The sequence below is a fragment of the Mytilus trossulus genome, chromosome 10 (assembly GCF_036588685.1).
Source record: "Mytilus trossulus isolate FHL-02 chromosome 10, PNRI_Mtr1.1.1.hap1, whole genome shotgun sequence".
In the NCBI taxonomy this organism is placed as follows: domain Eukaryota; kingdom Metazoa; phylum Mollusca; class Bivalvia; order Mytilida; family Mytilidae; genus Mytilus; species Mytilus trossulus.
In genome coordinates this window covers 48,489,663-48,548,222 of record NC_086382.1, presented here as the reverse complement: position 1 = coordinate 48,548,222, position 58,560 = coordinate 48,489,663, and the positions used below count along the sequence as shown (strand labels likewise).

The following is a 58,560-nucleotide window of genomic DNA, read 5'->3' as shown; positions in this document are numbered from 1 at the left end:
TGCTCATAGTTCCGCTCCTAGTTTCCAAGAACACCTTTACATGCGTGTTTCAAAATGGATAAAGTGATGAAAGGATATTTTTAATGCAAACATGAAGAAAGAAATTTTGTTATTAGTAATAGTGTTGTTTCAAATTTTGGAATAAAATCAAATGTGTATACAGATTCTATTCAGATACAGAGGGACCAAAGATAAAAGAGGGACAACCAAACTCAAAATCAAAAATAAAATGACAACGCCATGTCTAAAAATGAAAAGGACAAACAGACAAACAATAGTACACATGACACAACATAGAAAAATAAAGAATAAACAACACGAACACCACCAAAAACTAGATTTTTTTTAGACTCTTGATTTAATAGCTTTCTTGTACGCAACAATCCTCTATGAAGAAAATCATGATAACAAGTGCGAATTGAACTCAGTCACGATTGGTTTGATAAAATGGGGTTATGTCTTCCTTTCTTCTGCTACCCATATCCATCGTCGTCCATAATCGAAATTTTTCACTATATTCATATTTAATTATGTTAGCAATATTATCAGACTAAGAAAAGAACAACTTGTAAATCAACCCCGTAACCTGAAAATTATAAAAAAATATTTGAGTCTCCTAGTTCATGAAGGAAGTTCTAGATTCGCACTTTGTACACATGATAAGGTTCAGGTTGTTCATGGTCATTGTATTACACCATGATCTATCACATTATAAAAGAATTACTTTATTTCTTTTTTCATTTTAATTTTAGTTGTAAATGATGTTAGGAAAAATAAGAGCAGCACCAGAAGTCAATTTTGATAGGCTAAAGACGGACGAGGATAAATCTTTTGAAAAAGGAAATTCATAAAAGCAACAAACCAAGACTTACAACGGGCATAATCAACTTATTGAATTTGTGCTAAAGGAGACAACACAAAAACATGAGAAAATTGCTTTAATATAAATATTGGAAGTGTTAAAAATCAATTTCAAAGTGATTTTTTTCCTAACGAAACCGTTTTGTTGAGTGACAAAATTATAGTATTGAAAGGTGACTTTTATTTATTGCTTTTTTTAATTGTCATCGGTTTTTGGTTGTATTTTTGTTAACATGATGAAATCAATGGGGGTAAATAATATTTTCTTTATTTATTTTAGTGAAAAACTGTCTTTTACCTGTAATAAAGCAGTTTGACAAACACCACTTTTTATCACTAAGAAGCTTAAAATGCCCTTTTCAACACAACGAAATTAAAACGTTCAGCTGACAGAGTAATCTCCCTGTAGTGTTAGGTAACACCTTAAATATGAAGATGCTGATATTTGTTATTAAAGTAATATTTAATTAAAGCGTATCTCATAAGATTAAGACAAACCCTACAGTTATTACACTGTTCCGTTCAATTAGAACATGTATCTGAAAGTTTTTATGAATAGGGGATGATATCTGGTCAGCAACCTACACGGACACATAGAATTTTGTAGTTAACATAGCTTGTATCTTGTATGATAAGCATTGTTGAAGATAAACACTAACGCCCAATTTATAATTCAACTGGTACATTAAAGTTTCACAAAAATGCACATTAATATGTATTGACAGCTTTCTGTTATATGCATTGTATACATCTCTGATGGCATGTATCTACATAAATATAGGATTTATTATTTTGTTTCTTATGTTATTGTTTCGACCATTGTTGATATCATTAGCTCTGGGTGCGGAGCAAGCGCTTTACAATTGCATCTAATAGCAGTCTGTTTTTAAGATAATCTTTTCATTTCAAATTTCTTAATCTTGCGTAATTTCCCCTCGCTTTTGATATTTTCTTAGTTTTATATTGCAGTCAAAATTGCTCAAAATTACAATCTTGTCATCAATAATGTTAACATTAATGAAACATTTTGTTATCTGTTATAAAATACAATTGTATATGAGACTACTGTTTAAGAGATACTAAGTTTGTTATTCAAAAAAGTACCACACTTTCTTTTTACCTATAAATTTAAATATTAACATACTCAAAATAAAATATAACTTGTAATTATGATAACATAATTTTCAGTATACCTTACCCCTCATTTCACAACAATTATATTTTATAGTTAATACAACGATTTATTTATCAAGATTTAATATGATTCAATAAAATAACATTTTGCAAAGGTATTTCGTCAAACATTTTCTTCTAACCAGTACTTAGCGAACATTATCTTAAAAACAAGAAACCATTATGGCCAGTTCGGTCATAGGTTTTGTTTAGTCCAACTTACTTAACTCTAACCATTATAATCTCGAAGGTAATTAATGTATGGTCAATGGGCTTATCAGATAGATATCGACCTCGTCGGTTGTTTCCTTTTAGTTATATCTTCATGCTACATATTGGCTTTTATGTAATTTGTTATCATTGTCAATGTCATAGCAATGATGTTCTGTGTTAAATTACATTTTTTCTAAGCTTGGATTGACTTTAAATTTAAATGGATTTTGTTTGGAATTTGGATCTATATGAAATCGATACTTTAAACGTTACTAGTACAATAACATATGCTATGAAGTTATGAATAACAATGCTCATTCATATCCATACTTTCGATATTCACTGAAAAATGAGAAAAGGTTCAAACTTAAAAACTTTTGTCAGCATTTTAGGCTCCTGTTTGGACATGCATATACAGAAGTTAGCTTGTGTTTAACATGTATATTTATTTATGACTTTTTAACAACAGTTTGAACAGTTGTTTTGTAGCACCTTAATATTTTAATATGCAAAAAAAAATTAATTTAATGTGTGTCAAGGAAATAAACTCATCATAGATACCAGGACTAAATTAAGATATCCGCCAGACGCGCGTTCCGTCTACAAAAGACTCATCAGTGACGCTCGAATTCAAAAAAGTTAAAAAGGCCAAATAAAGTACCAAATGGAAGAGCATTGAGGACTAAAATTCCTTAAAGTTTGGCCAAATACAGCTAAGATAATTTATGCCTGAGATAGAAAAGCCTCAGTATTTTAAAAAATTCAACAATTTGTAAACAGTAAATTTATAAATATAACCGTATCAATGACAATTCATGTCAGCACAAAAAGTGCTGACTACTGGGCTTGTGATACCCGAGGGGAAATAAATATCCACCAGCAGTGGTATCGACCCAGTCCAAAAATAAACCCATCATAGATACCAGGACTAAATTTAGTATAAACGCCAGACGCGCGTTCCGTCTACAAAAGACTCATTAGTGACGCTCGAATCCAAAAAAGTTAAAAAGGCCAAAAAAAGTAAAAAGTTGAAGGGCATTGAGGACCAAAATTCCTAAAAGTGTTGCCAAATACAGCTGAGGTAATCTATGCCTGAGGTAGAAAAGTCTTAGTATTTCAAAAAAATAAAATATTTGTTAACATTTCTGCACTGTACAACCCTACCTACTGAGTTTCAGATTTTAATGATAGTATCTATATCCTGCCTTTATATCTCAGATTGATTTCAAATTCTCCAGAAAAAAGGACAAAATGTGTACATGTGAAAGATCTTATAACGATTATAATCTATAATGTCTTAATTATCATACACTTTCATGGTTAAGTAGCATTGAATATTAATGCTGTTAATTAATATACAGATGGGTGCACTCCTAACCTGTACAGCAAGTTAACTTGATAACCAGTCATTTGGACTGGTCAAAGTTAACCTGTGACCGAATATAGGACTGCTCTGACCAGTCCTAAGACCAAAATCTAGTTAACTTGAAAAGCGGACTTGGTCCTCGGACTGTTCTTATGTCTGCCAAAAAGTTAACTTGGAAACAGGTCCGCTATTGATATAAGTTAACTTCGAACCAGTCCTGTCATAAGTTAACATAAGTTAACTTCGGAACCAGTCCTGTCATAAAGTTAACATAAGTTAACTTGGAAACCGGTCCTGCCACAAAGTTAACTTCTGCTTGGACAAATCCGATCAAAACCAGACCTGTTTCCAAGTTAACTTTTGACTGGTCTGCTCAACACTAAGTTAACTTGTAACCAGGACCGCTCTTCTTTGATTTAAAAAAAAATAATTTTTAATATCTTTGTTTCGTAGTATAAACATCGAAAATAAAGTAATTTGAAAATTAATACTTCCGTTTTCTGAACAGGATTAAATACAAATATTTGAAAATAAGTACGCACAGAACGTAACACAAATTTATCTGTGATCTGACAATCTATCTATTATAAAAACGATCTCGGTTACAATGATAACAGGCACTGAATATATATATATTCCGAGATCAAATTCAATCATATTATGTATATTTTTGAAAAGAAGTATATTTGATGTTAGGTGTATACGTCCTTGTTAGTTATACATCCTTGAACTATGCAGCCACAATCAGCAATAGTTTAATTCATTTAAATAATGACTACAAATTTTTGTTCGCCTAAATTAAGGGTGCCAGCATGTCCTCTTTTTACTCTAAACTGATACGTAACAAAATTTCAGTAGTTTTGATGCCTCCAGTTGACTTGTACAACAAAATTATTTGACCGCATCCACCAAAACTGACCATGTATGCACTTTAATTTGTAAATCTATATACCCGCATAGTAAATCAGCCATATTTTTTATGTCAGGATTCAATGTATAATACAATCATGACAATGGACAGCAATATTGCAATATAATAACAACAAATTTTTGTTCGCATAAATTTAGGATACCAGCATGTTCTCATTTTATTCAAAATATTGATATGTAACAAAATTTCAGTAGTTTTGATAGCTCCAGCTGACTTGTACAACAAAATTGTTTGACCACATCCACCAAAACTGACCATATGTGCACTTTAATTTGTAAATCTATATACCCGCATAGTAAATCAGCCATATTTTTTATGTCAGGATTCAATGTATAATACAATCATGACAATGGACAGCAAAATTGCAATATAATAACAAAAAATTTTGGTTCACATAAATTAAGGGTGCCAGCATGTCCTCGTTTTACTTAAAATACTGATACCTAACAAAATTTCAGTAGATTTGATGCCTCCAGTTGACTTGTACAACAAAATTATTTGACCGCATTACCAAAACTGACCATATGTGAACTTTAAATTGTAAATCTATATATCCGCATAGTTAATCAGCCATATTTTTTTATGTCAGGATTCAATGTATAATACAATCATGACAATGGACAGCAATATTGCAATATAATAACAACAAATTTTTGTTCGCCTAAATTAAGGGTGCCAGCATGTCCTCTTTTTACTTAAAATACTGATACGTAACAAAATTTCAGTAGTTTTGATGCCTCCAGTTGACTTGTACAATAAAATTATTTGATCGCATCCACCAAAACTGACCATATATGCACTTTAATTTGTAAATCTATATACCCGCATAGTAAATCAGCCATATTTTTCATGTCAGGATTCAATGTATAATACAATCATGACAATGGACAGCAAAATTGCAATATAATAACAAAAAATGTTGGTTCGCATAAATTTAGGATACCAGCATGTCCTCATTTTATTCAAAATATTGATACGTAACAAAATTTCAGTAGTTTTGATACCTCCAGCTGACTTGTACAACAAAATTATTTGACCGCATTACCAAAACTGACCATATGTGAACTTTAAATTGTAAATCTATATATCCGCATAGTTAATCAGCCATATTTTTTATGTCAGGATTCAATGTATAATACAATCATGACAATGGACAGCAATATTGCAATATAATAACAACAAATTTTTGTTCGCCTAAATTAAGGGTGCCAGCATGTCCTCTTTTTACTTAAAATACTGATACGTAACAAAATTTCAGTAGTTTTGATGCCTCCAGTTGACTTGTACAACAAAATTATTTGACCGCATCCACCAAAACTGACCATATATGCACTTTAATTTGTAAATCTATATACCCGCATAGTAAATCAGCCATATTTTTTATGTCAGGATTCAATGTATAATACAATCATGACAATGGACAGCAATATTGCAATATAATAACAACGAATTTTTGTTCACATAAATTTAGGATACCAGCATGTCCTCATTTTATTCAAAATATTGATACGTAACAAAATTTCAGTAGTTTTGATACCTCCCATTGCCTTTAACAACGAAATTATTTGACCGCATCCACCAATACTGACCATATGTGCACTTTAATTTGTAAATCTATATACCCGCATAGTTAATCAGCCATATTTTTTATGTCAGGATTCATTGTGTAATACAATCATGACAATGGACAGCAAAATTGCAATATAATAACAAAAAATTTTGGTTCGTATAAATTTAGGATACCAGCATGTCCTCATTTTATTCAAAATATTGATATGTAACAAAATTTCAGTAGTTTTGATACCTCCAGCTGACTTGTACAACAAAATTGTTTGACCGCATCCACCAAAACTGACCATATGTGCACTTTAATTTGTAAATCTATATACCCGCATAGTAAATCAGCCATATTTTTTATGTCAGGATTCAATGTATAATACAATCATGACAATGGACAGCAAAATTGCAATATAATAACAAAAAATTTTGGTTCACATAAATTAAGGGTGCCAGCATGTCCTCTTTTTACTTAAAATACTGATACCTAACAAAATTTCAGTAGATTTGATGCCTCCAGTTGACTTGTACAACAAAATTATTTGACCGCATCCACCAAAACTGACCATATATGCACTTTAATTTGTAAATCTATATACCCGCATAGTAAATCAGCCATATTTTTCATGTCAGGATTCAATGTATAATACAATCATGACAATGGACAGCAAAATTGCAATATAATAACAAAAAATGTTGGTTCGCATAAATTTAGGATACCAGCATGTCCTCATTTTATTCAAAATATTGATACGTAACAAAATTTCAGTAGTTTTGATACCTCCAGCTGACTTGTACAACAAAATTATTTGACCGCATTACCAAAACTGACCATATGTGAACTTTAAATTGTAAATCTATATACCCGCATAGTTAATCAGCCATATTTTTTATGTCAGGATTCAATGTATAATACAATCATGACAATGGACAGCAATATTGCAATATAAAAACAACAAATTTTTGTTCGCCTAAATTAAGGGTGCCAGCATGTCTTCTTTTTACTTAAAATACTGATATGTAACAAAATTTCAGTAGTTTTGATGCCTCCAGTTGATTTGTACAACAAAATTATTTGACCGCATCGACCAAAACTGACCATATGTGAACTTTAAATTGTAAATCTATATATCAGCATAGTTAATCAGCCATATTTTTTATGTCAGGATTCAATGTATAATACAATCATGACAATGGACAGCAATATTGCAATATAATAACAACAAATTTTTGTTCGCCTAAATTAAGGGTGCCAGCATGTCCTCTTTTTACTTAAAATACTGATACATAACAAAATTTCAGTAGTTTTGATGCCTCCAGTTGACTTGTACAACAAAATTATTTGACCGCATCCACCAAAACTGACCATATATGCACTTTAATTTGTAAATCTATATACCCGCATAGTAAATCAGCCATATTTTTTATGTCAGGATTCAATGTATAATACAATCATGACAATGGACAGCAATATTGCAATATAATAACAACGAATTTTTGTTCACATAAATTTAGGATACCAGCATGTCCTCATTTTATTCAAAATATTGATACGTAACAAAATTTCAGTAGTTTTGATACCTCCCATTGACTTTAACAACGAAATTATTTGACCGCATCCACCAATACTGACCATATGTGCACTTTAATTTGTAAATCTATATACCCGCATAGTTAATCAGCCATATTTTTTATGTCAGGATTCATTGTATAATACAATCATGACAATGGACAGCAAAATTGCAATATAATAACAAAAAATTTTGGTTCGTATAAATTTAGGATACCAGCATGTCCTCATTTTATTCAAAATATTGATATGTAACAAAATTTCAGTAGTTTTGATACCTCCAGCTGACTTGTACAACAAAGTTGTTTGACCGCATCCACCAAAACTGACCATATGTGCACTTTAATTTGTAAATCTATATACCCGCATAGTAAATCAGCCATATTTTTTATGTCAGGATTCAATGTATAATACAATCATGACAATGGACAGCAAAATTGCAATATAATAACAAAAAATTTTGGTTTGCATAAATTTAGGATACCAGCATGTCCTCATTTTATTCAAAATATTGATACGTAACAAAATTTCAGTAGTTTTGATACCTCCAGCTGACTTGTACAACAAAATTATTTGACCGCATTACCAAAACTGACCATATGTGAACTTTAAATTGTAAATCTATATACCCGCATAGTTAATCAGCCATATTTTTTATGTCAGGATTCAATGTATAATACAATCATGACAATGGACAGCAATATTGCAATATAAAAACAACAAATTTTTGTTCGCCTAAATTAAGGGTGCCAGCATGTCTTCTTTTTACTTAAAATACTGATATGTAACAAAATTTCAGTAGTTTTGATGCCTCCAGTTGATTTGTACAACAAAATTATTTGACCGCATCGACCAAAACTGACCATATGTGAACTTTAAATTGTAAATCTATATATCAGCATAGTTAATCAGCCATATTTTTTATGTCAGGATTCAATGTATAATACAATCATGACAATGGACAGCAATATTGCAATATAATAACAACAAATTTTTGTTCGCCTAAATTAAGGGTGCCAGCATGTCCTCTTTTTACTTAAAATACTGATACGTAACAAAATTTCAGTAGTTTTGATGCAGGGGTACTTTCGTTTACATTTAAAAACATTTTCTACATGCTATCTTACCATCTTACTTTTAAACTCCTATGTAAAGTGGAAATCAAATGCTGATTAGATAATTGAAATTGAATATCAAGTGAGGTTATCTATACAGACAGTGGTATTTTATTTTAAAAACCTTTTATTATTAACAACAACTTAAAAAAATAATTTAACAAGCAATACGCTTCTAAAATATCTGTGAAAAAGAGTATCACGTAGTGTCAATCGATTACAATATTTGATTTAGAACCCTTTGAATATATCATTATAGATCAGTAAAGAATGTTATGTAAAAGAAATATAATCACAAGCATTTGACCATCAATATTATATTTTTGCAATGACATGCATTTAAGCACAAACACCATTTCAAAATTACACATATTAAATAACAATAATACACTGTAGCACGCAAACATAGGAAATGACATTCACTTTTAGTAAATGGTAAATCTGCAGCAAAGAAATTTACAAGTTGAATATCGTTTAAATTTTTTTTCAATCCTGAATAAAAGCTAAATAAATAAGTACAATGTGAATTTCATATATTGTTCACTACATCCACCGAGTGACAATTGATCAATACATACGTACATCATTTATATATAAATTTCAAGTGAGTAGAGACACTTATCCAATTATAGCAGAAAAAATATATAAGCCCAGTTACTGCTTGATATCTGATTTGAGATTTTCTGTTTTTCGACTTGGTCAAACATTATATCGAAATGGCACAAGGTGTTATACAATTGTATGAAAGATGCAAAGAAAATCAAAATACTTCAGTAGTATAACCATTATATCCTTAAAGAGACATAAAGTTTGCCAGCAGTCGTTTTGCTTTTTTACTGTATCCAATGAACTGGTTTTAAATAAATATACATTGGTTTGTTGGTTATTGCAGATTTGATATAAAGCCTTCTAATGAATCCCTTGTGTAAACTTATGGTTTTGTAACAAAATTCTTGTGATTCTATAACGATTATGTGTTCATTAAAACTGATTTAAGGTCTGCAGTGAGAGGCCATTATCTTTTATACCAGGATACTAACTATCTATCCGGGTTCAAATGCCATGCATGCAGTAAAGAAATAGAATAAATTTAGATGTTTTCGAAATATATAACTTAAAAAGAGTCTTTTTGTAGAAGCGCCTTTCTGAAATAACCAAACATCGGAAAGCCAGAGCCAGGAATGTAGGAATATGCAGAATCGTTGGTAGTTAATGACCAAACGGAACCATGAAATAAAATATCAAAAATCAAATAAGGTTCACACTGATTGAGTGAGGTCAAACTCAGTTATTTAGTTATTATATTTTTTTTTTCACGGGTGAGTGTAGGGAAAATGTTTTACATTATGTCAGAACCAAACAATGACTACTAAGCTCCTCATAGTCCTGAGGTGAGCAGTTCACCAGCAGTGTGAAATACCAGTCTTCCGAAATGTTTTCAAGGCAAAAATGGATAACAACGACATTTAGTTTATATATTCTGTATTGTTTGTATTTGACTTATATGGATTACCAAAAATCTCCGTCGGATTTGAGATATATTGCGCTATTCTGACACGTAATCTTCTACTAATCACAACATATCTGTTAAATATTATCTTTGAACTACTTGTGTATCAGAATACGGTATTCATTTATATTCAAGGACATTATTAGATAAACATGACATTTTTAATAAGATAAAGTCATCAAGGTGGCCATGAACCCGCTGTGCACCGTCAGCGTTTTGAAAGATACTTTAAAATTTATTTGATACTATATAAAACTATTTTGTTTGGGTCTGTATTCTCCGTTTAATTTTTTCGCATTTGTGTTATGATGGTAATTGTTGCATTGTGTTGAAACTTTTGGGTGCTTTAAAGCATACGATCAGGTTTGATCAATTGATGTGCAGGAACATACATACACCTTAAATAAACTGCAGTTTTATTACACAAAATATAACGGTTGATTTATATTCTCAGAATTTATTTTGAATGTTTCTGGAAAAAACAGCACCAAAAGTTCAACTAATCTGTAACAATATGGCACATGTAATTATGGTTTGACGTCAAAAGGTTGTATAAGGAAGAGCGTGTAGTCTTCACGCAAAATTACTTTCAAATCCAAAGTTGCACTTTAATTATTTTCGATTTAAATATTTTAAACGTAACAAATATTGCACAGCTAAATAAATATTCGCACACCTATATTGTTTCTATACAAAACACACCTGTTGCTCAATCCGATGCACTAATATTTTCGACTGTGAGTATCTGAGTATCCTTCAAATGAAACAAAGAACAAACTTTAAAAACATAAGATAACGGCAATAAAATAAGCAAAAAAGACCGCGAATGTTTTGTTATCCACGTAAAACGAATACTAAGCTGTGAAAATTTATCAAAACAAAATGATAAATAGGAAGTTTTTTGATGATCCATTGGGCTTAATATGTAAAGGGTAAACATACCAAGTCAGGAATATGACAGTTCTTATCCATTCGTTTGATGTGTTTGAACCTTTAATTTTGTCATTTGATTAGGGACTTTCCATTCAGAATTTTCTCGAATCAGCATTGTTGTGATTTTACTTCTTACATAACATGTATCAACATTGATTTTTATTATAGTCATCAAAAGGAATAAGGTATCCAGAACAAAAACATATTGTTGAAAAACAAACAAAATACGTGTTGTCTCTCTTCAAAATAGACACAGTATATGCAGTACTAATTCGTAAATGTCGCGAAAGTCGCAGTACCTAATAATACCACGAGAGTCAGCAGCACATAGGCTACATATGGAATAAACATAGCTTTATACTCTATAAATATTATAAACAAATATTTTCCCCAGGAAAATAATCACTGTTTTATACTGTTTACTTCTGTTCAGTCGGGTTTGCCGACGGTGGAATATCATAATCCTCGGGTACCATCCTATTAGTATAATGTGTTGGCTCTGGTATGTTTGAGTTGATACAATTATTTAAAAAAAAAATAGAATCAGGTGACTGTATTTCTGCTAAAGTAGTGATTCCCTCAGGTATTTTATATCTTGACTTGTATCCTCCATACGAGGCTCTAATATTTTGATATCGGTAAACCACTGTTGACCCTGACTCATCAAACAAAGCTGACCTATAGTATCTGCTATTCTGTTCTGGTCCGTTTGTGTTGTATGATCTTGAAATGTTTTTTTTTGATGAATTTCAAATGTTCTGTCTCAAGCATGCCTGACGAAGGTGAAATCAGAAACACGTGATATGTACAGGGAAATCCTAGTATACTATCATACGATTTTACAACGAAACACAACCAAATAAAACAATACTTTTAGGAATAATTTAAACACACGAATAGTAACTATGGATTTACAAATGAAGATATTCATTTTAAATTTACTTGATTTTGTTTCTTACAGATTTAACGCTATCATGTTATCTTTATTAAAAGTTCCGTTTTTAAAAATGTGGTTTAAGTTTTGTATTTTCAACCTAAAAACTAGTTTTCTCTGTTTTCAAATGAAGTGGTGTTCAACAAGTTAGAGTGATGTATGCTATAAAAAGAACTTTTTTCTGAATTGCAATAACAGTCACAATGTAATTTGAATTATCGCTACAGTATTTGCAAATGGGATTCTTTTTCTGATTGGCTTTGCTTTTTTTCAAAAAATCTTAATTATGAAGACTTATAAATAGACGACTTCCTTAGTTAGAATTTAGCGGGGTTATAATCCAAATCACGTATGTAGCTTTGTCATCTTATTTGGTGTTGTGTCTCAGAATATTCTCTCATACTTGTTTTTAATTTCGATGTGGTCAGGTATTTTGAAACTAATTTCATGACTGGCATTATTTTGAGAGAGAAATTAAGATAAGATTTTATAACTGTTTGTATTGATACGTCTAATTTAACATGTTTAAATTTTATTGTTTTTAAATAATAACAAACAACAGTTGTCTGCTTAGACTTCGACATCACTATATAACATGATACACACTGCTACAATCCGGTAATGGAAGTCATTGAAAACATCATTATGATCAACGATTTGTCGTTTGCGTGAAAATAAAGAAATAACAAGTATCCTTTCTGTATTAAAACAACAACAAAGAAATTTAATTTTGATGCAAAGCATGCGTGAGGAAGTATCACCCCAGCTTTGGTTAACAATCAAAAGGAAACACTGCCGACTACTTGTCTTTATGTGGTGACCTTATATCTCGTCTGATTAAAGAAAGTTTTTGTTGACATATCTTTAGCCCTTTATGCAGCGTTGTTTAAACAGATGATTTTCTGTCATGCTGTACTTTTGTCAGTAATATTCTATTGACTCGTACTTTATTTTGTGGTAACAAAACAAAAACACTTCAAACGTTTCAAAATTAGTATTTTGATCTGCGACGATACTACCTTATAAAACCACTGCACTTTACGGTGTGTTACTCTAACCTTATAATCTAATAATCAGTTGTATTAGGATTACAATAAAAAAAACATGTTTACATTATTGACATAATAAAATGTTATTTCCTTTACAAAAAAAATCACATACAACTGTTAAACAGATGTTAAATATGACGACATTTTACACAAACACATTTTCAGACATTTTTGTGAGACTATATGTTTCCTCAAATGATACCTTAATTGTTTGTACAAAAACCTTTTAAAAAATTTTAACAACAATAATTTTAGATATATTAAGAAGGTTTATTTTTTTCATAAACCTTATATTGATCGTCAAAACATATAACGACTAAAAAGAGATATGCAGCATACTTTAATAAGACAACAACCCAACAAAATGACAAAACATCCCTGAAGGTCAATGCAACGTATGGTTGTAATATATAGCAAGGTTTTATTACATAATTTAAATACTGAATCACTCTGAGTCTACAGGAGGGAAAAATAATTGAGGCTTTCAATGTTCTGCCGTCGAAGCCATCCCCTGATGTCCGGAAATGTTTTATTTTCTTTTTTTTTTTTTTTTTTTTTTTTAGAAAATCGCGATTTCAAAAGATGCAAAATACCAATATTTTAAGATATTACTAACTTAAGATAACTGCTGACTAAATTCGTGACTTTGGTGGGCATAATGACATAATACAAAATATTACGGTTTGGTATTCCTCGTGAGATATAATGATCATTATTTGGAATACCCAAACGTATGACAAGGTATTGCTGACATGTATATAATACAATGTTGGTCCTTTTTACGTATTTTCAACATATTTTTTGGTTATTTACACCCCTTTCAATGTATTAACGAAATGCATTTTAGGTGAAAGTAATTATATCTGTAAAATAATACGTTGTTGTTCATTATTACATGCAAGCATCAGTTATGACAGACATCAAATATTTTAAATTAAACATTATTTGTCCTTGGCGTAGGAAACGTGGTTTCACTTTCAATCGAAGTATTATCTACAACATAGGTGCATTAGATGTTCATTATCAATGACTGTTTCGATGAGGACGCCAATAGTATTCATAAGGATACAATATACAATATAGTAACTCGATGTTCTATCAATTTAATCTAAGTTAATACTATCTTACATTTTGTAGTGAACGCATCAGTGTGTAAACTCGTTTCAATCATCTCACAAAAATCTTTCCAAAACAACATTTTTTTAAATGGTGTAACCTGGTTTTCTCTAAAACTTACAACTGACCTTCATAGCTAATCAAGATCTTGTCACACGTTTTTATATAAGTTTAATAAGTTTTAAAGTTGTAAGCAGCAGAAAAATGTGCAATAAAGGATTTATTTTATTAAAAAAAAAAGTATGATATTTCATTATCAGTTCCATCAAAATAAAAATGTGTGTATCACACGGAACAAAAATGTATTTGAAAATTGTTCATATTAAATAAGTATGATATTATTTATCCTTGGTGAAGGAAACTTCGTCTCACTTTCAATCGAAGTATTATTTACAACATAAGTGTTCATTATCAATGACTTTGTTTTAATGAAGTCGCCTATAGTACTGGTGAATAGACAAATATCATTGTACAATATAGTAACTAGATAGTCCATCAATTTAATCAAAGTTAATCCCATCTAACCTTATGTAGTGGTAGCGTCAGTCTGTGCACTTGTTCAAGTATCTCATAAAAAATCTTTCTAAACAACACTTTTCAAATGGTGCCAACTGGATTTGTCTTAAACGTATTACTGACCCTAAATAATAATCAAGATCGAGTCACACGTTTGATATAAGTAAATATTTAAAAATCAGTTCAATCAAGATGAAAATGTATCACACGGAAGAAAAAATGTACTTTATAATTGTTTATATTTATAAGTATAATATTATTTATCCTAGGACTAGGAAACGTGGTTTTACTTTCAAAGTAATATTTACAACTTAGGTGTTCATTAGCATGGACTTTTTTGGATGAGGACGCCAATAGTACTTGTAAGGAGACAAATAGCTTAGTACAATAGAGTAACTAGATAGTCTTTCAAATAAATCAAGGTTAATCATATCTAACCTTATGTAGTGGTAGCGTCAGTGTTTCCACTCGTTGCAAGTATCTCACAAGAAAATCTTTTAAAACAATACTTTTCAAGTGGTGCCAACTGGCTTTCTCTTAAACTTATTACTGGCCCTGACCGAAACACATAATGCACATATATGGAACATACATAACAATTATTAGGTTCATTTTTTTATCCGTTTAAAAAATTTCATCATGATTGAACTACCAATGAAATGATAAGGTTTATGCTAGCAGTATAGCATATGTTTAAAAAAAAAACGTGTGACACGATCTTAATTAGTTATGAGGGCTGTGTGTACGATTGTTCATCCGACTGTCCGTCCGTTATTCCCGCTTCAGGTTAAAGTTTAGTCAGGGAGAATCTGGTAATGTAGGTGATGTTCCAATGCATTGGCCTGACATATCATTTGTTCAGGAAAGATATGCCAGTGTTTATGATGTTCCGGGTATATTGGCCTAATATATCATTTGTTCAGGGAGAATCGGCCAATGTAGATGATGTACCAGGTGTATCAGCCTGACATATAATTTTTTCTTGGAGAATATGCCAATATAGATGATGTTCCGGGTGTAGTGCATGGCCTGATATATCATTTATTCAGGGAGAAATTGGCAATGTAGATGATGTATCGGGTCTATTGGCCTTACATGTATGTATCATTTTACAGAAAGAATCTGCCAATATAGATGATGTTCCGGGTGTATTGGCCTGATATAGCATTAAAAAAAGTGTTCATTAAGAATCTGTTAATGTAGATAATGTCCCAGGTGTATCAGCCGATATAACTTGTGTTTTGGGTGTCGCTGTCAATTTAGCACTGAAATTATTAAAAAGACAAGATTGATGCTGACAAGTAATCAAACATTGCTGTAAGAAGGTCACAATTGCATCATTCAAAACTGAACTTGTTTTACACAGTAATTAAGGACTCTTTTGTGAAAATAAACAAAAAGATTATGACGGAGACTGAAATAGAGAGAGAGAGAGAAAAAGAAATATAAAACATCCATACAACATAAACCTACAAGTAAAACAAGAAAAATACTAACATTGGCGAATAATTTCATTTATTTTGTCTGTATATAAGAGCAACTTTAAAAACCACGAATAACCTTTGGTTGATAAACATTTATAAAAAGCAAGCTCGGGAAAACCACTATTACGTATTACAGGAAAGACTAATCACTGAAGTTAATGAAGTTTTATACAAGACGGTAAAGCACATGCACTTGATTGTGTTTATATATAAAGACTTTCCAATTCGAGGTTTTCATAGAATCCATGTTTGTTGTTTTGTTTTTTCATAAGTAAAAATACCATTAATAAGATTTCGACGAATTTAGTAGATAAGTACTTAGCACTAGTAAGTCCTTTATGACCTCTAATGTTTTAAGTAAATTAAGTAAAATATTATTTTAAATGTATTACCGTATACCCATAAACATATTATTAATACATATTTGATATAAAAAAAAAGTTTCAGAGAAAAGAAAAAGAAACACACATCAACAAAAGAAAGAAAAAAAAAACAACAAACAAAAAGATTAGTAGGCATTACATATTTAGATCTAAATATAATAGAAATTTATATATAAACATGGAAAAGATAACAATAAATGTCAAAACGTCAGTAATAAATTTATTCTATGTCTGACCATTTTACATGTGCTGTTTAGCGTGATAAGTTATTTGATACATTTGGAAATCACTTTATAAAAGAAATAGAGAGAAAAAATAGTCCAGAAAGCCCAATAGTTTCGAGCTAATATTATTTTGGATAACGAAGAAAATAAAGTAAAATTAAAACTATTAATAACTTACAAAAAACATGGTCATTGCTATTACTATGGCATTAACACGGTAAATAAGTTGTCTGTGCGACAATCGTACTTGAATGTGTTTTAAAAATTCGTTTAAATCATACATTGATTTTTGATATACCTAATATAATGTAAAAGAAAGGATATGGGGTATCCATCTATGACAGGAAATCAGTACATACACAGCGATTATACACAAAAAGCAACCGATCAACGATTGTGCTGCTGTTCGTCATCTCAAAGTCACAGCGACCATCATCATGGAGAAATATACTCCTACATTATTATAACGAAGAAGCATTTTTATTTGTCAACTAATTGTTAAAGAGAAACTCAAAACAGACCGTATATTAGAAAATTAATTTAAGGTCATTTTACAGGCTAATATGCTCTGGTGCAGTGTCAAGATAATAGGATTAACATTTTTATATTTTATTAAATTGTATTACAACGTTGTCGACTTTTCCAATAAGAAAATAATAAATATAATCAACTTGTACTGTCTAGCTGTTGTTTTCATAATTAATAATTTTATTTGTATAAATGATAATTTCCGTCTTATAAGATATAAAGTCCTTAACATACCGTGATCTCTACAATAACCGAGTACTACATCCTAATAAAATATTGTCACCGTCAAGTGCAACGTACTTGAAAGACTCTGAGGTGGTAACGTACAACCTATACTGTGCGTGGTAAATTGGGAATTACCGATCCGATAAATAGTTAACAGTTAAAGGTATAAAAGAGATGAAATGAACTGACATTATCATTTAATAGTAGAACACTTACCGTGTAAACATCTTTATATAGTAAACATGGAACAGAATAATGTGGATGATAGAATTACGTTAGCTTTAAATACATTAAGAAATGAACTGGTAAGTTATAGATTATTCTATTTGAAATGGATGACATTGTTTTTCGATTGTTGATTGTTGATTATGTATACTTTTAAAATTTCTAAGGTATTTTTTATTTTATTTTAAACATTATTTGTTGTCAAAAAGACGTACATTATTTAATATCTTTATTAAGACCTGGAGAAATACCCCCGATTTCGGAGAGCTTTTTCTTTTGTAACATAGATATGAGAAGATTTAGTATGAGTGCCAATGACACAATTCTCTATTATGCATGTTTACCATAACAGATAATTAATATGCAAAAGTGACATTCATTATTCAATATCTTTTTTTAGACTCGGAGCAATACTTCGATTCCGGAGCTTTTCTCTACTGTAACATAGATATTAGAAGATTTGGTATGAGTGCCAATGAGACAACTCTCTATCTAATAGACAGATATTTAATATACAAAAGTGAACAGTCTTTTCTATATACTATTTGTTTCATACGTAAACTTGAATAAACAAACCCTCATTTATATTTGTTCTACTTATATATAAAACACTTATTGTTTTATAATAAATTTTGTTTTATATAATTTAATAATTGTTACGTTATTTTTCAGCTTGATTTAAGAAGCCAAGATGTTAAATTGATGAAGCAACTTCTCAATATAAATGATACCATACAAACATTATTTAAACTGCAAGGACACACGCGACAACCTAGAACTTTTTCCGGTCACCAAAGAAGGTGCATGAGTAGTTATATGCTTCCAAATTCTACCAATCAAATAGAACAGAAAACATTTACACGAAGACTAAGCGCTCCTATGTTCGAAAATACTATGGGCTCATCATCAAGTTTAGAAGGTAATTATATATTCAAATAAACCTAACATTTTGTATATATATCTATCGTATGTTGAAGACTAATGTTGCACTCGTCATGTTTAATGCTTATTTATTCGTGTAGTTGTTACCTCAGTAAAGTTGAATTTACATTTACCTCGATTGTTCTTTATCTTATTATTTCTATCAAAATAGAAAAATTGCTCATTTTCTCTTCAAGATAGAAATAATAGAAGTTAAAATCATATGTGTACTGCAGAATCATATTTATTAAGTAGCTTATTGACTGCATACTATTAAATTTGGATTTGGTTAAAAACAAGATTATTTTTTCAAAGAATTTTTTAACACGTTATTTCATTTTGATTTCAGGATCTGTTTGTTCTGAAGATATGAGTGAATATTCCGAAAGTGAAGAGGATCTATCAACGAGATCACCCAAATTATCTCGACCACCATCTTTGTCCTTCATAAGGGATTCTGATAGTGACATTTGTGATGAGGATATCTTGCGAACAAATATCCGTGTTTGGAAACTGTCAAAATCAGACATCTGTTGCTGATCACAACTTGAGCAATAAACTGTTCAGAAATATCTGAAGCAATACTATTTTCAAAGTTCGGGCGGATGCAATCATGAAGGAGAGTTCGTTTGAGGCAGATCGAAAGTCGAACTGTGCAATGGAGTAAAATGAGACGTTGAATACGAAGACCCTCTCAGCTATACATACTGATGCTTGAGTGGAACTGCTAACCCTCAGTGTGTGTGCTTTGTTACTCAAAGCATTCTTTCCGTATTGATCAGCGTCGACATAGCAGTAAAACATGTTAAAAAAAACATAAAAACCAAGTACTGTGAGACCAGCGACTATTTTCACCTAAAATGCTTATGATATAAAGATCGATCTAAGTTATACTGAAGTTATAATGACTTGTAAATTATTTTGTGAAAGGAGCTGCACGTGAATGTATATAATAAAAGCTTATGAAAAAAATTGTTCAAATAAAATGGCAATACTATATTCCAACTATTTGCCACATATGCATTTCAAATAATAAACTCATTATATATTTATATATCAGGATAAAAAAAAATGGTATTAAAAGTTTGTATGCAAGACGAGCGTTTCGTCTGTAAAGACCCTTTATTGATACTCAAATAAATGTAAAATATCAAAAAAAAAGTACGAGGTAAAGAACTTAAACAAATATACCGGTTTCTGAATACAAACCTCCTTACTTTTCTAGTCAGTAGGTAGGTTAAAGTCAAAAATTGGACTCAAGTTGAACTGGTTATTAAAAGTTATCCCTCTTTGCTGACACATTCAAAGATAAGATAACATCTTAAAAGAACATCTGAAAAAGAATAATCTTAGTTTTACGTATAATTACTTAAGCTATCAACAAGAATATATGGTTCAATTGTCTTCTGTCATTTTATCTCCTAATTGCTGAATGTTGTTGTGTTAAATTTAAAACTGTTTACTTGCCTAACAATATTAGAAATTACTGTGTCACACTAACGTGATACCATTGCCCTTTTTATTCATTGAGTTTTGAAATTAGGTTTGTAATACTTCAAATAAGTTTGCCTAGATTCCGATATAACGATAATGTCTTCTCGGATAAAAAAAAAATTTGGTGACAATGTTTAATAAAGGCAACAGTAGAATACCGCTGTTCGAAATTCATCCATCGATTGAGAAAAATACAAATCGGAGTGACAAACTAAAACTGATTGAAACGCATCAAATATAAGAGAATAACTACGACACAACAGAAAGACAACATCAAAACGTTACACACACAGAAACGAACTGTTATATAAGAATGACAATTTTTCTGACTTTGTACAGGACATTTTTACATAATTGACCGATATAAATAAAGGCTACAACAGATACAGTTTAATCTGTCTTATAGTTCAACTCACTTTTAGTAATTGACAACCAGCGTCGGTTGCAGAAAAAGATTTAAGACATAACAGCCGATGTAAGCCTTCTTATTCAAAACTTTCCATTTCTATGCAGCAACATGCCAGGTGCAACTGCATATGGGTTGTATATCTTCAGCTTTATACGCTTTTCCGAAGCTTACGTTTCCTTTTCATGTTTTTCTTGATATAAGGCTGCTACATACGCTATCAAACCAGAATTCGGAAATGCAGAATTTAAATTAACCCTTCGAAAATTATTGGACGCCGTCACCAGTTGGTTAACCGTTATGAAATTTCTGTTTCACAATTAACCACGAATATGTTCCAATCGTCGTTACCGCAATCCCGTCCCCCTTTCCCCAACAGGAGGGATGAAAGATACCAGAGAGACAGTCAAACTCAAAGATCGACAAATGATAGTACATAAGACAGAACACAGAAAACTAAAGACTTCACAACACGAACACTAAAAAAATGGGGGTGGTTTCAGGTGCTACGGGAAGGTAGAAATGAAACAAATTGAGATTGATCACCAGGTTTGTATTTACATAAGCAACATAAAGAATGTTATGTGTGGAACATAACCTATTTACCCGTCCATAGCACCCAATATCAACCCCAGTTTTTGGTGCTGTTTATCGTTTGTTCTTTTCCCCTTTTACCCTCTTTGACCCCCCCCCCCCTGGAAATTCAGTCTATTTTTAACTTATGAGCTTAAATGTCGATTTGGTATCTTTTACCTTTATTTTACAATCCTCATCACCGATAGGTTGCCCAGTATAACGTTTCTGTGTTTCTACTTACGAGATACATTTCTTACATATAGAAATATTGGAATAATCGTATAATTTGTAAAAGGTTCGATTGTGTTCTATTCCTTATTATGTCCTTTTCTTAAACTATATTCTCTTGATATATGATGCATAAAATGAAAGATTTGTCCTCTCATTGAGTCATTTCTCGCTTCATTAAAAGTTCAAACGATTCCCTTAATATTTTTGTATTATCTTGACATTTATATCACTAGTTATCAAAGGTACCAGGATTATAATTTAGTACGCCAGACGCGCGTTTCGTCTACATCAGACTCATCAGTTACTCTCATATCAAAATATTTATAAAACCAAACAAGCACAAAGTTAAAGAGCATTGAGGATCCAAAATTTCAAAAAGTTGTGCCAAATACGGCTTAGGTAATCTATGCCTTAGATAAGAAAATCCTTTTTTTCGAAAAATTCAAAGTTTTGTTAACAGGAAATTTATAAAAATGACCCTCGGGGACGAAACGTCCACCAGCAGTGGCATCGTTCCAGTGGTATTAATAGTTATCAAAGGTACCAGGATTATAATTTTGTACGTCAGACGCGCATTTCGTCTACATAAGACTCATCAGTGTATTTACGATTTAATATTGGTATGGTACTGATGCTATATAATCCTAGATATTGACATCACAGGTCATTTGAAAAGCAGTTTACAAGAGATGAAATTTGATTTTTTTCTTAATTTAACTTCTATTTTTTCAACATTCCGGCAGCACTCGTCTTTTTTGGTTGTTGCTTGACTTAAGTTTTCCGTGATTTTCGAAAAGAGAGTTTTATAAATTTGTTAATAATAGTGTGTCAAACCTTCAACTTAAGATTTTAAATTTCCTTTAACATCTAATGACTGATTGTTCTCGTGTTATTTTCCCACATATAAGTGTACTTAAATCTTATGAAGCTTTCCCTAGTATGTATTTTCGTACATTATAGAAAATATACGGATACGTGGTTATGTTTATTTCTTGTAGTTTGACCTTTAATAGCTGGTTATTTCATGGACAAAACCTGCTTATTATTCATATACGGATAAGTATAGTAAACTGCATGTCTATCATTAGCTTTATGATAAGTCAATTCATAAATACATTTTAGTACATTTATATGATTTTATTACTTCCTTTTGGGTCGATAGTTGTTTGTATATCTAGTTTGGATTTTATTGCTTCTATAATATTCCATAATCATCATAATTCATATATATATATAAATGTGTTTTGTTATTGATGAAATGTGCATAAAACAAAGCCTTCACCTCGCGTTTGGCAATATTATTTATTATATAAGACCGATGTAAAATAAGAATAAAAAGACAAAACTAAGATAATTTTGTTTTACATGCACATTTTATAGGTAAACATTGTATACTTTATGTTAAAATACAAACTTTAAATTCTTCAGCATGACAAAATAAATTGTGTATATAGTGTCATTTTATGTCTACGTCCTGACGATCTATCCAGACAAATTACTATAATTAGGGAAGTTTCACTTCATGATGGTGTAGTAACATAGTTAACGGTGTATAGTTTGTTGTACGATTTTTCTAAATAAAGTGGAAGTCAAATATTTAAAGTGCATTTAAAACAAAATTAATCACTGATAATAGCTCCCACCAATTCTAATTTTACAAAAGTTAATGAATTACATTGCCATTTGAAAGCAGTGCATGTCATATAAATAGAAGTTTGCTCCGGCAAAATTTCCCTGGAAAAACAGCATTTGTGTAACGAACACGTGAATTTGGTTAAGTAATTATACATAGCAATATATTTTACTGTGATCGGGTGCTATACAGGTGAGACGTTATCTCTTAGCCTATCTGAAGTACATGATTGTATTTCTAATTTCCCACTTAGTATCTTCATCAAACAATCGTGATTTCCGTATGTCGTTACATAATGTATGTGTAGTCTTTCGTCTATCCAACACTATTAGTCAGGACGAAAAGAAAAGATTTCTTTACCGTATGAAAAGCAAAAATAGTTGTTGTTTGTTTATGTAATGTATACATTTTTCTCGTTTCTCGTTTTTGATATAGATTAGACCGTTGGTTTTCCCTTTTAAATGGTTTTACACTGGTAATTTTGGGGCCCTTAATAGCTTGATGTTTGGTGTGAGCCAAGGCTCCGTGTTGAAGGCCGTACCTTGACCTTCAATTGTTTATTGTTTGTTATTTGTTAATTGTTATTTGAATGGAGATTTGTTTAATTGGCATTCATACCATATCTTCATATACCTAAGTAAGGTCAGACATATACTTTATTGGAAAAAAACAAAGATCTTTTAGAATACATTAAATCTAAGACTCTTTTATCTTGCAAAAATTATTAACATTTGAACTTTAAACACTTTACACAAGTATTCCAAACTAAAAGACAAATTGAAAGAGTTGTGTCTATTTTGTTTAATTAAAAGCAGGGCCAAGATATATACAAGTATCTTTTCTTAGGGAGGAATAAATCCTACGTTGTAAAATTAACGCTGATTCAAACAAATCTTTTTTTCTAAAATTTCCTTATCAAGATGCTTGATTTCATGAGCAACAACCAGATGTTATACCAACTTTTATTTTCCCCTTATTAGTCTTTGTTAGATTTGCACTATTCAAAAATGATGTAGAATTCATCTACGTTTCTAATAAAAAATAAAATTTTGCATGAGTCCAACTTTATCCTGTGCAGTATTACTAACACAATTTATTATAACATGTCTTTGAATATATGAAAATGACCATCACTTGAAGTAAACCATGTAACCTGAAGTTTTCAAGATATTCTATAGAAACCCCAAATAAAAGTAATATTGGTGCTTTGAAACAGCCAAGATATATGTGTATTACTCAGAAATGTTTTACTCCTATGAAATGAAGGATTAATACCTCACAAATGTCAAATTCCAAGGATTTTGTTTTGTTCGACCTTTTTCGTATGTACTTTTATTTGTCGGTTGATCTTTTTTTTTTCTTTTATAGCCATGGCGTTGTCAATTTATGTTCGACTGACGAGTTTAAATGTACCTTTGGTATCTTTTACCTCTCTCCTTCACAATACAAAAGATCATATGAAAGTTTATGTACAATTGTTTTTTATGTATGCTTTGTTTATTGTTCTCAAACTAGGTTAATTGTGGTAAACGTTTTTTTTTTATGATCGTGTATAGTTGCTACACAATAAAAACAGATAGCTTATTTTCAATACATGAAACTGTGACATCACGAAATGGCCTTTCAACGCATGTTCGTAAATATTCATTGAATTTGGTCATTTTTTAAAACTTTTTGTATATATGTCCGTCTGTCTTTTTTTTCGGATGTGATTTACTAGTAGATAAAAAAAGAAACATACATACAAAGCCAAATCATTATAATAAATATGCATAGGAATAATGGATTACTTGAAGTGCAATTATACATAAATTAAGACTGATTTGTCTATCAGAAAAGTATATAATTTAACAAGAAAATAGATATAGTTTAGTATATAGCCATATTTAAATTTAAAGATAAAAAATAATGTCATACAATTGTGAAACCTGCAAGTCAAACAGACGAAATGATATTTCTGCTTGTTTGTTTTTTTAATCTCAGAATATGAATAAGAAAGATGCTTGGGTAGCAATTTGAATAGAGAGAACATAATTTTATTAATAAAACATCTTCATTCTATACATTTATTGCCAAAGGGTAGCTTGTTTGAATTCACTCTACTTCACACAGTTCTCAAACGAGAGCTAATATTGGAAGTATATTCATATTCGGTTATAGCTATATTACCAGGGTTGATTTTTTTTCTGAGGTATAACCTCAATTTACTCAATTTTCTTTGTAATATATATACTAGTAGTAATATGGATATCGTTTTTGGGGACCTTTATAGTTTGGTGTTCAGTGTGAGCCAATGCTCCGTGTTGAAGACCGTAATTCGGCCTATAATGGTTTACTTTTACGAATAGTGACTTTGATGGAGTGTTTTCTTATTGTCACTCATACCACATCTTCTTATAATATTCTGCTCATTATTAGTCATTGATATGATCTAATTATTCAAGCATTTTACTTTGCAATGACTAAAAAGGTGATAAATTTTGATATATACAGCCTCCTCCATTAATAACTACTGTTTCCTTTGTATCTTAAATAAGAAAAAAGATGAAACAAATGTTTGCGTTAAAAGGTTTTGCGTTATAATGCAAATGTTTGCGTTATATAACGCAAAGGTTTGGGTTAAAGCGCAAAGGTTTACGTTATATCGCAAAGGTTTGCGTTTTATCGCAAAGGTTTGCGTTAAATCGCAAAGGTTCGCGTTATATCGCAAAGGTTTCAAACTCAAACATAGGAAGACAAAAAATGTGTGGTGCTAATACGCTTCCGTAGAAATGTCTGTGAATATTTCTTATATTCAAACATCTCAGCGATTAACTTTTCAATCGATAGGTTTTATGAGGGCATTGTCTTGCTTATCATTTGTAATCATTGTAAGGTTTTACAACAGTATTATTTGAACGAAGAATGAAATTCTATAAATAATAAATAACCGGTACTTTCCATAGTAGGATTGATTGTGAGTGTTGGTTCCTTAACGTGGTGTATTATTTATGCATGTATATGATAAATGTGTATGTCTTTGGAACAGTAGCAAAAAGTAAAATACTAAAAATACTAAACTCCGAGGAAAATGCAAAAATTGAAAGTCCCTAATCAATTGGCAAAATCAAATGATAAAAACATCAAACGAATGGACAAGCATGTGGTGTTAAAGTGTATCTTTATGATTACTTTCCAGTTTATGACCTGCTAACTTGCAAATAACCTAAGAAATGATAAATAACCGGTACTTTCCATAGTAGGATTGATTGTTAGTGTTGGTTCCTTAACGTGGTGTATTATTTATGCATGTATATGATAAATGTGTATGTCTTTGGAACAGTAGCAAAAAGTAAAATACTAAAAATACTAAACTCCGAGGAAAATGCAAAAATTGAAAGTCCCTAATCAATTGGCAAAATCAAATGATAAAAACATCAAACGAATGGACAAGCATGTGGTGTTAAAGTGTATCTTTATGATTACTTTCCAGTTTATGACCTGCTAACTTGCAAATAACCTAAGAAATGATAAATAACCGGTACTTTCCATAGTAGGATTGATTGTTAGTGTTGGTTCCTGGACGTGGTGTATTATTTATGCATGTATATGATAAATGTGTATGTCTTTGGAACAGTAGCAAAAAGTAAAATACTAAAAATATTAAACTCCGAAGAAAATTCAAAAATTGAAAGTCCCTAATCAAATGGCAAAATCAAATGATAAAATCATCCAACGAATGGACAAGCATGTGGTGTTAAAGTGTATCTTTATGATTCCTTTCCAGTTAATGACCTGCTAACTTGCAAATAACCTAAGATTGGAAAAAGTTCATTTTGTTTTATTTTAGGTGGTACCCAACACTTTCACTAAAATTAATTTGGCCCTTTGTCAAAAAATTTGAACCAACCATTATATCAGAAAAAATACACTGGTTATATATAGCAGATTGACAAACAGTAATTTTGAAGATTGCGAAGCTTAATATTCCCTCAACAACACAACGTTGTTAAAACGTTTAACTGATTTTACAGAGTTATCTCCCTGTATTGTTAGGAACCACCTTAATACAGTTAAAAGTTGGTTAACCGTTATGAAATAACCGTGTCACACATGATATCGGATATGGTCCTTACGTCGTAACTACAACCCCGTTCCTTTTCATGAATGTATCCTACCTAATTATACTATTTACCGGATTTGTTATCACAGAAGCAACACGACGGGTGCTACATGTGGAGTAGGATCTGTTTACCCTTCCAGAACACCTGAGATCACCCCTAACTTTTGGTTGGGTTCTTTATTCTTTAGTTTGACGTTCCCTTTGGTATCTTTCGTCCCTCTTTTATTAGTTATTTAGTTGTGCATGGTTTTGCCTCTGTGTGGCCTTAAGTTCTTTGATAAAAAATACAGTAATAAAATAAGTAAAATTGAGAATGGAAATGGGAAATTTGTCAAAAGAGATAACAACACGACCATAAAACAGTCAACAGCAGAAGGTCACCAATAGGTCTTCAATGCAGCGAGAAATTCCCGCACCCGGAGTTTATTTGATTTTAAGATCATTCAACAAGCATCCTCATGATTGAAAGCTCAGGAATTTCTTTCGAATTCATCATTTTAAAGCCTTATCAATAAAACAAACTGTTTGAAAATTCTATGAATTTGTATGACCTTCATATATGGTAGAAGTCATGAGTTTGATGTTAAGCATTACAATTGTACATATATACTGTAACCATATATATACGAGTCTAAATTGGAATAATTATTTACGTTCAAACCTATGATTGCGTTGGATAAAAACCGCAATTTTTATACGTGTGCATGCAAAACAAATTTCGTTGTAGAAGGGTCTAAATACAGCACAAACAACATTTTCCAAAAGACCAAAAAAGTGAAAAAGTGTATTTAAACAAAACGCATTTGACTTAAAGGTCGAACAATTGATGTTCTTTAACCCTGCTGACTGCTATTGGCATTTGCCAAATCAAATTGATCACAAGATGTAACAAAATGGATCTTAATATAAATTTAATACTAAACAGAAAAAAATTAACTTGTGGCCACGATGTTATGCCATATATATATATATTATCCCTACCAATTTAACTGCACCAGATGTACATTACGACAATTAATGTATCTTCAGTGATGATCGAGGCCATTCATTAAATAGATGCAGACGAGTGTTCACATTATTTTAGAGACGATTTTCATAAATATTGGTATAACGAATATATTTCTCAAACAAAAACGAAGCAGTTTATACACTAGCGATACTAATAGAAAAAAATATTCTATATCAAAACTTTCTATTGCATAATTAATATAATTTGTAATGACATTCAATACCATTTGAATTAATGAGGTATAAGTTTCAAACGTTTTAACATTTAAATTTTGTCAGTTAACGTTTCTGTTTGTGTTTTGTTTAAAATTAATTGAAAATGTGCACCTGAATAAATTTTTGTTTAAAATTGCTGACATAAAAAATGACAAAAGTACAATAATACACAGGCACACTTGTTACAAATGTTCCCCACATCGAACAATAGGGATATGATATAATTGCCTTTAAATTCTGTCTTTAATTAAGATCGGGGGAATAAAAAAAATCATATAAATAGTCCCACGGAGCTTCAAACGAGAACAATTAAATTTAAAAACCTTCAAAGTTTCGATTGTTGACATTAAAAAAAAGTTAAACACAATGAACACCATGCAGTACTCAATTTTGTATCGCTCTGAAATCAAATAAATACAATGACATCCATTTTATGAATAAAAACCTCGAATTTATCAAAAACAAGGAAACACACATTGATATAAGAACGAAGGAAATACATTTTATTAAATAATAATCTTAATTCACTTTATTTTCAAATATATGCCTTGGATGAAATGTAGACTAGAACAAAACTTTGAATGCTCTTGTATTTGAATTTACTCAAACTTTGTCCAGTTGGCTGTTTGTCAGTTTTTTTTCAATTTGTATAATTTACCCTGTAATAATTACTTAATATTTGAGTTTGTATTTATTTTTCTTATTTTTTACATTTATTACACATATATGTGCATTTAGATAAATTATTATCTTGAAGTTTTCAACAAAGTATCGCCAATCCTTATTCAAACAAAACTCTTTGTCTGTAAACGTTTGGCAATTTTTAGGTCCCTTTAATAAAAGCTTCAAGTATATGTTATTTCATGTGTAATTTTCTTCAGATTCTCTCATTTCTAGCTCGAAAGTTTTAAATAATCATTTATCAATATAACGTTTTCAAAAAATGAAATTCGTTCCATACTTAATGTTTACAGACTTTGTATATGTATAAAGATGTGTTTGTTCGTGACAGTGGGACAGTAATCCACTAAAGACCAAATGCCATGATTATGAACAACAACTGTTTACCATACACGACATTCAACATTGAGGAAACACCATATTGTTAAGTAGCAACATCCATACCATACAAGGAACAAATTAGATATTGAAAAATAATTTACAAAGGGGTTTACCAAGGTGAATGCATCGCAGTAGTACATGTACAAGAATTTGAGAATAATTACGAAATGCCTTTGGCGCATGAAATTTAAATTTAACGTGTTGTTTTCATTTTGTTGCCAATGCACATTCCTTCAAATGATTGGAAACTAAAATATCCTTTCTGTTTCTATTATTAAATTATTCGAATGTGTTTATTAATTATTGTTTTAATACAATACCAGTGCAATATCACCAAATGAAATGTATTTTTTCTTCAAACCAACACCCTGATACAATCCATACGGATTCAACGTAAAAAAAATCCCTTAAAATGTAACCAACAAGAAATATTAATCAAAGTGTGGAATAAACTATGGTAAAACGGCACTCTTAAGTGTATGGTATAATTGCCAATGAGACAACTCTCCATAAGAAACAAAGTTGAATCAAAAATTAACAACTATAGGCCACCGTACTGCCTTCAAAAATGAGCAAAGCTTATACCGCATAGTTAGCTCCAAAAGGCCCCGAAATGACAAATGTTAAACAATTCAAACAAAAATCTAACGACCTAATGTATTAACAAAAACAGAACGATATAGACTAATAAGTAACACATCAACAAACGACATGAGTATGATTTTGTATGATTCGCGTTCACGCTTTTGAATGGTTTTATGTGATATCCGTTTGACGTGGCTCGGTACTTATACATCTCGTCAATGTGTTTGTATTGGCTTTCATTTTTTGGTGATTTGTTTTGTATATGTGACTCTTTGTATTTCTTTTGTGCTTATAACGTGACTCTGTACTTTAAAAGATCCCGTCAGTATGATATTTGCCTATAATATGTCATTATGATATATTTCTATTATGAATTACTTTATACGTTGAACCACAAACGTCAAAATCAATCAATGGCGTAGTGGAATTGACAATTTTTGGATTCTCATAAATTCTATGTATAACTTTTGAACTAGTTTGAATCTCGGTCTATTTCTGTAATTTATTCTTACATACTTTTGATTTTTTAACTCTGAATGCGTACATTGCCTATGAAAAATTTTAAAATTGTTTGTATGCACATTGAACATCAAATTTATGTGACGTATATAATTTTTCTAACGTCAGACACTCAAATCAATCCATGTGTTCTTAGACAGTAGATGTTATTGTGTCCTGTTAAATTGTTCCCTTTAAAAAGTTTTGGATTCTCATATATTCTATGTATAATTTTTGGACTAGTTTGAATCTCGGTCTATTTCTGTAATTCATTCTTACATACTTTTGATTTTTTAACCCTGTATGCGTACATTGCCTATGTAAATTTTAAAATTGTTTGTATGCACATTGAACGACAAATTTATGTGACGTATATAATTTTTCTGACGTCGGACACTCAAGTAGATCCATGTGTTCGTGGATAGGTTTTTGTGTCCTGTTAAATTGTTCCTTTTAAAAGTTTTGGATTCTCATAAATTCTATGTATAACTTTTGGACTAGTTTGATTTCTGTAATTTATTCTTACATACTTTTGATTTTTTAACCCTGTCTGCTCTCATTGCCTATGTAAAATTTAAAATTGTTTATAATCCAGGTACTTTGGATAACTATTGTATGCACATTGAACGACAAATTTATGTGACGTATATAATTTTTCTGACGTCAGACACTCAAATCAATCCTTGTGTTCGTAGATAGTAGATGTTGTTGTGTCCTGTTAAATTGTTATACGATGATGACTGATGTTCCCATATTTTGACTATTTTATTGATTGTGACTGTTTATTTAACGCATCATGTAAATGTAACAGAATTTGATGAGACTGTTATTAAAGTGAGAGGGTTGGCGCTATAGAACCAGGTTTAATCCACCATTTTCTACATTTGAAAATGCCTGTACCAAGTCAGGAATATGACAGTTCTTGTCCATTCGTTTTTGATGCGTTTTGTTTTTTGATTTTGCCATGTGATTATGGACTTTCCAAATTGATTTTCCTCTGAGTTCAGTATTTTTGTGATTTTACTTTTTAGATATATTGTTGTAATATAACGTCCAACACGGATACTTTAGTGTTTCATCATCATTAAAATTCAGATTGGGAGAATTTTACGGAAACTATCAAAACTTTTTTTTATTAGAATCCATTTATTATACAAAAGTCATTCAACTATACTTCGTCAAAACCTAAACTTCTTTTGCATAATTTATAAACACAATGGTAACATTTCACATCGAAAACAATTCAACCTTATTAAAAAGATCCAATTTGTGTCAGCCAAAATTAAAGTGTCTATGAAATTAATTGAAAATGTGCAGCTGAATACATTTTATATCAAGGGTACTGACATAAAAATTGACAATAGTAAAACAAAACAAAAGAAACATTGTTATAAATGTTCCCTACACCGAACAGTGCTTTTGTTATACAATTACCTTGTAATTCTATCAATAATAAAGGCCTTTCGGAATGAAAGATTATTTTACCACATCAAAGTTTCAAAAAACGTCCAATGAATACCATATTCATAATTGATATTAAAAGAAAAACACTTATATAGTTTCGATTGACATATAAAATACCTCAACTTTAATGAATAACACCGTGTGGTCATCAATTCGTATCTTTCTGACATCAAATAAATGTAATGACATGCATTTTCAACATAAAAACTTTGAGTTTTAGAAACATTACAAAATGATATATAGATAAACTTACTCGACATACTTTGATTAACTATATAAGATAAAAAAACGATATTTAAATACCTACTCTTACTTTTAAGATGTTTTGCCATACATTTACCAGGACAAAAACCGTCGTTTTCATTAGTTATATTCAGCTATCATATTGTTGATTTTTCTTGGTGGAGAAGATTTATCAAGTGATCTTTATCTTTAAAAGCAAAGAACAAAATCAACTGATAGTAATTTTTTATTGATTGAAAATTTGTTAGGGGGTAGGCAATAGTTTCCACAATTGTATAAAATGGTCTCAGATCTATATAACAGTTGTAAAAAATTGTATGGCTAAACTTGCTATAAGGTGTAACTGCAAAATTACCAAGAGATTTGAATTTTCAAATTTAAAAGGTTTCATTGACTGATGTTTTGTCAGTACAAGTAGATTTTAGATTTTCTGTTTGTTTTACGTTGATCAAATATGGGGGTGTTCATATATGTCAGCTTCATTTAATTACAATCCATCTAATAAGATTAAGACAAACCCGTTTAATTTGCCCAAATCCATGACAGTTTCTATGAATGGGTGAATGTTATCTGGTCGGCAACCTACACTGATACATATAATGTTTATACTAACTTATTACCAATGTTATTTCAACTGATCGGGCGGACCTTATGTTTTAATTTGCATAAGGACAGTTTATTTTATGATGTGTGTGATAAAGATGATTAACGTTATAATTATTTCTGATTTCTAATCCCCTATCAGTGTCATCAAATGAATTTACAAGACAATGGCTGGACACTTCATTAATGAGTTTATACTAAAACATCTACAGATGTACTAGTTAATAATGAGCGAAACGGTTGAACTCAATCAAGTAAAATAAATCGCGTAATAGCTTCCATCGTGTACTTTAAACAATGATGAGGATAATAGTGAGAGCAGAACCAAATGTAAAATACAACTAGTACATTACTATTACGATGAAAACAAGTAAAGGTACCTACATTAGACGATCAGTTATCGAAATTATAATGGCTTGCGCAACAATATATTTTAGCTCTCTACACTTACATTTTGTTTTAACCTCCATGGTGACATGCATCATCATTCATATTTGATTTTTTTTTTGCCACATGTATATGTTTCGACAATAGCAGATGCGATTTGTTCTGCGCGCGGAGAGACGTTCTATCGGTGACACTCATGTCAGAAAATTAAACTGAGAGATAATACGTTATTTATCAAAATAGATTGCCTGACATTTTTGCACTATAAATATTGACATTATATTGACAAGTAATAAGATTTAATCATTAAGCATTAAATCAATTTAATAAATTAAGATTATCGTCCGCTAAACTAGAGTTATCTTTTCTTTAATTTTGAAGGACTTGAGCGTCTTTTATTTACCTACATAATTTCGTAAGCGGTTTTCCCGCTTTTATTTGGTATAAAATTGCATGCTTTTCGTGATTTGTTCATTGCGTGATTTCAACTGAAGGAACACAAAAGGGATAGGCTGATTCAGACATAAGATAAGTTCATATGTTTTAGTGATAAATAGATATAGTTGTTGCAGTTGAATTTTCCGAATGATTTTATTTCTGTAATTTATAAAGAATAATTCTATTTTATTTGAAAGTTGTTCTTGCAAAAAGTTTGATTCTTAATTCAATGTATCGCTTACTTGGAATGCATTTATACTGATTAGACTATTATTTAAAAGTTTTATTTGTGCACACATATATTAATCATTGAATAGCATTAAATGTAAAATGCTTTAATACAGGTGATATATTTGTTTTGATTGTAATGTATGAGCGATATTCTTTAAACAGGTAATTACATGTTTGTAGTGTAAGCCGTTTTAACATTTACATGCCCGCTAATGTTTAATTTGTTACACGTACATCTTTTATAAGTTTTTTTTGATTTGCGGATAATTAAATAAGCTTGGTAATTTAACTTACCGTTTATATCGACGTTATATTTGGTTTGAAGGAACATTGCACTTGTTTTAATTGTGTTTTGTTACCAACTTCAGTTGTTTAATGCATTCAAATGTATATTAATTTTATTTAAGACAACGTAGTGGGTTATATGTGGTATTTTATTTATCTAACTTGAATGATAGAATAAGAAGTTGAATTTATATTTTGAAAGATGAATGGGATTTCAAGACTTGATGTATGTAGCTAATCTGTTTTAATAATTATAATTGTTTATAACAATGGCAAGAGGTAGAGGCAGGCGTCGTCGGCAGGACACGGTTAGAGATTCGTCTTAGAATGGCTCCCAGGGAACAACTTCAACCACCATTTAGGAATGAGAAAAGGCGTCCCAAAGTTGATGTTGATGAAGATGCCCCTGTAGTAAGACGACAGAGGGTTGATGAACCTCAACTAGTTGCCTTGCAACCAGATGTAGAATTCAAGAGATTGAACCTGAATTAGTTGCCTTAGGTGAGGTTATTGAAGTTTTTGATGAACCTCTATGTTGCCTGGTTTTAATGAGGTTGTTATATTGATAACTCAAAAGCTGAAGGAAAAAATTTGGCATTGAATATATTGATTTGTCCCTTATGCATCAAAACAATTTCAACAGTCAAACAAAATGAAAACACCATTGGAATTAATGACGGTATGCTGGTTATACAAAACAAAGTTAAGAAAAACCATACTGTTAATTATGTTGAGGATTGGACTGATGGTTGTATTGCTTATGTCCAGGTCCTTATTGAAAAGTATCCGGGAAAAGCAAGTGAACTTTTCTCATATATGTCAATCATAAGCGGTGCAGCGGCTGATCATCCTGTCGAAAAATGGTATTCTTATGACCAATAATTTCGTTTGAGTTGTATCAAGGGATCATACTAAAAAATGGTCATCCATAGATTTTTTTTGTTGTTGTTGCGTATTTTAACTAACAATACTCAAAAACAACAGCAGGCTAATGTTGGATATAAATGCTCTGATTTTAATTTTAAAGGTTTTTCCAATAAACGCAGTTGCCAATACAGGCCTGCATGTCTCAAATGTGGTTTTAACGCTGTCGTTGCTTTTTGGACTATGAATGTAATACTGGTCCATCTAGGTTTAAGAGAAATAACATTTCACGTTTTGTTAACAACTCTGCTAATAGACAAAACCAAAAAGGAGGTTTTAAGCAAAGATAAATTATTTTTTTTCAGAACTACATCCAGACCAGTTTAATATTTGGGCCCTATGAACATCTCCGGTTAATGTAAATGAACTCTCTAAGCTTCTGGAACTATATCATGATAAGCAAAGCGCTGTTGAACTTTTGAATGGATTTAAATATGGTTTTAAAATTCATTAGGTCTACACGTTCATGTGAATTGTCAATATAGAAATTTGTTGTCTGTTTTGAAGAACCCTTTTAAGCTCAAAAGAAGTGGAATAATGAGACATCATTAGGTCGATTGGCAGGCCCATTCAAACATAAACCTATTTCAAATCTTCGGTGCTCTCCTATTGGTTTAGTTCCTAAGAAAACTGGTGGACTTAGATTGATAACTTATTTGTCTTACTTTCAAATGAAAGTATCAATGATTTTATTGATACTCAGTTTATCAACGTCACTTATTCATCATTTGTCAATGCAGTCAAAATTGTAAAACAAATGGAGAATTCGGCTTTAATGGCAAAACTGAATATTAAATCGGCATTTCCTTTACTTAAATGTTATCCTGGTGATTTTGATTTACTAGGCATCTGAAACTAAATGGTCTTTACTATATCCAAAAAATAATGCCCATGGGATGTTCTATTAGTTGTGCTACATTTGAAAATTTTTCAACCTTTTGCCTTGGTCAGTTAAAAATAAACGCATTCTGAAATTTGAATCATTATCTTGATGATTTTATATTTGTTGGAGAAGCTCATAAAGATGACTGTCTCTGTCTTATGACTGCATTTTTCTCCAGAAGGGCATTTATGAGGCATCTATATGGCTCTTTTAAAATGTTAAAATATCTCATCATTTTATAAGATTGACCAAAGGAATACGAGATGATTTGCATATGTGGCAATCTGTTTATAAAGAATTTAATGGCTAAACATATATCCAAGATTTGAATTGGGTTTCAAATGCTGATTTACATTTGTATACTGACAGTGCAGGTGGTCATTCACTGGTTTGTGCAGCTTATTTAAATGGACCATGGGCAATTTTAAAATGGCCATAATTGGGGCAAAGTTTTATTAAGTGACATTACTTAATTGGAAATTATACCTATTGCTTTGGCCATCTTTTTATGGAAAGAAAGGTTTACGAATAAGAATATAATTTTTCATTGTGATAATATGGCTGTTGTTACAATTTTAAAATCAAAATCTTCAAAAAATGACAGGGTTATTTTTTTTGTTAAGTAAAATAGTTTTGTGGACATTATTATTTAATTTTTAATTTAAAGCGTTGCATATTTTTTCAAAAACAATTTTTATTGCTGATGCTTTATCTCGTGGACAGATGAAGAAGTTCAGAGAAGTAATGCGCAATGCCGACCGGACGCCACAAACTATTCAACATGAGTTCTTAGATCTTTTGTTATACAAGCTTCAAAATTGTTGAATTATTCAATTTCTCAAAGTACCAGAAATGTTTATAAAAATGCATTGCATTCGTTCAATATGTTCAGGATGGAATATTCTATTCCCCTTAGTTGGCCACCAAGTAACAGACAAATTATTGGTTACATTGGTTTTTTGTCACTAAATCATTATTCATCGTTACAATTAGATCATATATATCTGGAATAAGTTACAAATTGAAAATTCAAGGGAATGAAGATTTAACTAAATCTTTTATCATTCAGAAACTTTTGGGTGGTTGTGATAGACTTTACAATTCTTAAGATCTTAAGGGCACCTTTGACTATTGATATTGATTAGATTAAATGTGGCTTTGAGGCGCGTGTGCTCTTCTTATTATGAAACAATATTGTTTCAAACAGCATTTAACTTAGCTTGCTGCATTTTTACGTGTGAGTGAATTTGCCATTACAACGAATGTTATGCAAGAGCATGTTTTACATAGGCGGGATGTTTATATTGACCATCTTAATTAGCTGTTTATAACGATATTTTTTTTTCAAAACTGATCAAAAATGGAGATCCACTACTTTAGTTGTAAAAAATAAATAAAAATGAATCAAATGAGATTTGTCCTCTACAAAGTTTGGAAGCCTTTTTGCAAATAAGACCTGGATATGATGGTCCTCATTTTTGCCAAATAAATGGGAAATCATTGACAAGATTTCAGTTTCAGACTGTTTTAAACAAAGGGGGTTAGATCTTACCTACACAAAGTTGGGGGCAAGGCTATTAAACATACTGATTTTGATGATATCCACCCAATTCTTTTCGCTGATCATGGCGAATCTGTCATATATTGGCAGTGATATTTTTATTAATGCTATTCAATCAGCATTAGAGTTGTTTATTAAGATCCAAACAGAATTGTATATCCAAATGAATTTTAACCTATTTAAAGTTGCAAGCCATCGTGCATGGACACATGAAGTTGTATGTCAGTTGAATAATTTATTTCATTTGTTAAACGCATGCATCAAGTTGAACAGCTCTGTTGAATATACAACTGTTTTGTTGTTAGTTGTAAATACAAAGTTTAAAAATCTTATTTTTGTTGTGCACGTTGTTTATATTTGTACTTTTGTAAAGTGAAGTTGATTACTTCGTTGATCTTTTGTTAAGTAAAGTTGATAACTTCGTTGATCTTTTGTATAGTAAAGTTTTTTACTTCGTTGATCTGTGGTATAGTATGGTTGGTTACTTCGTTGTTTTGTTGTGTAGTAAAGTTGATTACTTCGTTGATCTGTTGTATAGTAAAGTTGATTACTTCGTTGATCTGTTGTATAATAAAGTTGATAACTTCGTTGATCTGTTGTATAGTTTAGTTGATATTCTTCATTGAACTATTGTATAGTATAGTTGATATACTTTGTTGATCTGTTGTATAGTAAAGTTGATTACTTCGTCGATCTGTTGTTTAGTAAAGTTGATTACTTCGTCGATCTGTTGTTTAGTAAAGTTGATTACTTCGGTGATCTGTTGTATAGTAAAGTTGATTACTTCGTTGTTCTGTTGTATAGTAAAGTTGATTACTTCGTGGATCTGTTGTATAGTAAAGTTGATTACTTCGTTGATCTGTTGTATAATAAAGTTGATTACTTCGTTGATCTGTTGTATAGTTTAGTTGATATTCTTCATTGGGCTGTTGTATAGTATAGTTGATATTCTTCATTGGGCTGTTGTATAGTATAGTTGATTACTTCGTGGATCTGTTGTATAGTAAAGTTGATATTCTTTGTTGAACTGGTGTATAGTATAGTTGATATACTTCGTTGAACTGTTGTATAGTATAGTTGATATACTTCGTTGAACTGTTGTATAGTATAGTTAATATACTTCGTTGAACTGTTGTATAGTATAGTTGATATACTTCGTTGAACTGTTGTATAGTATAGTTGATATACTTCGTTGAACTAATGTCTAGTATAGTTGATATACTTCGATGAACTAATGTTTAGTTTTTAAACTCTGTTCAAATAATATGTTTGTTCAAAACCTAAATTTTTAATTTGTTTTGTGTGTTAAAGTTTATTTTTTGTCATGGATTGATAAATTTTGTTGGGCGATGCTTTCAAACAAGTTTGCTAGCATTTGGCTGAATTTATTACAGTTGGCGTCTGGTAGCCCAGTTGCCATTTGGAGAAAACATATGATGGTTGCCCTTCTATGTTTTTATCTTGGACATTAATGAGACATTGTCGATGAATGCAAATTCATAGGCCGGTTGATATATAGTTGAACTGTCCTAATAAATCCATGACAAAAAATTGCCAAAATTCAAACTTACTATTTGTTGTTTTTTATTATGATTATTATTTAGTTTGTCTTACAATTTATCTTCAATTGTATAACGAAGGTAATCTGGAGTCATTGGAAATATTACGAGTGATTTCAATGGATTTGGGTTATCTTTTATCTGGTATATCGAATTCCTGAATTTATATCTGATGGTTTCTTTCGAATATTTAATAATATAAATTATGTAATGCCAGAAACATTTGATAATACAATAGCTGACATAAGACCACAATCAATGTGCGGATTTAACAGGTTTCATAAAAAAAAGTTTAAAATGACACTATCCAAGAGTATTTATTCGCAACCTTTTAACGTACTAATATTAAGCGAACATTATCTCCATGAAGAACCATTTATGGTCAACGCGCTTTTAACTATTTATCTGATATATGTCTCAGGTCAGAAACCTCGTCGGTGGTTTCTCATTTTCATATCTTGATGGTTATTGTACTATAGGGAATTTGTTATCGATGTCATGTCATTAATAGTTTTTGTTAAATATATAAACATATTTTATAAGCTTGTGGCGACTTTAAGATTTTGATAGGAATTCGGACTTGTTTAAGAGATACTGTATGTGTTTATCCGTCGTTTCTGTATCCATTAGGGCATATACCTTAGATTACTTAGTGTTTATAGTTGCGACTATAACATTAACTGGAAAGTTAAAATGTTATGTTGATAACAAGACAGTTACTGATATGTTTATCCGTCGTTTCTGTATCCATTAGGGCATATACCTGAGGTTACTTTTTGTGTACAGTGGCGAATATAACATTAACTGGAAAGTAAAAATGTTATGTTGATAAAAAGACAGTAACTAATATGTTTGATAAATTTAAGTGCAATTTATATGATGAGATAGTTAAAATCCATTTTGTATATTCCGCTTCTAATTGCTAAATTTCATGACTGTAGATGTCTTATTCCATATGTGTCTAAAAACATTTCATTACTTCGGGATATTTGTTTCAAATTTAAAATATGTAGATGCCTACATTACCCAAAGTATTATTTGATTAAAACCTATCTTATATGATTAAAACAAACCCTAAAGTTATAACACTATTCCGTTGAATTAGATTAGATATCTGACAGTTTTATCAATGGGCGGTTGTTAATTGGTCATCAACTTACACGGACACATATAATATAAAATAGCTTTGTATTATAAGTGTTCCTGACCATATGAGTATTTTGACCATACGCGTATGGTCATGACCATATGGGTATATAATCATGTGGTCCGACCGTACGCGTATGGTCGGGGTAATTTACAAGTTTACATTGACTTCATCAGGTATAACCCTTGCAGTTGTCACATCATTAAAATGACGACATCAAAGGTCATTTCATTATATCATATTAAAAGAACAAGCAGTTTCGAGCATTTAAGTTTACTCACTTGTCACTAAAATAAACACATTTTAAACATATAGTCATTACCTACTTGTTGTTACGAGTGAATGGCAATATGACGACTTATAGATAGATATTTCCATAATTTCTTAATAATTGTTATGGAATTTCCCGAGACCTCGATATCACTGCACGCAGGTGATAAGCAGGCTAGCTTTGTCGGTCGAATGCAAATGGTGTAACTGCAATGGATCGTACACAATCAAGACGTACAAATGAAGTAAACGTTATGGTACCGTGTGGAAGTAAATGCCATCATAAGCGTAAATGCAAGAATAAAATTTGCGATGAAAACTAACTGTGGCATCACTATTTGATTTTTATATAGGATTTGAATTATAAAATTAATACATTTTCATGTAAACATCATTGGTGTTTTTAGGTAAAGTTTATTAATATTTAAAAAAAATACCTATATGGTCCAAATACTCATATGGTCCGGCCCGTTAATACCCAAACCAGTATATATACTCATATGGTCCGGCTCGTTTATACCCAAATCAGTATATAAACGCATATGGTCCGACCATACGTGTATGGTTCAAATACTCATATGGTCCGGAACATAAGCATTGTTGAAGATAAACCATAAAGCCAAGTTTTTAATTCAACTGGTACATTTAAGTTACAAAAATTTCTTTCACATTAATTTCTTTCGACAGTTTCCGTAGTAATTATTTTTACATTTCTGATAACATGTATCTACATAAATATTGGATAAATTAATTTTTGCTCATGTACTTGTTTCGACCATTGTTTAAATGATTAGTACTATGTGCAGAGCAAGTGCACTACCGTTGCATGTAATACCAGTCTGTTTTTAAGATTATAGTTAATTTAAAGTTTCGGATTTAGTTTTTTTCTAATATTACGTCTTTATCCCTCGCTTTTGTTATTTTATTAGTTTTGTATTGCTGTATTAATTGCTTAAAATTACAATATTGTAATCAATATGTAACCTTTATGAAACATTATGTTATCTGTTATAAACATATATCAATATGGCTAATACACTTGGACCTGAATCTAATGTTAAAGAGGTAATACCTCACTCTCTTTAGTACCTATGAATTTAAATATATACATACTCCAAAAAAAAATATTTTGTAATCGCGACAACATTTTTTTTTATTATACCATATCCCTCATTACACAACATTACTATTTTATAGTTTATGAAAGATTTATTTAATATGTGAATTTCACAGGTTCAAAACAAAATGGCATTTTGCGAAAGTATTTCGTCTAACATATAAACTAACATGTACCAGTACTGAGAGAACATTATTTTCTTCAAAAAGAACCATATTGGCCAGTTCTCTAATAGGTTTTGTTTATTCCAACTTACTAAACTCTAGCCAGTATAACCTTAAAGTTTATTAATGTATTGTTAATGGGTTTTTTTAAATAGATTAGACCGTGGATTTTCCCGTTAGAATGAGTTTACACTAGTAATTTTGGGGCCCTTTATAGCTTGTTGTTCGGTGTGAGCCAAGGCTTCATGTTGAAGGCCGTACATTGACCTTGAATGGTTTACCTTTTTTTAAATTGTTATTTGGATGGAGAGTTGTCTCATTGGCACTCACACCACATCTTCCTATATCTATTAACAAAAAAGTATCTCAGTTCAGCAACCTCGTCGGTGGTTTTCATTTTGTTATATAGTCATGATGCATATTGGCTTTTACCAATGATGTTCTATGAAATTACATTCTTTTCATAGCTTGGGTTGACTTTAAAAATTTGTTTGGAATTCGGACCTGTATAAAATCGGTACATTAAATGTGTTAAGTACAATAAAACATATTGTATGCAGTTATTACCGACTACGCTCCTCCATCCTTTCAATAATAACTGAATGTTTTTTAGAAATTTTTAAAACTGGGCAACCAACGTCAAAAGTCAAGGCTCGTATTTGGGCAAGCATATACAGAATTTGGCTTGTTTTGAACATGTATAACTTCTGTTTGACTTTTCAACCACAAGTTTATTTTGTAGTACTTTAAAATTTTGATATGCAACCTTTATTTAATATGTGTCAAATAATCAGGTAATTTTACATTTCTGCACTGCACAACCCTACCTACTGACTTCAGATTTTAGTGATAGTATCACTATCCTGCCTTTATACCTCAGTTTGATTTTAAATTCTCGAGTAAATAGTACAAAATGTGTGCATGAAAAAAGGTCTTAAAGCGATGATAATCTATACTATCCTAATTATGATATAATGTCATGATTAAATAGCATTAAATAATACTTTGGTTAATTAAAATAGTTTCAGGGGGTACTTTCGTTTACATTTAAAAAAAAATAAAAATTAACATGTTATCTTAACATCTTACTTTTTTAAACTCCTATTTAGCAAAAGCTGAAATAAAATGTTGATAATTAAATGTGTATATCAAGTCTATACAAGAGGGACAAAAGATACCAGAGGGACAGTCAAACTCATAAATCGAAATAAACTGAAAACGTCATGGCTGAAAACGAAAAAGACAAATAGAAAAACAACAGTGCACATGACACAACAAAAAAACTAAAGAATAAGCAACATGAACCCCACCAAAAACTAGAGGTAATTTCAGGTTATCCGGAAGGGTAAGCAGATCCTGCACCTAATGTGGCTCCCGTCGTGTTGCTTATGTGATAACAAATCCGGTAAATAGTCTTATTCTGTAGGTCACATTCATGAAATGGAAGAGGGTATGTAATTACGACGTAAGGAACATATCCGATACAACAATTTCATTTTAAAAACCTTTTATTATTTTAACAACTAAAATCAATTATTTTACAAGCAATAATTCTACAGATCTGAAAAAAGGTATCACGAAGTGTCAATTGATTACACTTTGATTTAAAACTCGTTGAATAATTCAACATAAAAATGATTTTTAAAAGAAATGTAATTACAAACATTTGACCATTAATATTATTTCTTTCTAGTATCTATTAGCTGTATTTGGCAAACTTTTAGGAATGTTAGTCCTTAATTCTCTACAACTTCGTACTTTATTTGGCCTTTTATTTTTTTTTGGTTGATTCGAACGTTACTAATGGGTCTTTTGTAGGCGAAACGCGCGTCTGGCGTATATACAAAATTTAGTCCTGGTATATATGATGATTTTGTTTAAGTGCAATGACATGCATTTGTAGCACACGAACTATTTAAAAATCAAACATATTAAATGACAATAATACACTGTAGCACGCAAACTTAGGAAATGACATTCACTTTTTGTAAATGGTAAATCTACAACAAAGAAGTTTATACGTTGAATATCGATTAAAACTCTTTTTAATCCTTTAAAAAGTCAAAATAAATAAATACAATGTAAATTTGAGAAATTGTTCAAAACATCCATCGAGTGACAATTTATCAATACTTACATTGTGCTTATATTGTAGTGAGTAGGGACACTTATCCAAATATAGCAGGGGAAATATATAAGCCACGTTACTGCTTGAGATCTGATTTGAGATATGTTTTCTAACTTGGTCAAACATTATATCGGAATGGCACAAAGTGTTAGAAAATTGTATTTTTTTTAAGTGTATAAAAGACGGAAAGTAAATCAAAATACTTCAGTAGTACACATATTATATCCTTTAAGAGACATAAAAATTTGACAGCAGTCTTTTTGCTTTTCTACCGTATCCAATGAACTAGTTTCAATCAAATATGCTTTGTTTCGTTAGTCAATGGAAGGTCGTCATATGCATATTTGATAAAAAGCTTGCTAATGAATCCCTCATGTAATGTCATGGTTTTGTAACAAAATTCTTGTGATTCTCTACCGATGATGTGTTCATTAGAACTGATTTAAGGTCTTCAGTGAGAGCATTTACTTTAATACCAGCATAATAACTATTTATTCGGATTCAAAAATCATGCATGCAGTAAAGAAATAGGATACGTTTAGATGTTCTCAAAATGAAATTAAATATATCACTTAAAAAATGTCTTATTGTAGAAGCGCTTTTCTGAAATTATCAAACCTTGGAAAGCAAGAGCCAGGAATATATGAATACGCAGAATCGTTGGTAGTGAATGACCAAACAGAACCATGAAATAAAATATCAAAAAGTAGATAAGTTTCTCACTGACTTAATGAGGTCAAACTCAGTTGTTTAGTAATTATATATTTCTTTCAAGGGTGGTAGTAGGGAATATGTTAAAGGTTATGTCCGAACCGAACACTGACTACTGAGTTTCTGATAATCCTGTGGTTGGCGGTTCACAAGCAGTGTGAAATACCATTCTTCCGAAAAGTTATGAAGGCAAGTATGGATAACAACGACATTTAGTTAATATATTCTGTATTGTTTGTATTTGACTTATTTGGATTATCAAAAATCTCCGTCGGATTTGAGATATATTGCACTATTCTGACACGTAATCTTCTAATTATCACAACATATCTGTTTAATATGATCTTTGAACTACTTGTGTGTCAGAATAAGATATTCATTTATGTTCAAGGACATTGTTAGATAAACATGACATTTTTTTTTAAGATAAGGACATCAAGGTGGCCATGAACCTGCTGTGCGCCGTCAGCTTATTGATAGATACTTTAAAATTTATTTGATACTTAATAAGGTTATTTTGTTGGAGTCAGTTTATTTTTTTGTTTTCTCATTTGTGTTGTGATTGTTATTGTTGCATTGTGTTGCACATTTTGGGTGTTTTTGCATACAATCAGGTTTGATCAATTGATGTGACCGAACATACGTGCACCCGAAATAAACTAGCTTTGTTACACAAAATATGTAACGATTGTGTTTATATTCTCAGAACTTTTTCTAAATGTTTCTAAACGCACCAATAGTTCAACTGATCTGTAACATAATTCCAAATGTTATTATGGTTTGACGTCAAAAGGGGGTTTAAGGAAGAGCTTGTTGTCTTTACGCAAGATTACTTTTAAATCCAAAGTGGAACTTTAATCGATTTTAATGTTTGAAACGTATCAAATATCCGCACACCTATATTGTTTCAGTGCTGCAAACACCTGTTGATTAATCATATACACTAATATTTTCGAAACGTGAGTATCCTTAAAAAACATAAGATTAAGACATTAATAAGTAAAAACGACAGCATGTTTTAGTATTTACGTAAAACGAATACTGAATTGTTTAGACTTATCAAAATCATATGAATAATAGAAAGTTTTTTGAAAATACCAAGTCAGGAATAGGACAGTTGTTATCCATTCGTTTGATGCTATATTTAGCTTTTGATATTGCCATTTGAATAGGGATTTTCCCTTTTAATTTTTGTGAGTTTACTTTTTATTATCTATTGGACTTGTGTAAAGGGCACACATTTTCACAAAATGTACATGTATCAACATGAAGTTTTTCAGTTATCAAAAGGAGTACGGTACTTACAACAAAAATTATTGCTGAATAAAAAAAAAGTACGTGTGTTTTCCCCTTCAAAACTAGTACTGTACATATCATACTAATTCATGAAAGTCGCAGTAATTCAAAAAATGTCACGGGAATAACCAGTACATAGGTTATTAAATTGAATATGCATAGCTTTAGTTACATTGTGTAAAAGTACGTTTGTCTACAAATTATTGTAAGCATTTGCTATATTTGCAGTTTACTTTTAAGTTCTTCTTTCCTATAGGTCTCCTTCATAGTTTGTAGCCATTTATTTAAATTATTTATTAACTTAATTACTTTTCTATTTGTGTTACATGGAAACGTTCAACAAAATTATACGTAGAATTTGCTGAATGACGATTTGAAGATTTGAAGATATCACTTAATTTTACCAGGCTATGAAACATCACCAGGCGCCTTTAATTATGCGTATTGGTATATATACTATATTTTCATGCTTTTACATTTTTCTCACTGATACAAATAGTTAATATGGCTTCTACTAACGAAAGCTCCATTTGGAGTTAATGTGTTTAGAGACTTATATACTTATGTTAGTACACCTTTCCTATATTGCCTATGTATTCCTATACAATATGAATTATCGCTACAGTATTTGCAAATGATATTCTTTTACTGATTAGTTATGTTTTTCTGAAAATCTGAATTAAGAAGACTTAGCAATAGTCAGTTTTTTTAAGGGATCATAATCCAAATCGTGTATGTAGCTTTGTTATATTTGTGTGCGTTGTATCTCAGAATATATACTTATATATTTATTTTAATATCGATGTGATCATTTTATTTTAAAACCAAATTCATGACTGGCATTATTTTTAGCCCTGATTTTATAACTGTTTATATAAATACGTCTACTCTAAGTTTTGTGGTTTTCAAATCCTTACAAAAAAGGGGCAATTGTCTCTCTAGACTTCGACTGCACCATATAACATGATACACACTGTTACAATCCGGTAATGGAAGTCAATAAAAACATCTTAATGGTGAGCAATATGTCGTTTGCGTGAAAATAAAGTAAATAACAAGTATCATCTGATGTATTAATACAACAACAAAGAAATTTAATTTTGATGCAAAGCATGCGTGAGGAAGTATCACCCAAGATTTGGTTAACATTCAAAAGAAAACACTGCCGACTACTTGTCTTTATGTGGTAATTTTATATCTTGTCTGATTTAATAGAAGTTTTGTTGACATAACTTTAGCCCTGTAAGCAGCGTTGTTTAAACTGATGAGTTTCTGTCATTTTGTACTTTTGTCTGTATTATTCTATTGACTCGTACTTTCCTTTGTGGTTACAAAACACTTTAAACGTATAGCAAAATTAGTATTTTGATCTGCGCCGATATTACCTTATAAAAACACTGAACATAACGCTTTGTTACTCTAACCTTATAATCTATTAATCAGTTGTAACAGGATTAAATTAAAAAAACATATCTACATTAATGATACAATAAAAGGTCATTGCCTTTAAGGAAATCCCACACAACAGTAAAATAGGGAGACAAGCTAATTATATCTACACACTTCTACTTCCTCTTGGTGTGAATAAAGATCAAAATAAAGATTCATTTATCTACAATGAGAACCCCCCTTTTTTCACCGACCCAAAAACAAACGCATACAATTGAGAGAAAAAAATAATGAAAAACAGATTTTCTATAATTGCCGTACCTAAACCATTACAAATAATACAGTATTGATTGCAATAAAAAAGCAACCAACCCGACGACACATAAAACCTAAGAGACAACAAGAGGTTAACGTACGACTGGTTTTTAATACGTTATATAAACCTTTAGTTTGGATTTAGTTCAGTTATTCAATTCTTTTTCTTTGACTTTGGATTATCAATGATCTACAAGTTTACACTGAACTAATCTACAAGTTATCAAATTTTTGACAGGGTTCGTGTATGTCCGAGGTCATTGTTAGAAAAACAAAATGATCTTTTAATGTTAAGGTTAACAAGGTGAACATTCTCTGCACGATGATTTTTTATTCACCCCCATTAATTGATTTTGTTTTTAATTTCTTTTGTGGATTATTTCTATAAATGCTGTTGCCATTTATCACTTGGACACATATTGGTAATCTTGTCACATTGCAGAAAATCTATTGTAGGAATAACACTATAGATATTGTCTTTTCCGTATCTATCTTTTGGCACTTTATTTAGGAGTCCGGGTCTATATTGACTCAGAACGAAGAGCGGTGTTTGTGTACCTGTTGTGACAAGTTGCATATCAAAATAGCAATAACTAGGTTTCAACACATAATTTGCATTTACAAATGTCATTTTTTTAAAGAAAGCATCAGATCCATGCTGTGGATACATGAAGTTCTACTTCTATTACACTAAAAGCTAAGGAATTCTCAAATCTTAAGAAATACGTTAAGGTATAAATGTCATATTTTAACGCATCCTCTTCTCTACGTTTATGATATAAGGGTTGCTGAATCAATTATTTAAAGATATAAAAATGTGATATAAGTGCTGATCAGACAACTCTCAATCTAAGTAACAATTTGGAAAAGTGAACAATTATAGTTCAAAGTACGGTCTTCAACCCTGAGCCTGTGTTTCCTATGTTGTGTTTTATATACTGCTGTTTGTCTTTTATTTGTATTTTTTGACGCTGTCGATGTCATTTTGGCATCGTGTTATTAGTTTGAATATCCCTTTTGTTTCCGCCACCTCATTTCTCCAATAATTATAGTTAAGACAAACTTCAAATAGAGTTATTAATATAATCTAAATTTTCTAACTTAAATAACGACAGTGACATATGCAAATTATGTCAGTCACTGCTTATATAGGATTAGTTATCCATATAAAAATCCTGGTAAGTTCAAGGATGCAGATGTTTAACAAAATTATTAAAAAAATACTTAAATTCAGTGTCAAATGTGTATACCATTAAAATGTGCAAAGTGTATTCTAATAGAAAATTAACTTTGTAAAGTTCAATTCTAAATCGGCTGAAGCATAAGGAGAAAAAAATGTTGTTTTCTATAAAATACTTTGCACTTTATCTAATGAGTGATATATCAGTTTCACATAGTTTACCTATTTAACATAGGACTGGGTGCCTTTTTGTCGAACATTGGTATCATGGTATCATTTTAGCACTTTGATATAACAATTCAAATAATCGTCGTTAGATGTGTACATGAAAATGTCCCATTAAATGCTAAAGCACAACGTTTCTTTCTTTTCTTGTATAAACACCTTATACCGTACACTGCATCTTCGCTAGCCTAGGGTTTCGATCCACTCCCCTCCTCTTCGCCAATGGCAGATGAGGTCAAAATTTAGGATAATTGTGTGGTGCCATAGATAATTTGATCAAAATTACGTATATTTCGAATACTATTGACCAATGGTTGCACTTAAACTCTCTTCTGTGTGGAGGTGAAAACACGGTAACCTCTCGAGTCTACCAACTTGTTGATTCAGGAAGCAAAAATATACGTTGACATACTAATATTTGTGAAAAGGAGGATAATGGTTTATAACCCTTGGCTATATAAAATACGTATACTGAAGAAAACCAGGAAATCTTCAATGGAGGATGTAGTATTTAAATACATGATGATTGAAAAAAAAGATTTAATAGCCGCTTGTACGATTTCGAATGAGAAATAAAACATCGTCTGGTACTTATAATGTTGATATTGCGATATTAATAGAAACGAATAATAAATAGTCTGATAAAACTGCAACCAGAAGACACAGATTCAGATCTCATTTTGATCTATCATAAAAATGTATATGCTTAAATAGAAGAGGTTTTTGCAGAATTGAATTACGCAGGAAGAAAGTATTGTATTCGCTTTTATTTCTCATGTTTATGAGTTAACCTTTATCAATGTCAAATGTTACATAAGAAATCCATATGTTTGGAATAAATAAAGTTTTCTTGTTACCTGATTGCATTGTTTGTCATAAATATTATGATATGTTTCACTTTCCAGTTTTATTTGTTTGATTCTTATGTAGCCTGATATAGTGCCTATCTTCTCTATATGAACAATAAACCCAAATTAACAATTTATTCAGCATTTATTAAATTTTCTTTCTATTGCTCTCCCTATATGTTTAAGCGTATGTCTCAAACCCGGCTAACTCTATTTTTACAATTACGAAAGAATACAATATAAAGATAATTTATACAAGTACATTTTTCAGACATTTTCGTAAGAAAATATGTTTCTTCAAATGATACCTTTTTTTCAAAATTTTTACATCAATATAGTTTAAAAAATTTATAACGAGGTTTAGTTTTTTTTCTGTAACCTTATTGTGATCGTTTAAATATATTCACGTAACAACGAAACTCAGATGTGCGGTATATGTCTATACAACAGCAACCCAACCACACAAAAAAGCAAAACATACCTAAAAATCAACTTATGGTTGTAAAATATTACATTATGTAAATACTTAATAACCCAGAGTCTACAAAAGTAAAAAATAACTGAGACTTTCAATGATCTGCCGTCAATACTATTCCCAAAATGACTGAACATGTTGAATTTCCGTTTTAAGAAATAAGCAATTTCAAAAGATACGATATACCAACATTTTAAGACAAATGCTGAATAAACTCGTGACTTTGGTGGGCATATTTATAACCACATAATACAAAATATTATTGTTTGGTATTTCTTGTGAATGATAATTTTCGTTATTTGGAATAGCCGAACATATGACAAGCTATAGCTGACATGTATATACTACAATGTTTGTCCTTTTTCCGTATTTCCAACATCTTTTATTTTATTTACACCCCATTCATTGTATTTACAACATGCTTTATGTGTAAAAGTAATGATATATGGTGTTGTTGATTATGACGCGCAAGCATCAATTATAACAACCATATTAAACATTATTTGTCCTTGACGGAGGAAACGTGGTTTCACTTTCAATAAAGTATTATTTACAACATAGGTGTTCATTATCATTGACTGTTTTTGGATTAGGACGCCAATAGTACTTGCGAGGAGACAACTAGCCTACAATAGAGCTACTCGATATTCTATAAAGGTAATCCCATCCAACCTTATGTAGTGGTAGCGTGAGTGTTTGCACTCGTTTCAGGTATCTGAAAAAAAGTCTTTCAAGCAAAACATTTCAAATGGTGCCAGCTGCCCTTTTCTAACACTTATTACTGACCCTCATTACTAATTAAGATCGTGTCAAACGTTTTATATAAGTATAATATTTCATTAGCAGTCCAATCAAGATGAAAAAGAAAAACTGTACTTGATAATTGTTTATATATATAAGTATTATATTATTTATTCTTGTCATAGGAAACGTGGTTTAACTTTCAATAGATGTTTTATTTACAACATAGGTGTTCATTATCCTTGACTTTTTTTTTTATGAATGAGGACGCCAGCAGTACTAGTGAGGAGACAAATAGCCTAGTACAATAGAGGAACTCGATATTCCATTAATTCAATCAAAGTTAATCCTATCTAACCTTATGTAGTTGAAGCTTCAGTCTTTGCACTCGTTTTGAGTATCTCATACAAAAAATCTTTTAAAACACAACTTTTCAAATGGTGCCAACTGGCTTTCTCTAAAACTTATTACTGACCCTCATAACTAATCAAGATCGTGTCACACGTTTTCATAATCATATGCTATACTGCTTGCACAAATTATATTATTTCATTGGTATTTCGATCAAGATGAAAATTTATCATACGGATGAAAGACTGAACTTAATAATTGTATTATAGGCCCAATCTATGTGCATCCGTTCTGTGCGTCCGTTTGCTCTTTCGTCCGTCCGTTTGTACAGCTTCAGGTTAAAGTTTATTATCAAGGTAGTGTTTGCTGAAGTTGAAATCCAATCAATTTGAAAATTAGTACATGTTCTTTATACCTAATTTGACCTTTCTAATAAGAGCCAATTTCACGGTTCACTGAACATAGAAAATGATAGTGCGAGTAGGGCATCCTTATCCGCGTTATTTGGATACATTCTATTTTTGTATACACGTTTGAGGATATCTGCTTATATGAAAGCTTCAGAACCAACGAATCCTATTAGCATCTTTTAGAAACTGTTACTGACTTTGTATTTTGACTGATAGTCATAGAATATTAGTGACGGACGACCACATTCCTTTAGTCACAACTATAATCCAGATTTCCTTAGTCGTTCATGTGACGACCAAATACGACAAAGTCGGATTATATTTGAAATGAGCATACTGAAGGACTTCACACAGGGGAACAAGAACTGAAATATATGATGTGTATTTCGAAAATATCACTATTTTTATAAATTATTGATATTGGTCAAATGGTTTGTCAAATGATTTAAGATCGGAAAAGACCTTCAAAATTTAAAAAGAAACCACCCAAAACATGTGAACACGACATGTGTTATGCGGTTAGTTATAACAGCTGTATATTTAAAAAAAATAAACCGAAAATCTGTCATTAAGATTTATAAGAATATAAACCGCTGTCAATGTTCTTTATGTATATAGGTCTACAATAACATTTCTCTGTTGAATTAGTTAAATTTAGGCCCCTCTCCATGTTCATGCTTAGCGGGTAAAAAACCCATTGCGTTAAAGGAGACGAATATTAATGTTTTAAACTGTTAATACAGAAATATTTTTTTACGCAAACATATAGGCAGCTATCCCCCCAAAAATGGTTCAATCAGCTTTGTCATGATCAACATGGAACATCGCAATCTCATTCAAATTGCATACTCATATTCAACTTGGGTATGAAATATACATGTTATCATGGATATGTTAAGTTAATTTATAGATTGGAATTCATGTCTTTTATTCTCTTGAAAATTAAAAGATTAACCTTGAATTTCTAGTTCTACAGACGTTTCATTTATAGTCAAGGGCACGTAAGATAAGGAAATTCTTTGTAAAGGAAAAGGGCCTTAGTGTGGTCATTATGATTATATACAATATAAAAGTGCAGGTCGTCCGTCAAATTGACATACTTTTTCACAAACATTTAAATATAAATTTAAAACGAATATATTATTAATTAATTGTGGTTGTTTATAAATACTTAACGATCATTTATAGCTGTAGGAGTACAAATAGTTTATTTACCTCTCATCATTATGATAACAACACATAAACATAATACATGAATACATAAGTACATCAATACTGGCATGAAAATACGGATTTTGTGTCAATAAAATTTGTTATTACAAAATTTTGCAAATTATTGTAAATAAAAGACTATATCTCCCTCATGCAAAGCTCTGATTCCTTTTGTTATTTTTTTGTCCTTATTGAGTTTAAGCCATTCACCCTTTTGATAAGATTTGGATTTTCAAATAGTGTGTCTTCGAGCATTATTGAAGTGACATTGATTGTTAAAATGCGCATGGTCTGCATCAAAATTTGTACCGTTAATGTTATGAATAATATAAAATATTAGTTCAATTCCAAACGAAAACGTAGACTCTTTTATGAGATGGAACTGTTACTTTATGCATGTTTTCACACGGTGTACAGAACGCATTGTTAAGAATTTCAAAATGATATGTGCAATTGTAGCACCATTTTAAAGATGATGTTCCATGTGTTCCTGGTGTATCAACTGATATACCTTGTGTTCCGGTGGAATGTGTCGACATAAATTCAGTTGTTTTTGTTGATATAGCTTACGTTTAGGGAGAATCTACCATGTTTCATTTAGACAACTGTTCTGATGTCTAATCCAATTCATTCATAAAATCAATAAAGCAAGAAATTGTTTTATGTAAACATTTAGGAGTTATGGTATTAATAAAAGGAAATATTGGGTATAAGTCAGAGAAATCAACAAAAACAAAACCACCTACACAAAAATTTAAAAAAAACGGATGTAAAATTCAACATAAAATATTCAAAGAAAGACATAATAGACAAAGTTGTGAATGATTGACTAGAGACTTTAACAAAGGTCTTCCAAAACACCAAATTCTCAAAGGTTTCTATATTTCACCTTTATTCGAAGCTTTCCAAACTTTTCACCTTTGGCATACCTCAAAAGAACGTGTCAAGCAGACCAACATATTTATGTTCACCTATACATGTGTATCTTCCAAACCGATGCCCAGTCTTAAAGCAATAAGCTTGTTGACCTTAAGAAATAAGAAGATAAAATTTATTAAAAGTGTCCAAGGTTGTAATACTAGTCCAGAAGTTACTATTCTGTTTCAAAATTGCAATATTTGTACAAGACAAATGATAGTAAACTAATAAAGGGAAAAAAGCAGAAACAAATGAATAATCTTCATTTTACGTTGGCAACAGTTTTTTGAGAAAAAAAACATGAAAAAATTTCAGGAATTTTAGATATTTTTCAAATATGGCTTTTAAAACTATATGTAATAAAATAACCAGATAACCTCTGCAATTAAGCAAGAAAAACTACTTAAAATAGCGACTTATGTAATAAATGTTAAAAATATGTTAGAGTGACCTAAAAACCACGAATGACCTTTTGATAATAAACCACAGTAATTAAGTTTGTAAAATCCAGTCTGGAAAAACCACTAGTAAGTATTACAGGGAAGCTTAAGACTAATCAATTCATTGAAGTGTCAATTCCTAGAGGCGGGGGAAGCACATGCATGTGACTGTGCACATGTGTATAAATCTCCTTACATATTGTCAAAATGTATAATGAGAAGATTTCGTCAAAACAATGTCTTTAAAAAAAAGTTTTTAAAGAAAATAGATAAGTAATAAGTCCTTCATGGCCTTTTAATTACAGAGTAAAATGTCATTTTAATTGAATTAGTGAATACCATTAAACGCACTTTAAATACAATATAACATCGATATTCAAACAACTTTCATATGGCAGTAAAATAGAAAAGAAAAAAAAGGAGTAACAACCAACCAAAACCATTTCACATTTATCCTTTAGAGGTCCAAAAAGAGGATATGGAAATGGAAAAGATAATATACAAATATAACCTTTGTATGAGGTCGATACAAGGATATATTGACCTGAAAGAAGTATATTGACTGAGGACGAAGTATTAAAATATACGAATTAATAATATTAATAAATATTAAGTAAGAAAGCTATTTCTGGCTATTCTACTTGCACTGTCAGTATGGTCGATACATTTTGAAAACAAAAACAACAACAACTCCCTTTATAAAAGACAAAAATTAAGCTAAAACTAATCAAAAATGTCCAAAATTTTCGAACTAGTAATTTTGGAAGAAAGATAGATATACCTAAAAACAAATAATGACTTATTACAAAAAGATGACCATTTGAAATACTGACGCACAAGGTATGTAAATTTTAAGTGCAAAATCATACTTATACGTGTATTCCGAATTCGTTTATTTCATACATTGATTTTTGAGTACCTAATGTAATTGAAAAAAAACAAAGAATATGGATTATCAATCCATAATATAATATCAGTACATGCATGCATAGCAAAAGTACACAAACGCAAAGCTTCATCTCAAAACCAGAACGACCTTCAACACGGAGTAAACATTTCAGACAGTATATCCGCTAGAAACGGTTTTGGGGCAAACTATAATTATTAAAGATTTGTAGTTACTGAAAACAGAACACATATTAGAAAACGAAGTGAATACATTTAAGGTCATTTTACAGGATAGCATGCTCTGGTGCAGTGTCAATCTAAGAGGATTAAAAAATTTATAATTTTTTTTAATCGTATTAAAAAGTCGTCGACTTTTCCAATAAGGACATAATAAATATAATCTATATGTACTGTCTAGATGTTGTTTTCATAAAGGATATTTTTATTTGTATAAATGATAATTTCCGTCTAATAAGATATTAAGTCCTTAACATACCGTGATCTCTACAATAACCGAATACTACATCCTATTAAAATATTGACACCGTCAAGTGCAACGTACTTGAAAGACTCTGAGGTGGTAACGTACAACCTATACGGTGCGTGGTAAATTGGGAATTACTGATCCGATAAATAGTTAACAGTTAAAGGTATAAAAGAGATGAAATGGACTGACATTATCATTTAATAGTAGAACACTTACCGTGTAAACTTATATTGTAAACATGGAACAGAATAATGTGGATGATAGAATAACGTTAGCTTTAAATACATTAAGAAATGAACTGGTAAGTTATATATTTGTATTTTAAATGGTTGACATTGTTATTCGCTTGTTTATTATATATACGTCCAGTATTTTCTTTAATGTTTTCTAAAGTAATTTTTATTTCAGTTTATTAAAATCATTCCTTTGTCAAAAAGACTTTCTTTATTCAATAACTGTATTTAAACTTGGAGAAATACCCCGATTCCTAAGCTTTTTCTACACAGACATGAGAAGAAGTGGTATTCGTGACAATGATTAAAGTCAACTCTCTATTATACATGTTTACCAGAGACAGATTTTTAATTTACATAAGAGACTTTTTTATAATATACTATTTGTTTCATACGTAAACTTTAAGAATAGAAAGAAAGAAAAACAGTAAAAACCCGCATTTATATGATTTTACATATATATAAAACACTTATTCTGTTGAATATATTTGTTTTATCTAATATTATATGCTTTGCGGTTTTTTTTCCAGCTTGATTTAAGAAGCCAAGATGTAAAATTGATGAAGCAACTTCTTAATATAAATGATACCATACAAACATTATCTAAACGTCAAGGACACAAGCGGCAACCTAGAACTATTTCTGGTCACCAAAGAAGGTGTATGAGTAGTTATACGCTTCCAAATTCTACCAATCAAATAGAACAGAAAACATTTACACGAAGACTAAGTGCTCCTATATTCGAAGATACAATGGGCTCATCTTCAAGTTTAGAAGGTAAACTATTATTTAGATAAACTTAACATTGTGTATATACATATATCGTATGTTGAAAAACTCTGTTGCATTCCTGATGTTTAAGGCTTATTTTTTCGTTTGCTTGCTACCTCAGTGGAGTTAGTTTAAAAAGTATTTAGTAATGAAAAAATACAAAAATAAGAAATTATAGGTTGACATTGAATTCAAATTTGGGATTCGGAAACAAGTTTTTAAAAAACTCATTAAGGGGGGTTGAACCGGCATCTACCTTAATCGTCCTTAGTTTTATTACTTCAATTAAAATAGCCAACAAAATATCACTTATCTAGATGCAAATATAATGTGTGATCTGGTTTATTTCAATACTACCGTAATACTTTCTCATGATTTGTAAACATGTAAACATATAAGAACTTAAAATCATAGGCATATAGTAGAACCATATTTTTTTAGTAGCTTATAGATTGCATGCATAAAAAATTTAGGATTTAGTAAAAAAAGATTTTTATGACATATTTTAACATATTATTCTATTTTAATTTCAGGTTCTGTTTGTTCTGAAGATATGAGTGAATATTCCGAAAGTGAAGAGGATTTATCAACGAGATCACCCAAATTATCTCGACCGCCATCTTTGTCTTTCATTAGGGACTCTGATAGTGACATTTGTGATGAGGATATCTTGAGAACAAATATCCGTGTTTGGAAACTGTCAAAATCAAACCTTTGTATCTGATCAGAATAAATCGTCAGAAATATCTGAAGCAATACTATTTCAAAGTTCGGGCGAAAGCAATTATCAAGGAAAGTTCGAAATGAATATACTGAGGCAGGTCGAAAGATGAAATGTGCAATGGAGCAAAATGAGGCGATGATATATATTGAATAAGAAGGTCCTCTCAGCTATACATACTGATGCTTCAAATGATTGAGTAAAACTGCTAGTCCTCTCTGTGTGTGCTTTCTTCCTCTGAAACATTCTTTCTGTATGTGATCATATATGTCAGCATTGATGGGATAACACGAAGAAGTTCCACACCTGAACATTTGCTCAAATAAAAACTTTTAATCATGCTTTTTTCAATTAAAAAGACATTAAAAATCCATTACCAAGAGGTAGACGGATATGTGTTCAAGTAACGGTTTATTGTCTTTAACGAATGTGCACTTCATGACCTAGAGACGTAAGCTAAAATGCTACAACTAATTTAATTTTTATCACGAAGGGTCATCAAGGTATCTATTAGTTTAAATACCTTTACGAGCAAGAGTGCAGTTATGCATAGAGTTGTTTGGTGTTGGGATACACCCTTCGCAACCCTATTGTAAATCTTATCGTTATTTATCAAATAAATGTTTTAAACTTGTTTTTGTTTGTACTTTATTTAATGGGTTTTATGAATGAATGTACTTTAATGGTATTATTGGATACTTATGTTATCAGTGATAAATATACTTTCTTGTTAGTCAGTTCTATAGTTTGTAGTATTTAATTAAATTATTATCAAGTGACACTTCAACCGTAATGTAAATACATGTATGACTAAATTACGATCAACATTCTTATGTTGCTGTTCAAAATATCTTTATTTTCAAACGTATACACCGCCCGTCAAGCTTTTATTTCCGACAT

The 58,560-nt window shown here is 30.7% G+C and overlaps 1 protein-coding gene across 3 annotated transcripts; it reads left to right on the top strand.

Moving 5' to 3' along the window:
- Positions 1–17,735: 17,735 nt before the first annotated feature.
- Positions 17,736–58,294, top strand: LOC134687528 (uncharacterized). 3 transcript variants are annotated; one of them, XM_063547899.1, is made up of 3 exons: positions 17,736–17,993; positions 18,586–18,832; positions 19,184–19,770. In XM_063547899.1, the coding sequence occupies exons 1-3, from the start codon at positions 17,931–17,933 to the stop codon at positions 19,372–19,374; spliced, it is 501 nt and encodes a 166-aa protein (XP_063403969.1). In that variant the 5' UTR covers positions 17,736–17,930; the 3' UTR covers positions 19,375–19,770. The 3 variants fall into 3 exon arrangements, with proteins under 3 accessions (XP_063403969.1, XP_063403970.1, XP_063403968.1); XM_063547900.1 differs by lacking the exons at positions 18,586–18,832; positions 19,184–19,770 and adding exons at positions 56,699–56,945; positions 57,473–58,294 and having other exon boundaries at positions 17,774–17,993; XM_063547898.1 differs by lacking the exons at positions 17,736–17,993; positions 18,586–18,832; positions 19,184–19,770 and adding exons at positions 55,995–56,236; positions 56,699–56,945; positions 57,473–58,294.
- Positions 58,295–58,560: the final 266 nt, after the last annotated feature.

Bases quoted from the DNA above. Each gene is read 5' to 3' on its own strand.
- LOC134687528 (XM_063547900.1), top strand. From the start codon at position 17,931: ATGGAACAGAATAATGTGGATGATAGAATTACGTTAGCTTTAAATACA. The intron at 17,994-56,698 runs GTAAGTTATAGA...TTTTTTTTCCAG, and splicing joins ATACATTAAGAAATGAACTG to CTTGATTTAAGAAGCCAAGA. The intron at 56,946-57,472 runs GTAAACTATTAT...TTTTAATTTCAG, and splicing joins CTCATCTTCAAGTTTAGAAG to GTTCTGTTTGTTCTGAAGAT.